Source organism: Medicago truncatula, chromosome 5 (assembly GCF_003473485.1).
Source record: "Medicago truncatula cultivar Jemalong A17 chromosome 5, MtrunA17r5.0-ANR, whole genome shotgun sequence".
Classification (NCBI taxonomy): domain Eukaryota; kingdom Viridiplantae; phylum Streptophyta; class Magnoliopsida; order Fabales; family Fabaceae; genus Medicago; species Medicago truncatula.
The window spans coordinates 41,891,923-41,952,870 of record NC_053046.1 but is presented as its reverse complement, the minus strand read 5'-3'; the positions used below and the strand labels follow the sequence as shown (position 1 = coordinate 41,952,870).

General features: G+C 32.1%; 7 protein-coding genes and 2 long non-coding RNA genes across 12 annotated transcripts in view; 3 read left to right on the top strand and 6 right to left on the bottom strand.

Annotated features, from left to right (window-relative positions):
• The first annotated feature begins 2,480 nt into the window (after positions 1-2,480).
• Positions 2,481-3,140, top strand: LOC11428854 (protein STIG1). Its single transcript, XM_003617549.3, has one exon. The coding sequence runs from the start codon at positions 2,576-2,578 to the stop codon at positions 3,068-3,070; it is 495 nt and encodes a 164-aa protein (XP_003617597.1). The 5' UTR covers positions 2,481-2,575; the 3' UTR covers positions 3,071-3,140.
• Positions 3,141-3,328: 188 nt separating this feature from the next.
• On the bottom strand, positions 3,329-8,520 carry LOC25494956 (uncharacterized). Of its 3 annotated transcripts, none has more exons than XR_003012233.2 (3): positions 8,181-8,520; positions 5,093-5,255; positions 3,329-3,631 (listed from the first exon to the last, which is right to left on the bottom strand). It is a non-coding gene; the product is annotated as an uncharacterized lncRNA (long non-coding RNA). The 3 variants fall into 3 exon arrangements; XR_005646161.1 differs by lacking the exon at positions 8,181-8,520 and adding an exon at positions 6,139-6,168; XR_005646160.1 differs by lacking the exon at positions 8,181-8,520 and adding an exon at positions 5,761-5,888.
• A 5,893-nt stretch (positions 8,521-14,413) lies between these two features.
• LOC11435461 (protein STIG1) lies at positions 14,414-15,267 on the top strand. The gene has a single exon (XM_003617547.3). The coding sequence runs from the start codon at positions 14,578-14,580 to the stop codon at positions 15,070-15,072; it is 495 nt and encodes a 164-aa protein (XP_003617595.1). The 5' UTR covers positions 14,414-14,577; the 3' UTR covers positions 15,073-15,267.
• Positions 15,268-16,662: 1,395 nt separating this feature from the next.
• On the bottom strand, positions 16,663-18,142 carry LOC120580467 (uncharacterized). 2 transcript variants are annotated; one of them, XR_005646158.1, is made up of 3 exons: positions 18,092-18,142; positions 17,752-17,889; positions 16,663-17,267 (listed from the first exon to the last, which is right to left on the bottom strand). It is a non-coding gene; the product is annotated as an uncharacterized lncRNA (long non-coding RNA). The 2 variants fall into 2 exon arrangements; XR_005646159.1 differs by having other exon boundaries at positions 17,768-17,889.
• Positions 18,143-19,984: 1,842 nt separating this feature from the next.
• On the bottom strand, positions 19,985-21,065 carry LOC112421847 (uncharacterized). The gene is made up of 2 exons (XM_024783831.2): positions 20,697-21,065; positions 19,985-20,305 (listed from the first exon to the last, which is right to left on the bottom strand). Exons 1-2 carry the CDS (start codon positions 20,977-20,979, stop codon positions 20,142-20,144), a joined length of 447 nt encoding a protein of 148 aa, XP_024639599.1. The 5' UTR covers positions 20,980-21,065; the 3' UTR covers positions 19,985-20,141.
• Positions 21,066-21,697: 632 nt separating this feature from the next.
• Positions 21,698-23,683, bottom strand: LOC112421846 (serine/threonine-protein phosphatase 7 long form homolog). The gene has a single exon (XM_024783830.2). It carries the CDS (start codon positions 23,552-23,554, stop codon positions 21,938-21,940), a length of 1,617 nt encoding a protein of 538 aa, XP_024639598.2. The 5' UTR covers positions 23,555-23,683; the 3' UTR covers positions 21,698-21,937.
• A 3,131-nt stretch (positions 23,684-26,814) lies between these two features.
• LOC11442277 (dihydrolipoyllysine-residue succinyltransferase component of 2-oxoglutarate dehydrogenase complex 1, mitochondrial) lies at positions 26,815-33,997 on the bottom strand. The gene is made up of 15 exons (XM_003617544.4): positions 33,840-33,997; positions 33,620-33,691; positions 33,428-33,481; positions 31,376-31,433; positions 31,245-31,272; positions 30,717-30,778; positions 30,079-30,153; positions 29,921-29,976; positions 29,758-29,802; positions 29,385-29,642; positions 29,203-29,297; positions 28,437-28,527; positions 28,236-28,346; positions 27,679-27,873; positions 26,815-27,300 (listed from the first exon to the last, which is right to left on the bottom strand). The coding sequence occupies exons 2-15, from the start codon at positions 33,665-33,667 to the stop codon at positions 27,109-27,111; spliced, it is 1,368 nt and encodes a 455-aa protein (XP_003617592.1). The 5' UTR covers positions 33,668-33,691; positions 33,840-33,997; the 3' UTR covers positions 26,815-27,108.
• A 25,267-nt stretch (positions 33,998-59,264) lies between these two features.
• Positions 59,265-60,123, top strand: LOC11428853 (uncharacterized). The gene is made up of 2 exons (XM_003617540.3): positions 59,265-59,655; positions 59,832-60,123. The coding sequence occupies exons 1-2, from the start codon at positions 59,417-59,419 to the stop codon at positions 59,950-59,952; spliced, it is 360 nt and encodes a 119-aa protein (XP_003617588.1). The 5' UTR covers positions 59,265-59,416; the 3' UTR covers positions 59,953-60,123.
• Positions 60,124-60,281: 158 nt separating this feature from the next.
• LOC11429987 (rab3 GTPase-activating protein catalytic subunit) overlaps positions 60,282-60,948 on the bottom strand; it is a 7,911-nt gene continuing 7,244 nt past the window's right edge. The window contains exon 14 of the mRNA XM_003617539.4: positions 60,282-60,864. Coding sequence (XP_003617587.2) covers positions 60,544-60,864 — 321 coding nt within the window. The 3' untranslated portion in view covers positions 60,282-60,543. The remainder of the gene's footprint in view (positions 60,865-60,948) is intronic.

Here is a 60,948-nt window from a genome sequence, read left to right as displayed (position 1 = left end):
TTTTGTGTGCTTTATGTTCTAACACATTATGCATGACAAGTCACGTTTTAAGCAAAAGATTTCTTTTGAAGTCCTTTTTTCTCCTAATCTTTATTTAACTTCTATCTCAATTTAAATTGTTTTTCCTTTGATAAGTAGATTATTTTTTAAGATATAGTCGTGTATGAGTGTTCAGCTTAACATTGGCTTATATGAGCAAACAACCATTTTTTTATAAACAAAACAAAATCACATATCCCTCGAGGTTTCTAATGTATATTTTTTTTTTCATCTTTTCATCAGACAATGCAATTTTTATGTGACATGAGAGAATCTTTTCCCAAATTACGCTTGTATTTTATCATATTTTAAGGATTCATCATCAATTTAATTAAAAAAATACACGATCCACCTAGTTTCTTTGTTTGTGCATGTTCAAAGTTTTAACACATTACACGTGATAAATCACATTTTACGCAAAAGCAAAAATTTCTTGTTGTGCTTGCAATTTTTCTTTCATTGTGTTATTATTTTAGGTTGTTATAAAATTGGTTCTTGAATAAATTAACCGTGCAAAATTAATCTTGCTAAAAATAATTTAAATCTAAAATGATTTATATTTAGATGTATTCATATAAAGCTAAAAGCCTGAAGTTCATATTAACTTGACATAGAATTTTCTAAGGTGGTTGCCATCTTTTCAAAAGACAAGGCAATTTTCAGGTGGAAAGAGAAAGTCATTTCTTAAATTACGTTAGTACTTTACCTTCTTTTAAGGATTCATATTTACCATTAAAATAATTGAACTAAAAAAAAACTCACCATAAAATATTCCACCTAGTGTTAAAAGTATTTTCAAGGCACATTTTCTGCAAAAGTAATAATTTCAATCATTTTTTCTCCTAATTTTTATATAGCAGAACAATTTTATTAAATTTTTTGTTTAAAAATATAAAATAAAGAATGATCATTCAACTTAACGTGGATATAACCAATAACTATCGTAAATTTTATAATACCAGATATAGCTATGCAAAATGTTGTGAATTCCGGACTTAAATCTCACACCAATATAAACTATGATCTGTGGAGCAAGTATCAATGACAACCAATAATCAAATGTAAACCATAAGCAATAACAACAATATAGACCTAATCTATAAACCAAGTGCATAGCAAAACCATAATTTAACCATTACGCATGACAAGTCACGTTTTAAGCAAAAGATTTCTTTTGAAGTCCTTTTTTCTCCTAATCTTTATTTAACTTCTTTCTCAATTTGAATTGTTTTTCCTTTGATAAGTAGATTATTTTTTAAGATATAGTCGTGTATGAGTGTTAAGCTTAATATTGGCTTATATGAGCAAACAACCATTTTTTCATAAGCAAAACAAAATCATATATGCCTCGAGGTTTCTAATGTATTTTTTTCATCTTTTCATCAGACAATGCAATTCTCATGTGACATGAGAGAATCTTTTCCCAAATTACGCTTGTATTTTATCATATTTTAAGGATTCATCATCAATTTAACTTTTTCATCTTTTCATGAGACAATGCAATTTTCATGTGACATGAGAGAATCTTTTCCCAAATTACGCTTGTATTTTATCATATTTTAAGGATTCATCATCAATTTAACTAAAAAAATACACCACTAAGTGATCCACCTAGTTTCTTTGTTTGTGCATGATCAAAGTTTTAACACATTACACGTGATAAATCACATTTTACGCAAAAGCAAAAATTTCTTGTTGTGACTCAAATTTTCTTTCATTGTGTTATTATTTTAGGTTGTGATAAAATTGGTTCTTGAATAAATTAACAGTGCAAAATAAATCTGGCTAAAAATAATTTAAATCGAAAGCGATTTATATTTAGATGTATTCATGTAAAGCTAAAAGCCTCGAATTTATATTACTTTGACATAGAATTTTCTAAGGTGGTTACCTTGTTTTTAAAAGACAATGCAATTTTCATGTGGAAGGAGAATATCATTTCTCAAATTACGTTAGTACTTTACCTTTTTTTAAGTATATTCAAGGCACATTTTCCACCTAGTGTTAAAAGTATTTTCAAGGAGAAAATCATATTCACCTTTAAAATAATTGAACCAAAAAAATTCACCATTAAATATTCCACCCAGTGTTAAAAGTATTTTCAAGGCACATTTTCTGCAAAAGTTATAATTCCAATCACGTTTTCTCCTAATTTCTATATAGTTGGACAATTTCTTTTAAATTGTTTGTTCGAAAATATAAAATAAAGAATGATCATTCAACTTAACGTGGATATATATGAACCAATAACTATGTTCCGTAAACAAATTGAAATCTCAAAGGTTCAAAATAACTTGAATTAGAATTTATAAAATCAATTTCGAATCTTTCAAAAGTGGAATCAGACATGTATAAGAGTTAAAGCAAACAAAAATTAAGGTTGTCATCTCTTACATGTAAGAAAAACATGTTCTTCAAGCTTGTTACAAAAGCTATGATATTCATTTCACTTTTGTTCTTATATATACAGGTTTCCTAATCATAGCCTTCTCACCACAAAAATAAAAAAAACATAGCATTCTTGAAACTTTTCATAATGAGAACTCTAGCAAAACAGTTAGTGTCAATTGTGTTACTTCTTGTTCTTTTAATTGAAATAGAGGGAGATCTGATTTCAACAATTCCGAAAGACAACGCGAACAAAAATTTCACCAACACCAGTGTTGAAGTTGAGGCGGCTAGTGAGGATCAAGAATCACCTAACTGTGCTACACAACCATCGATATGTGACACAGAAGAACCTCCTCCAAGACGTGTATGTTGTAGAAACCGGTGTGTTGATGTTTCTTTTGATGCAGACAATTGTGGGGTGTGTGGAATTGCTTGCCCAAGGTTTGGTAGTTGGCATTGTTGTTGGGGTGTGTGTGTAAACATAAACTTTAACCCTTTTAACTGTGGTGCTTGTGGAAGGCCATGTCGTCTTGCAACTCCATGCATTTGGGGTAGGTGTCTTTTTACAACACCAGAACCGCCAGCACTTCTCTCCGCAGGGTCTCCTGAGGAGAACTCACCAAAGATCCCTAATCATTAGTATGATCAATATCCTAAACACCCTCACCCAATATTGCGAGTGGGCTTATTTATTATTTTATATCATAAGATTATTATTAATTGTTGTTATGTACTTATGAATGATGTTGTATTCTATGTTGCATTAAAGAAATGAATGATTTCTATGTTATAATTAAAAGAAGCATGTTTATGTCAATATTATATTAAGTTTATATGTGACAAATAACAACAAATATAACTATGGTTTTGTTTTTAATCTTAAATTATTATAAACACCAATAATTAATGTTGTTAGATCTTGTTTTGCGGAAAGCTTAAAAGCATGAACAAGATTAAGGAAAATTTCTGTTATATTAATGTTTTGGTCCCTATACATTTATGTTGAAACATCAACCTACAAGACTAAATAACAAGACTCAATACTCAATATTTATGCACATATTCCTTTTCTAAGAATTTTATTTTTCTTCTCTAGTTCCACATCCCATCTTCATGCCAATTCTCTTCCACTTTTGTGCATCTAAAGAAGTAGTGCCACTCATTCTTGATTTCTTGTCCCCATATAACACTTGTAAACCATCTAAAAAAAATCATCAGAAATTTGATGAATAACGTTGATTTGATTCATAATGAGTGGAAGATGGAAAATTAACCCAAGAAATCAATTTGATATCATCAATAGAGGAGATGTGTAGTTCCACATCCCATTTTTATATTGTAACCATATATGGTCATAAATATATAAAGACTCGTCTCCTTTTCTACAATCTTTGAAGTCCTTCTTAAATTTTAATTTTAATTTCTGTTGTCAAGTATATCTAATTCTCTAAGACAATGGTTCAGTTTCTCTAACAACTCAACATTAGCATATTTCTTCCATCTTCCTAGCACAACATTGTTTATTTTGAGCTATTCCAACCATGAATATTTTTTAGCCTTAAAACTCTAATCTTGGTTGCTGAATTGAATATACAAACTATATCATGATGGGGAATGGTTTGGTTGATCATCTATGGCCTTTAAGAATTTATATTGTGGAAAATTGTGAATCCAAATAACTAAAAGATCACATGGTTCTCTACATTTATCTCTCTTATTGAAACATATAAATCTTGAGGATGACTAGTATTGTATGGATGGCTAATCCTCACATTTATGAAATTTCATGAATAATTGATCACATGAGAATCTATATGCTCTTTCCACATTGACGTTAACCCATTGCTACAACAAATTATATTGACAAAAAAAAATGAGAATGAAATCCCATTCTAGAGAACCAATGTTTCACACAAACCTTCTTCTGGCGATCAACTCTTAATTATGGACCCAATCTCGCTTGCCACCATGTAAATATGTTTTAAATTTTATGTATATATGTTTTATTCCCTCAAAAAAAATGTAAATATGTTTTATGGAAGAAAAAAACCCAAATATGTATTCCAATAGAAAAATTAGCAATTATTCAAAATCATGAACCTTTTATATAAATTTTCTCCGTAAATATTTGTGAACTTGCAATAATTCAAAATATACGTCATTTTTTTATTACCAAGATCATTATAATAATTTTTCAATTAAATAAACAATTATTTTTCTAAAATAATGCACATATAATATGAGATTATCAATTCTTTTTTACGAGATTATCAATTCTCGATAAATATAATGCAAATTACTCTCCTTTCAAAAAATAATAATGCAACATACTTCCAACATTGTGTAATTATCTTGATAATCAAGAGAACTTTCACATTGGCACCTTGCAATACATATAACAATATAAGGTATAATTATCATAAATTGTATTTTATTTCTGGAAAAGAAAGGCAATTCCATCATTTAAAGACTTTACTCAAGCTTTCCATTCCCCTTTTCTTTTGAAGCACATTGCATAAATTGCCTAACTATTCAAAATGACTTTTGAATTTGCATATTTGATAAATAATGATAAATGATATCTAAAAGGGCGTGAGTTTTGTGTAGATATCTAATATGAATGATTAGTATGTACCTAGACGTTTCAAAAAATTTATCTCACCCGGATAATATCAATATAGTTTCATTCAACACTCGTGAGTCCAAGAAGGTTCTCGGTTGAATTACACCAATAATATTAGGATAGTTACATCAAGCCTTCACGTGTCCAAGTATTCTCCCCCATTAGCACGGATCTCATGCTCTTTATCTCATCCTTTTTCCATCTGCAAGCATAAAATAAACCTCAAACTAAACTTTCTTACAACAAATCAATTGCAAAATCTTGAAAAGCATCATAGTGAGATTTTCCTTGTAACAATAAACTAAAGATTTGTTTTGATAAATAAAGAAAAAAATTATAAGCATAAAAAAATAGAAAATATATAGAATGAAAAAAAATAGTTGCAGAAAAGGGAACTACAATCATAATAGATAAATCAACAAAGACAAAAATCATATGTATAAATAAAAAAATAAAAAAAACATTCAAATTTAAGGAAAGGAAAAATTATATACAAAGCAAAGAGTTTTGTCATTAGATGCTTCCATTGAATTTGAATGATGATGATGATGATGATCATAATAATAATAATAATAATAATAATATTAATAATATTAATAATTAATAATCACACTTCAAGATCTACAATCAAAACTCACACAAAAATACACAACAAATCAAAAACAGAAAAATTGTAAAATAATATAGAGTGATCTATTCCAAACAACCTCAATCAATTCTTACTCATCAAACAAATGTTCTCTATTTTTACAAACATAATCATAAACATAATCAACCGAAAGAAGTTCAAAAAACTTCCAATCAAATCTCTCTTCTCGTCAATTACAAAAGGAGAAACTCGATACCTGAAATAAAAATTTACCATTTTTTTTATTTCAAATCATAACTTGAGAAATGAAAGAAATTCAAACAATAAAAAGATACAAATCTCTCTTAAAAATGGTGAACTTTAAAAACAGAAGGTTTAAATAAAAATTGGGGAAAATCAATTTAAAGGAGAAATTGAAGAAGAAAACTCGCCAAGAGTAAAAGAAGAAGATAATGTAACTGCTAAAAACAACTCCGATGCAGTGGAGGAGATTTACCAAGTGGTGGAAGGTGAAGGTGGTTATGTAATAAATAAAATTGATAGTTCTACAAGATGAATGGATGGTTTTTTTTTTATAGAGGATGACGTAAGGATTACAACGATGTTTTTGTTTATGTGCGGGAAGTCCGGGGTTGGCCATAAATGAAGTACAAAGGTAGACATAAGGTGGTTTCGTGTAGGGAGGGATGAGTTCTCTAGTTTTATATTTTAAGAGGAAGATATAATGGCGAGGAAACTTACTTCCGTGAAAGATAATTGTGAGGAAAATTTTGCAATATGAGTTGAGAAATTAATGGAATTATTATCTTAGCTAGATTTTGATTAGATTTTTTTTGTGTTGAAAATAGGACATTGTAGCAACTTGATTTATGTAATGATGCGGGCTAAAAGACCCGACCCAATTATTCACAGTGTCATCCAACATCAAAGTGACCACCTTGTCAGTCCACGTGGTGCTACATAGAGCCCGAGCTCTTGCACCACCTCGTAAGAAATATCCCCTTGTAGAGGTGCACAAGACGTGATAAGGATCTATTACGTCATACTAGAACCACCTCAAATATCACTAGAGCGCATGCGTGTGCTCCACCGCCTTAACAACGTTACCACTTTTTTGGTAGCTACCAAGTTGTTCCTATATACATGAACTTGATTGGTACCCCTCCTATCTCGGGATCTGTTACACTAAGTACATACTCATATATATATATATATATATATATACATGAATTGTTCCTACTTATAGGGGTTTCACTTAACTCCACTTATCTCGGGTTGGTTACTTTGATATCCTCATTAGCCTCATAACAAACCACACCAATGACAAGGAGTGAAGATAGCAATACATAACCAAGGATCAATACTCTTGATAAAACATTATAAATATGGGGGTCTTGCTCCTCATATAAGATCATCTCACTTTTATCAGACACCCCCTTCTTGGAAGGTATACCTCATCTTCTCAGACAATTAGTACACTTTATATGTACTATTATACATAGTTGATATGAGAACTGAGAATTGTCGAGTAAAAATAATTCAAATGATATGTAACAACATGCTTCCTTATCAGTTATATAGCAAGCTCTGTTAGGGTTAGGTTTCCTTTGTTAGTGCTCTTGCTGATGATACTAACGCAAAAACGATTCTAAAAGTCTCTTACAAAGAAAAGATTTTAAATATATTTGATGACAAAGTTCAAGATATGAATCATATATGGTAAGTTCAAGATACGAAGCATAAAATCCACGCCTAGAATATAATATCTAAGCATATATACAAGGCAAATTCTATGGTACACTCAAAAATTTGAGTGTACCGGTACACCAAATCATCAAATTCATATTGAAACGAGTTGTTTTTTCGAAGAAAAAGAATTGTTTTCTATCAATAACAATTACAATAATTAGATCTTAGTTACCGAAAGTGTCGACGAAAATAAAATTTTATATTTTTTGAATTTTTGTTACATATAACAAAGAATATTTATTATTTTTTATGAGAAAATGTTAAAAATTTAATATGATTCTTATAAACAATGAAATGATGTTTATTCTTATAAAATGATGTCTTATAAAATATAAATATCGATAAATAACTCTTTATTTCATAAAATAATGGTTAAATTGTAAATATTTGAAGCAGGAGTACCGATACACCTCAATTTGTGAGGTGTACCGTAGAAGTTCCCTATATACAATTACTTTGGAATGACTTAAATTTAGTGGTTGAGTGCTATTATATTCCTGAAGAAGTTTCATTTTTCTTGTTTGACGTGTGAGTGGTATATGTCTCCTCTATTTATAGGAGAAAGGTTAAGGAGTTTTCATATATTTGTTATAAAAAAATTTACTTTTTTTTTTTATAAGAATCAGAAAGAAAAAAAAAATTAAAATTGTATCAAATAAGAAGTTGTGTTGAGTAGCTTCTCTTGAAGATTTTTTTTTTATTTTTTATCTATTTCTTTCTTTTTAAAAAGTGATTTTTATAAATGCAAGTATTGAAAGAAAAATAAGGAAATATTTAAGAGTAATTTACCCATAAGAGATGCTTCTAAGAGATGATGTGCCATTAGAACTTCCTCTGTTGGATTAACCATGCCAGCATCCATTGAACGTTTATGGATTTTGAGTATAGTATATATGGTGGAACCAAATACAATAAATACAGTGGTTGCTATAGTTTTTATGATTAATGGACCCCTTCCACGCTTCAAAAGGTCTAACACCTTCACCATTAATTTTCGTATTGGATTTGCAAAAGATAGTATTAGAATTACTGTTAATTCTATTGACAAAAGTGCAAATAAAAGTTGTACCATTTTTGTAGAACTACTTGAATATCGGTTTCTATGGTGAAAATGTAAGAAGTTTGAATCCTCCAAATCAAACTCTTATTTTGTACCTTGTTCTTAGAAGTTGCTTATGGAAAGTGAAAAGGTTTGGTAAAGAATTATGCTATGCTTTCCTTTTTTACAACCAAGGAGGCATAGAATAACTTCAATCAATAGCATCGTTTCAAAAAAAAAAATTTATGATTCAATTCCTACCTTTTATCGAATTACTGTTTTTTAATATATTTTTACTCTAGAATATTTTTAGCACTACTTGGCAGAGGTTTTTTGCAACAAAATGAATTCTGATACAAACTAACCAAACCTAAGTGAGAGGTATAAAGAGAGAACAATTCTTTTATAAAGATTTGTTGGCTTAAATCAGGTAAACACTGGAAATTCAAGATCGAAAGATATGAGGACACTCATTATCTTATTTAGCATTATAATTTGTTAAATTTATTCCACTATGGTTTATATCTCTAGTAGAATATTCACCCAAAAAAATTGTATAGAAGACATGCTGCTATAGTCTATCTATAAATAAGAAGTACTTTCAACGCACATTGTATAGAAAAACTCTAATTTCAATCACTTTTTCTCCTAATATTTTATTTTCTTTTGTCTTTGGTTAACTATTTTTCCTTTAAAAGTTGTTCATATATAAAGATAAATCAAGTTTGATCATTCAACTTAACGTGGGTATAAATGAACCGACAACTATGTTTTATAAACCAAACGAAATGTTAAATGCATTAAGGTTTATAATAATTTTTCAAGATTAAGATTAATTTTTTCAAGAGCTCGTTGATTGGGGTAAATGTGTCCGAGGAATTTATGAGGATGGCTTGTGACTTTTTGAATTGTAGTGAAGGAATGCCTCCGTTTAAGTATTTGGGGTTACCGGTGGGGGCTAACCCGAGGAGTTTGGCAACTTGGGAACCATTGGTGAATCTTTTAAGCGGAAAGTTGAATTCATAGGGCATAAATATATTAGTTTTGGGGGAAGAATAGTACTCCTAAACTCGGTTATAAATTCAATTCCAATCTTTTACTTGTCGTTCTTGAAGATGCCGGTTCAAGTGTGGAAGAAAATTGTTAGAGTTCAAAGGGAATTTCTTTGGGGTGGAGTGAGAGGAGGAAATAAAATTAGTTGGGTAAAGTGGGACTCGGTGTGTCAATCAAAGAGGAATGGAGGTCTTGGGGTTAGGGATGTTAGGGTGGTTAATGTGAGTTTGTTGGCGAAATGGAGATGGAGATTGTTAGATGGAGAAAAGGCGTTGTGGAAAGATGTGTTAGAGGAAAAATATGGTCCATGTGTAGATACGGTGTTGGAGGAAGGTGGAGTGGTGTGGCCTAGATTCTCATCCTTATGGTGGAAGGATTTAGTTAAGTTGGATGATTTTGGTGAGCAAAATTGGTTCAATTCGGAGATTGTTAAAAAGTGGGGAATGGGATTAATACTAGTTTTGGAATGATAAGTGGAGGGGGGATAGATATCTCCGCCTTCTATATCCTCGACTTTTTTCAATTTCAAATCAAAGGGAGGCAAAAGTGGGGGAAGTTGGGGTGCTAGTGGAGGAGGGAGTGGATTGGAGGTTCATATGGAGAAGAAATTTGTTTGTAGGGGAAGAGGAATTGTTACTTAGTCTTAAGGAGGATTTGGAGGAGATGAGGTGGTCTCAAGAGATTGATGTGTGGAGATGGAAGTTAGAAGAAAGTGGAGTTTTTTCGGTGAAGTCGGCGTACATGAGGTTGGAGGAATCGGTGTTGAGGGAGGATTTGTGGGATGAAGAGGAAAAGGGAGTTTTTGAAGACATGTGGAAGAGCCCCGCACCATCTAAAGTGGTGGCGTTTGCTTGGAAGGCACTCCGTAACCGGATAGCTACAAAAGATAACCTTGTGTTAAGGAACGTTCTTCCACCGGAGGCTTCCATTTTGTGTGTTTTGTGCAATAGGGATGAGGAATCCTCAAGTCATCTTTTTTTACATTGTGAAGTGGTGAGGTCGGTTTGGTTGAGATTGATGGGGTGGATGAATTGCTCTTTTATAATTCCCCCGAATTTGTTTGTTCATTGGGATTGTTGGTGTGGGGAGGCTAGAAATAAGAAGGTGGTTAACGGATTGAGGATGGTTTGGCATTCCGCGGTTTGGTTGTTGTGGAAAGCAATAAATGATAAATTTTTTAAAAATACTACTTGTGAGATAGATGAAATAGTGGAGGAGATTAAAGTTTTGTCTTGAAAATGGATGTTGAATAGAACCAAAAGCCCGACTTGCTTTTGTTTGTTGAGGTGAGGGGTGGGGGTGTGTATGCCGTGCTGCTGCCCTTTAGTTTCCTTCTGGTGTATCGGTTTCTACTGTGAGCTTCTGTTTTGCCTTCAATGTTGTTTGATTTAAGTATCATTGTTGTATGGATGGGGTAGGTACTTGGTAGTTTATGTTATGCGCTACCTGGGAGTGCTTGCTGGAATTGTTTTTAGGTGTGTTGTATTTCTTGCTTCGGGGATAGATAGTGAGAGACAAGGGTATGCATTTGGTTTCCTTCTCCATTTCTATACTTTGGCCTCATTATCTAGGGTTAGGATCCTCTCCATTTATGTGCTTCTCCATTTCTTTAATTTGGAGAGATAAAAGCACATAAAATCTTGAAAAAAGTAAAATATAATTAATGATGGTGGGACCCACTTAGTGGTAGGACCCACCATATATTTTTTGTGTCTATCTTTCTCCAACTTGCAAAACTTTATTTATTTTGCCAAATAGAGAGGATCTTCACCCCATTATCTAGGTAGGTTTGGTATTTGGGTTGAGAGGTGTTCCGTATATTTGCGGCGCCGGTTGTATTTATTTTTCTTTTTCGAGTTCTTCTCGTCTTGCGTCGATTCGTTGTTAATAATATTTGTCATTTCAAAAATAAATAAAATTAAGGTTTATAATAACTTGATTTTGAATTTTCTTGGGTAGTTTTCATCTTTTCAAAAGATATTACAAACAATTTTAAGTTTTGGCACAACACACTTACTAAATTAAATTTGACACATAAGGAATAATTTCTTGTTTTGACTCCAATTTATCTTTTAGGGTGTTCAAAACTGTATAATTATTTTAAGTTGTCGCAAATTTTGGTTCTTGAATAAATTAACCATATAAAATAAATTTTGGTTAAAAATAATTTAAATGTAAACTGATTTATATTTTGATTTATTCATGCAAAGCAAAAAGCCTCAAGTTCATACTAAAGTTGATATTGAATTTCCTAAGGTACTTTACCATCTAATAAAAGACATTGCATTTATCATGTGAGTTAGTATTCTTTTAACGTTATTCAAGATTAAAAATAATAGTTTATATGAAAATGATTTACAATTGGGTGTATTCATGTCAAGATAAAAGCCTAGAGTTCATATTAACTTGATAGAGAATGATAGAGAATTTCCTAAGGTATAGTTACTCTTTTTTCAAAAGACATAGCAATTTTCATGTGAGTTAGTATTCTTTTAACGTTATTCAAGATTAAAAAAAAAGCACAACACCAATTGTATCACCATATAAAGTACGTCATTTCGCTTCTTTAATTTTAAGATTCTATCTTCTCTTCAATATTAAGATATTAAATAAACTAACATTGCAACATTTAAACTAGCGTTTTGCTTTTGCGTGGTTTATGTTCTAACACATTGCACATGACAAGTCACATTTTAAGCAAAAGATTTCTTTTCAAGTCCTTTTTTCTCCTAATCTTTATTTAACTTCCATCTCAATTTGAATTGTTTTTCCTTTGAAAAGTATATTGTTTTTTAAGATAAAGTCATGTATGAGTATTTTAGCTTAACATTGGCTTAAAAGAGCAAACAATCATTTTTCGTAAACAAAACAAAATCTCATATGCCTCAAGGTTTTTAATAACTTAATTATAATTTTCTTGATAAATCACATTTTACGCAAAAGCAAAATTTTCTTGTTGTGACTACAATTTTTCTTTCATTGTGTTATTATTTTAGGTTGTTATAAAATTGGTTCTTGAATAAATTAACCGTGCAAAATAAATCTGGCTAAAAATAATTTAAATCTAAAATGATTTATATTTAGATGTATCCATGCAAAGCTAAAAGCCTGAAGTTCATATTAACTTGACATAGAATTTTCTAAGGTGGTTGCCATCTTTTCAAAAGACAATGCAATTTTCATGTGAAAAGAGAAAGTCATTTCTTAAATTACGTTAGTACTTTACCTTCTTTTAAGGATTCATATTTACCTTTAAAATAATTGAACTAAAACAAAACTCACTATAAAATATTCCACCTAATGTTAAAAGTATTTTCAAGGCACATTTTCTGCAAAAGTAATAATTTCAATCATTTTTTCTCCTAATTTTTATATAGCAGAACAATTTTATTAAATTTTTCGTTTAAAAATATAAAATAAAGAATGATCATTCAACTTAACGTGGATATAACCAATAACTATCGTAAACAAAATGAAATGTGAAATACTTTAAGGTAACTTGAATTAGAATTTATAATACCAGATATAGCTATGCAAAATGTTGTGAATTCCGGACTTAAATCTCACACCAATACAAACTATGATTTGTGGAGTAAGTATCAATGACAACCAATAACCAAATGTAAACCACAAGCAATAACAACAATATAGACCTAATCTATAAACCAAGTGCATAGCAAAACCACAATTTAACCATTACGCATGACAAGTCACGTTTTAAGCAAAAGATTTCTTTTGAAGTCCTTTTTTCTCCTAATCTTTATTTAACTTCTTTCTCAATTTGAATTGTTTTTCCTTTGATAAGTAGATTATTTTTTAAGATATAGTCGTGTATGAGTGTTCAGCTTAACATTGGCTTATATGAGCAAACAACCATTTTTTCATAAGCAAAACAAAATCACATATGCCTCGAGGTTTCTAATGTATTTTTTTCATCTTTTCATCAGACAATGCAATTTTCATGTGACATGAGAGAATTTTTTCCCAAATTACGCTTGTATTTTATCATATTTTAAGGATTCATCATCAATTTAACTTTTTCATCTTTTCATGAGACAATGCAATTTTCATGTGACATGAGAGAATCTTTTCTCAAATTACGCTTGTATTTTATCATATTTTAAGGATTCATCATCAATTTAACTAAAAAAATACACCAATAAGTGATCCACCTAGTTTCTTTGTTTGTGCATGTTCAAAGTTTTAACACATTACACGTGATAAATCACATTTTACACAAAAGCAAAAATTTCTTGTTGTGACTACAATTTTTCTTTCATTGTGTTATTATTTTAGGTTGTGATAAAATTGGTTCTTGAAAAAATTAACTGTGCAAAATAAATCTGGCTAAAAATAATTTAAATCGAAAGCGATTTATACTTAGATGTATTCATGTAAAGCTAAAAGCCTCGAATTTATATTACTTTGACATAGAATTTTCTAAGGTGGTTACCTTGTTTTCAAAAGACAATGCAATTTTCATGTGGAAGGAGAAAATCATTTCTCAAATTACGTTAATACTTTACCTTTTTTTAAGTATTTTCAAGGCACATTTTCCACCTAGTGTTAAAAGTATTTTCAAGGAGAAAATCATATTCACCTTGAAAATAATTGAACCAAAAAAACTCACCATTAAATATTCCACCCAGTGTTAAAAGTATTTGCAAGGCACATTTTCTGCAAAAGTTATAATTCCAATCACGTTTTCTCCTAATTTCTATATAGCTGGGCAATTTCTTTTAAATTGTTTGTTTGAAAATATAAAATAAAGAATGATTATTCAACTTAACGTGGATATATATGAACCAATAACTATGTTCCGTAAACAAAATGAAATCTCAAAGGTTCAAAATAACTTGAATTAGAATTTATAAAATCAATTTCGAATATTTCAAAAGTGGAATCAAACATGTATAAGAGTTAAAGCAAACAAAAATCAAGGTTGTCATCTCTTATATGTAAGAAAAACATGTTCTTCAAGCTTGTTACAAAAGCTATGATCATTTCACTTTTGTTCTTATATATACAGGTTTCCAAATCATAGTCTTCTCACCACAAAAATAAAAAAGCATAGCATTCTTGAAACTTTTCATAATGAGAACTCTAGCAAAACAGTTAGTGCCAATTGTGTTACTTCTTGTTCTTTTAATTGAAATAGAGGGAGATCTGATTTCAACAATTCCGAAAGACAACGCGAACAAAAATTTCACCAACACCAGTGTTGAAGTTGAGGCGGCTAGTGAGGATCAAGAATCACCTAACTGTGCTACACAACCATCGATATGTGACACAGAAGAACCTCCATCAAGACGTGTATGTTGTAGAAACCGGTGTGTTGATGTTTCTTTTGATGCAGACAATTGTGGGGTGTGTGGAATTGCTTGCCCAAGGTTTGGTAGTTGGCATTGTTGTTGGGGTGTGTGTGTAAACATAAACTTTAACCCTTTTAACTGTGGTGCTTGTGGAAGGCCATGTCGTCTTGCAACTCCATGCATTTGGGGTAGGTGTCTTTTTACAACACCAGAACCGCCAGCACTTCTCTCCGCAGGGTCTCCTGAGGAGAACTCACCAAAGATCCCTAATCATTAGTATGATCAATATCCTAAACACCCTCACCCAATATTGCGAGTGGGCTTATTTATTATTTTATATCATAAGATTATTATTAATTGTTGTTATGTACTTATGAATGATGTTGTATTCTATGTTGCATTAAAGAAATGAATGATTTCTATGTTATAATTAAAAGAAGCATGTTTATGTCAATATTATATTAAGTTTATATGTGACAAATAACAACAAATATAACTATGGTTTTGTTTTTAATCTTAAATTATTATAAACACCAATAATTAATGTTGTTAGATCTTGTTTTGCGGAAAGCTTAAAAGCATGAACAAGATTACGGAAAATTTCTGTTATATTAATGTTTTGGTCCCTGTAAATTTATGTTGAAGCATCAACCTACAAGACTAAATAACAAGACTCAACACTCAATATTTATGCTCATATTCCTTTTCTAAGAATTTTATTTTTCTTCTCTAGTTCCACATCCCATCTTCATGCCAATTCTCTTCCACTTTTGTGCATCTAAAGAAGTAGTGCCACTCATTCTTGATTTTTTGTCCCCATATAACACTTGTAAACCATCTAAAAAAATCATCATAAATTTGATGAAATAACGTTGATTTGATTCATAATGAGTGGAAGATGAAAAATTAACCCAAGAAATCAATTTGATATCATCAATCGAGGAGATGTGTAGTTCCACATCCCATTTTTATATTGTAACCATATATGGCATAAATATATAAAGACTCGTCTCCTTTTCTACAATCTTTGAAGTCCTTCTTAAATTTTAATTTTAATTTCTGTTGTCAAGTATATCTAATTCTCTAAGACAATGGTTCAGTTTCTTTAACAACTCAACATTAGCATATTTCTTCCATCATCCTAGCACAACATTGTTTATTTTGAGCTATTCCAACCATGAATATTTTTTAGCCTTAAAACTCTAATCTTGGTTGTTGAATTGAATATTCAAACTATATCATGATGGGGAATGGTTTGGTTGATCATCTATGACCTTTAAGAATTTATATTGTGAGAAATTGTGAATCCAAATAACTAAAAGATCACATGGTTCTCTACATTTGTCTCTCTTATTGAAACATATAAATCTTGAGGATGACTAGTATTGTATGGATGGCTAATCCTCACATTTATGATATTTCATGAATAATTGATCATATGAGAATCTATATGCTCTTTCCACATTGATGTTAACCCATTGCTACAACGAATTATATTGACAAAAAAAATGAGAATGAAATCCCATTCTAGAGAACCAATGTTTCACACAAACCTTCTTCTGGCGATAAACTCTTAATTATGGACCCAATCTCGCTTGCCACCATGTAAATATGCTTTCAATTTTATGTCAATATGTTTTATTCCCTAAAAAAAATGTAAATATGTTTTATGGAAGAAAAAAACCCAAATATGTATTCCAATAGAAAAATTAGCAATTATTCAAAATCATGAACCTTTTATATAAATTTTCTCCGTAAATATTTGTGAACTTGCAATAATTCAAAATATACGTAATTTTTTTATTACCAAGATCATTATAACAATTTTTCAATTAAATAAACAATTATTTTCCTAAAATAATGCACATATAATATGAGATTATCAATTCTTTTTTACGAGATTATCAATTCTTGATAAATATAATGCAAATTACTTTCCTTTCAAAAAATAATAATGCAACATACTTCCAACATTGTGTAATTATCTTGATAATCAAGAGAACTTTCATATTGGCACCTTGCAATACATATAACAATATAAGGTATAATTATCATAAATTGTATTTTATTTCTGGAAAAGAAAAGCAATTCCATCATTTAAAGACTTTACTCAAGCTTTCCATTCCCCTTTTCTTTTGAAGCACATTGCATAAATTGCCTAACTATTCAAAATGACTTTTGAATTTGCATATTTGATAAATAATGATAAATGATATCTAAAAGGGCGTGAGTTTTGTGTAGATATCTAATATGAATGATTAGTATGTACCAAGACGTTTCAAAAAATTTATCTCACCCGGATAATATTAATATAGTTCCATTCAACACTCGTGAGTCCAAGAAGGTTCTCGGTTGAATTACACCGATAATATTAGGATAGTTACATCAAGCCTTCATGTGTCCAAGTATTCTCCCCCATTAGCACGGATCTCACGCTCTTTTCTTGTCTAACCAATCTCATCCTTTTTCCATCTGCAAGCATAAAATAAACCTCAAACTAAACTTTCTTACTACAAATCAATTGCAAAATCTTGAAAAGCATCATAGTGAGATTTTCCTTGTAACAATAAACTAAAGATTTGTTTTGACAAATAAAGAAAAAAATTATAAGCATAAAAAAATAGAAAATATATAGAATGAAAAAATAGTTGCAGAAAAGGGAACTACAATCATAATAGATAAATCAACAAAGACAAAAATCATATGTATAAATCAAAATAAAAAAACATTCAAATTTAAGGAAAGGAAAAATTATATACAAAGCAAAGAGTTTTGTCATTAGATGCTTCCATTGAATTTGAATGATGATGATGATGATGATAATAATAATATTAATAATATTAATAATTAATAATCATACTTCAAGATCTACAATCAAAACTCTCACAGAAAAATACACAACAAATCAAAAACAGAAAAATTGTAAAATAATATAGAGTGATCTATTCCAAACAACCTCAATCAATTCTTACTCATCAAACAAATGTTCTCTATCTTCACAAACATAATCATAAACATAATCGACCGAAAGAAGTTCAAAAAACTTCCAATCAAATCTCTCTTCTCGTCAATTAAAAAAGGAGAAACTCGATACCTGAAATAAAAATTTACCATTTTTTTATTTCAAATCATAACTTGAGAAATGAAAGAAATTCAAACAATAAAAAGATACAGATCTCTCTTAAAAATGGTGAACTTTAAAAAAAGAAGGTTTAAATAAAAATTGGGGAAAATCAATTTAAAGGAGAAATTGAAGAAGAAAACTCGCCAAGAGTAAAAGAAGAAGATAACGTAACTGCTAAAAACAACTCCGATGCAGTGGAGGAGATTTACCAAGTGGTGGAAGGTGAAGATGGCCGGTTTAGTTTCTCAATTATGGCTTACAATGGCTAGAAATTTGTTGTGAAGGTGGTTATGTAATAAACAAAATTGATAGTTCTACAAGATGAATGGATGGTTTTTTTTATAGAGGATGACGTGAGGATTACAACGATGTTTTTGTTTATGTGCGGGAAGTCCGGGGTTGGCCATAAATGAAGTAAAAAGGTAGACGTAAGGTGGTTTCGTGTAGGGAGGAATGAGTTCTCTAGTTTTATATTTTAAGAGGAAGATATAATGGCGAGGAAGCTTACTTCCGTGAAAGATAATTGTGAGGAAAATTTTGCAATATGAGTTGAGAAATTAATGGAATTATTATCTTAGCCATATTTTGATTAGATTTTTTTGTGTTGAAAATAGGACATTGTAGCAACTTGATTTATGTAATGATGCGGGCTAAAAGACCCGACCCAATTATTCACAGTGTCATCTAACATCAAAGTGACCACCTTATCAGTCCACGTGGTGCTACATAGAGCCCGAGCTCTTGCACCACCTCGTAAGAAATATCCCCTTGTAGAGATGCACAAGACGTGATAAGGATCTATTACGTCATACTAGAACCACCTCAAATATCACTAGAGCGCATGCGTGCTCCACCGCCTTGACAACATTACCACGTTCTTGGTAGCTACCAAGTTGTTCCTATATACATGAACTTGATTGGTACCCCTCCTATCTCGGGATCTGTTACAATAAGTACATACTCATATATATATATATATATATATACACACGAATTGTTCCTATTTATAGGGGTTTCACTTAAACCATCTAGTCAACTCCACTTATATCAGGTTGGTTACTCAAATATCCTCATTAACATGATATAAAACTAGGTGAGGAAAAAAAAGACTCTCGTAATTGAAGTTATTGGGTGTAGTATATTTTTTAGTTATATTTAATTGATTTTAAGATTTTTCTTAACTTATAATTTCATCTTAATTTGTGATCTGAAATGTATAAAAAACGATGAAGCTTCTCTCTAATTTCATCTTAAAGTTTGTGTCCAGTCTTTTAGGTGTTTTATTTGTTGGTTTTTGGATACCGCATATTTACGATACCTTGTATCTTCTTTTTATCCTCTTGTTCACCTTGTGCGAGTGTAGTTAATATACATATCTACACCACCGTGTTAATTGAAATGGTTTCTTTGGTCTTACTATTAGGACCTAATTAAAACTTAAAAGATTAACTTGAAAATTCTATCAAACTAAAAGGAGCAAAAGTGATATTTGAGCTAATTTGTTCCATAGTTTGCCGTGGACATTGATTATACTTGTGATTAACATTATCCGTAATTATTTTTTTTAAAAAAAATAAATTAAATTTTGTAAAATGACCATTATGCACATAAAATTAAGGAAATCATGAGTTTTAATAAGAAAGCTTATAAAATTTTGGTGTAGTTTATATATTGTTAGTATTTTTTTTTCTTTCGAACAAGATATATTGTTAGTATGCGTTAGTAGATGCGACAATATTAATATTTAAAAAAAAAATAAATGAGTTCCATGGTTATCCCTTGTGATGAGCATTATCCGTGATTAATTTTTCAAAAAACAAATAAATTAAAGTTTGTAAAATGACTATTATGAACATAAAATTAAGGAGATCATAAGTTTAAATAAGAAAGATTATGAAATTTTGGTGTATTTCGATTTTTATATATTGTTACTAGATAATATAATTTTTTAAATGATAAACTAAAACATTTTTTTTTTGAAGGAAATAATAAACTAAAACATAAATAAGTACAACTCAAATAATAAAATAATACAAGTAAACGTTTGATAATATGGAAGCAATTGTTTGATATGCAATTCTCGATTTGTGAGTTTCATATATATCGTTCATTAATTATCGTTCATTTTTTAATTGTTAACTAAAAAGTAGCATAAATAATTTAAATGAACTACACATACAGACATGTTTAGGAGAAGTATACACATATATTGTTCATTCCATTTAATTATCTTTTTTCTTCTCAGTTTCCTCTATCTCTCTTCTCTTTGGAGGTTCGTGATTGTGGATTTGTTTCTTTGATTTTTCCACATTCTTCCTCAATGAAGTGATCTCTTTAATATAGTAGTGTTGCCTATCAATCATCAATCCAAAGAATAGCGAGAAACCTGTCCAATATTCCCATATTTTATAGGATATGGAAATTGAAAATCATTATATTCTTCAAATAATACATTAGGAGAAAGGTTAAGGAAATATGTATGAATCATCAAGTCAATTCATTTGATGTCTTAGTTTGAATGAGTGAAATGAATTGTCCAACCATGAATATGTCCTTTTTAGGAGTTTTCATCTATTTGTTATAAATTTTTTATTTTTTTTATAAGAATCTGAAAGAAAAAAAAATTTAAAAATTGTACTATCAAATAAGAAGTTGTTTTGAGTAGCTTCTCTTGAAGATTTTTTTTTTTTTTTTATCTATTTCTTTCTTTTTAAAAAGTGATTTTTATAAATGCAAGTATTGAAAGAAAAATAAGGAAATATTTAAGAGTAATTTACCCATAAGAGATGCTTCTAAGAGATGATGTGCCATTAGAACTTCCTCTGTTGGATTAACCATGCCAGCATCCATTGAACGTTTATGGATTTTGAGTATAGTATATATGGTGGAACCAAATACAATAAATACAGTGGTTGCTATAGTTTTTATGATTAATGGACCCCTTCCACGCTTCAAAAGGTCTAACACCTTCACCATTAATTTTCGTATTGGATTTGCAAAAGATAGTATTAGAATTACTGTTAATTCTATTGACAAAAGTGCAAATAAAAGTTGTAACATTTTTGTAGAACTACTTGAATATTGGTTTCTATGGTGAAAATGTAAGAAGTTTGAATCCTCCAAATCAAACTCTTATTTTGTACCTTGTTCTTAATGGCTGCTTATAGAAAGTTAAATGATTGGGTAAAGAATTATGTTATGCTTTTCTTTCCAACACCCAATGAGGCATAGAATAACTTTAATCAATAGCAACCTTTCCAAAAAAAAAGTGTATGATTCAATTACAAGCTTTTACCGAAATTGATTTTTAACAATCTTTATATGTTTAAAATGAAGATGATTTGTTTTTTAATATATGTACTCTAGAAGCAAGCTGTACATAAAATTGTGTGTAGCATTTTAAGTACAGACAATTATATGTCTAGTAGAATATTCACCTAAAAAAATTGTATAGTAGAGATGTTGCTATATTTTTTTTGTGCGAATCGGATATCGTAATTGCAAAGACAAATCTCTAGAGTCGAGTGGGACATTTATGGGTAGCAAAAGCTCTCCCTCAAGAAAGTTTAACACTACTGTAGGACCTCTAGGGATGAAAATCCCTCGAGCCGAGTAGAACCACTATGGGTGGCAAAAGCTCTCCCTCAAGAAAATTTAAGACTACTACCGCATTCTCGAGTTAGATTCATACCCAAGACCTCTTATTAAAATGAAGACATCTTTTAAAATCTCATTCAAGTGCTCTTGGATAAAGATGCATCTATATAATAAAGGAAAACATATATTTTAGGAAACTAATTTAAAACAGCTAAACTCCTTTGAGCTATCAAAATAGGAGATATTTTTGTGTACATATAAGTCCAATGGGTGGACCAACTTTACGTAAAAATAAAAGTCCTTAAAGAGTAACAATACTAACCCATGTCCCAATCCTTTTCCAATATAATCATGCCTTTAGTTTTTATCTTTTGTCCAAAAAGCACCAAAAGGAAAAGCTACTTCAGGTAATAATCAATATTTATAGCCTTATAGGATAAGAAGAAGTCCCCAAAATGGTGCATGCATAATTTTCAACATCCAAAGGATTGTCACAAGTTCCTACGACATGTTTTTTCCCTTTTCCACTCATGAACAATACTTCAACATGTTCAGCATCATTGTTGAATTCACAATTGAAAGATTGTTCATTCTTCTTCAATCTCTTGGTCTCACTCTCACCCTCTTCAACAGCTAAATCTTCACCTACAAATACAATACTACTATTGCTATCCACTTCCTTATCCTTGCTTTCTTCATTGGTTGATGATTTCCTTTTCAAACTACTTTTAACAGAGTCAATTGATACATGATTTTCTTCTTCTTCACAATATTGCTTTGCAATCATCACTACATCTAACATACAATTTTTATCACTCAACAGAACAGAATCATCCACCTTTGATTTCTTCCACCAATTGTGATATTCCAATGACAAACAAGGTTTGTAGCATCTTGCAGGAACATAAAAGCTAAAATTTCCCTTGTAACTTGGACTCAGAACAGTGAACTCACTAGGAGGAACATCTTGATCCATTCCAAACTGCATTCCTACCCTATATGGCATATACTTCTCAACACAATCCAAACCAACAAGCTCATCAGCACACAAACACACTCCAAAGCACTTCAACTCTTCTGCTAAATCAGAATTTGAACCATCAACATATTGTTCATTTTCTTTGCAATGTGACACAAAGCACCAATTTTTCAAATCAACAACATAAGGACGCCACCGAAAATTCTCTCTTGATTCCAAAACAGACAAAATGAATTCAAAACTAGCATGTTGATGATTAGAGTTTAATTTGTGCCACCTTGCAGCTCTAGGTTCACCCTTCTTTAGTTCATTAGGACAATTAGGTCCAAGAATTGGAAACCTTTCAAATAACCATTGTTGCACAAGTTGAAATAGACCATTAACATTCAAATTCAAATCCTCCACAGATGAAGAAACTAGTTTTTCTTTAAGAAAAGTCAAATTATGATAAATACTAGCAAGAACAGAAGGTGCAAGAGCCATTCTTGTACCTTGAGATAAATGAATAGCAATTGGAAAAACACGCGGGTCGATAACAGAATCAGAAAATGAAGGAAAAACAAACCTTGATAACCATAAACAAAGAAAACCCACATGCTCAATTTCAAAAAGTTTGTCACTTTCTGCTTCTAACCCCTCTTTGAAAAACTTTAACCAAGCATTATGATCTGCCTTTTTGGACTTGTTTTTCGACATACTCCTTCGAATCTCGATCAATTTAGCTTCGATTGAAAGCAAATCAGAAGAAAGCGAAAGTGTTACCGGTTCACCAAGGACTGAAAATCCACCGAGAATCATAACATCTTCAAATGTGATGGTTGCTTCACCCCAAGGAAAAACAAAAGTGTTGGTTTTTGGAGACCAATATTGTACTAAAGCAAGAACCAAAGATGGGTTGCGAGGAAAATTGTATAGAGAAGACAAAAGGGCATCACAGAGACCTGTTTGGTTCCATATGAAACCATGTTTTCCTGTTAATGTTTCAAACCAATCACCCCATTTTGCTTGAGGATTTTTCCAACCTTTGAAGTTAAGTTTCTTAGGATGAAGATGGTTCATTTGAGACACTGTTTCGGAATGATGCAATGTTGGAGTGTTTTTGGAACATGGTTTAAGGAACTTTGCTAGTGTTTTTTGTGTGGAAACTAGTTCATGTGAGTTTGGAGAAACCAATGTTGCAATACGAGAATCGTAAATGCAGAAGTTGTTTGATTCTTTTGTTGACATTTTTTTCTTTTGGATAAACTAAGGAACACAAACGGTCAAGCAAGTACACACAGAACGTGTGTGTTAGGCGGGAGAATGAGGATGATAAGTGTACCAAAGAAGCTTCTTTCAAAGTACGTCACTTTGTATTCCACACACGTGGTACAAAACAGGGTTAATAAGCCCAATTAATATCACTCATCTGGTGCTATTTACAAGAAACAATTGATTTTTTTAATTTATTGAATAACTGTATATATTTTAGACCAAATACATCAATTATTTAATAAATCTAAAAAATCGATTGTTTCTTGTAAATAGGGCCATAGGGGTAGTAATTAATCACAAACACCTCAAAATTACCTTTAACGGTAGTTAACTTAGTTCACACGATAGTTAATTACCGTTCAGTGGGAATGATCTTTGTTGGTAGGTCCCTTCAAATGTTGCAAGTCAATGGCCAACCATGATTCATGCATTGAACGGTTTATAACTCTCGTTTAGTAGTAAACGGTGGTTAACTATCGTTGAAGGTGCCATTAAAAAAAAGAGTTTTTCTATTCACACCCTATATATTTCTGGTTACACCCGGTTTTTTTACAAAGTTTTTGATAATACCAAAATTGTCCTTTAATATAAATTTTCTTAAAATCTTGATTTCATCCATTGTCACTCTAAAATTTCACTCTCTTTCACCCACCAACGATCAAACAATCCTGATGTTCAATTAATCTCTATGGAAGATTAAAGAGTGAATCAAAACATCTTTCATTCATACTCGATTGCATATAAATAAGTGAATTTTTTCTTCTTTTTCAATAACGCTGGTTTCAATTTTCTTCTTCTTGTTCAACTGCACTGTACGACAGTTTCAGGTTTACATTGTTGAGGTTAACTTAAATTCAGTTTAAGTAGGTTCATGTAAACTTAGTTTACATAATCTACTTAAACTAAGTTTAAGTATGTACACTTAAACTCAGTTTACATGACCTACTTAAATTAAGTTTACATGTACATACTTAAATTGAGATTACGTAGAATCATTGAACAATGTTGAACTTTTAGATGTACACTTAAACTCAGTTTACATGATCTACTTAAACCGAGTTTACATGACATACTTAAACTGAGTTTAAGTATGTATACTTAAACTCAGTTTACATGAGCTACTTAAACTAAGTTTACGTGATCTACTTAAACTGAGTTTAAGTATGTACACTTAAACTTAGTTGTTTACATGTACATACTTAAACTGAGATTACGTAGAATCATTGAACAATGTTGAACTTTTAGATGTACACTTAAACTCAGTTTACATGACTTATTTAAACCGAGTTTACATGACCTACTTAAACTGAATTTAAGTATGTATACTTAAACTCAGTTTACATGAGCTACTTAAACTAAGTTTACGTGATCTACTTAAACTAAGTTTAAGTATGTACACTCAAAATTAGTTTACATGACCTACTTAAACTAAGTTTACATGTACATACTTAAACTGAGATTACGTAGAATCATTGAACAATGTTGAACTTTTAAATGTACACTTAAATTCGGTTTACATGACCTACTTAAACTAAGTTTAAGTATGTACACTTAAACTCAGTTTACATGACCTACTGAAACTAAGTTTACATGACCTACTTAAACTGAAGAGGGATTTTAGGGTGTAACCAAGAAAAAAGGAAGAGTCTTTTTGAAAATTAAATTTTATGAAAGGGTAATTTTGTCATTTTAGGGTGCAACCAGGATTAAACAGGGTGTAATTAGAAAAACTCTAAAAAAAATCACCGTTGAGGGTATTTTCGAAAATTCAAGGTTTTTGAGAGCAATTGATAAGGGTCTAAAGAGCAAATTCCTTCAACACAAAAGACTAATAGTATAAGCAACCATTAGATTTCGACAAACAAAAAGCAATTAGATTAAAACATTTCAATCTTAGAACTTGTTTGATAAAAAAAATATTACCTCCGTCTTTAATTATAGGATATTTTTGCTAAAATTACGGGAATTAAAAAAGTAGATATTTGTATTAAAGTTGTTTGTAATCACTATTGTTTTTACAATTTTATCCTTATGAGAGAGAGTTAGTTTATGTTTTCCATATGTTATTTATTGCTCATTGAAGAAAAAGATGTATAATAAATAGAGGTATGTATGTAAAGAAATAATTAATGTAGTTGAAAATAGCAAAGGGGTCTTATAAAAAAGAACAAATTTTTTTTTTAAAAGGATCTTATAATTAGGGACGGAGGTAGTAGTTGATAAGCTAATAGAAAGTAGATGTATTTATAGTGGTTAGTGGATAAGATATTTGACATTGGATAAGCTAGTGGAGTTGAGTGTGTAGTATTTGATTAAACTAATGGTTGCATTAATTAATAAATATGAAATGATATTAAAAGATTTTGTTGATTATTATTTTATTTTTTCAATGAAGAAAATAAGAGTAAAATTAAAAGAAAAACTGACAAGTTATAATTTGTACTAATAGAGCCTTAGTAAAACAGCTTGTCTAAAAACGTGATAAGCCTAGTATAACATAAACTCATTAAAGCAGCTTACCAAATAGAGTCTTACTCTTAATCCCGAATTCTAAAGAGCACTGCAGCAGATCAGCAGCCTCAATAAACTTGATCGTGCTTTTTGTGATTTTACCACTTTGTTGAGAATAAAGTAGCTCTAGTAATTTAGCAACTTTTATGCCTATATCAACAAAATAGTTGTGATTTTACCACTTAGATGGTCGTACATTAGTAGAAACTCATTGAAATATAAAATTACTGCTATATATTTTGTGCATTGAGTACTCTACTAAAATGCACTTGAGCAGTTTACGTTCTCCAAGTCCCAACAAAAAAAAGAGGGCTGGGTTCATACACGTCATAGAATGTCCACAAAATCCCGTCAGTGGAGCTTAATTATCCTTAATAACAGAACTAGAACACCTTGGAAAAGGAGCATGCAGCATAAAACATACCAGCATAAATTTAATTGCAGAAGAGGGTAAGTAGATTGGGTTCTATGCTGTGGTTTCTATCTGACTCAAGGTGTTGTCTAAACATTTTGGGAAATTTTGGTTGTGTGAACAAATATTTTTGTGAAAAAAATACAATGAAATTAAATCCCATTATTACTTCAGGGAGAATCCCATAATATGCATCGTAGTCGTTTCATACAATTTATGAGCCAAAAACTGCGACCCTCTAGTTTGAGAGGGATAGGGGAAAGGGAAGTACAAACATGCTAAGTTTATGTCAAATCACTTGAGATTTGATCCTAAGAGCTTGCTTAATGAATACTGTAAATCACGCCGCAAATTCAAGGGCCAAACAAAAGGGTACCAATTATGATACTTAGAATTCTAAGAGGTTTAATTTACTTCGTTGACTTTCAGATTCACTTTATATGTCGAGCAAAAGCCTGCGAGGGTCCTCCACGGTATCTTTGATACGTCTCAAAAAGAACACTGCCTCTCTTCCATCAATGATTCTATGGTCATATGTTAGAGCAATGTACATCAATGGCCTTGGAACAACATTTCCACCAACAACTGCGGGACGGCTCACAATCGAATGCATACCCAAGATTGCCGACTGCCAAAAACAATAGCTGCATGAGATTCCTTTAAAAAAATTGTGAAGAATTTCTAACAATTGGCATCATTTAAAAAGAAAAGAAAAGCAATGCAATTATCCAAATCTTTACTACTGGCAAGTGAAAGGGCATAATATTTGGATAGGCATTTTTAATTGTATTGATTGTAATGAGAAAACAAAATTCATTTTGACAAGTTACTAGCGGCATGTATCTGGTCACGTGATATCACAAAATGCATGAACCTGATGGTTCGTCCTACTTCTTCATGGGGATCATTTGAAGAGAGCGGCCGGTGATCAAATATTACCATAAACCAAAGAATGTACTATAAAATAAAAACCATAATAAGTGACTTCTTAGCAGAACATGCAAACCTGAGGTGGGTTGATAATAGGGGTACTCAAAAGACTTCCATAAACACCACCATTTGATATTGTAAGAGTGCCTCCAGCCATCTCATCAATTGATAAAGTTCCAGCATTAGCCTTCTTTGCAAAAATATTGATCTGTTTTTCTATATCTGCAAAGTTCATTTTATCCGCATCACGGATAACAGGCACAACAAGTCCCTGGGTAGGCAAGCAAAAAAAGCAAACGTATAATTAATAAGCTCCTTCAATCCAACCATTAAAAAATTTCAAACCAGTCATGACAACATCAGTCGATGTAGGCCAATGACATATGGTTAAGTTTCATAAAAAGTATAATAAACCCAACACCGTGGATTTTTCTACATAGTACGAACATACTCCCTCCGGTCACTATTATAAGCAAAGATTCAGTTTTCAGATTCATTGAAGAGCTGATTTATCTTGTGCACATATAAACCAGATACATCAGTTATTCAATGAAGTTGAAAAGTGGATTTTTGCTTATAATAGTGACAGGAGGGAGTAGTAAATAAGTGAAGGTTGAGGTGACTGATGAAAACCTTCGGAGTTCCAACAGCTATGCTGATATCAATATAATCTCTGTATATAATATCATCCCCATCAATGACCGCATTTACAATCGGTTGATATTGAAGTGCATTGACAGCAGCCTACCAAAGAGATCAAAGTAAGTACATAGAAAAAAGAATACAAAGAGAGAAAGATCATTTAATCTATACGTCCATAATTTGAGAGCATACTTTGATAAACCCAGACATAAGTCCCAATTTGACTCCATGCTTTTCAACGAAAGCATCCTTATAATCAGCACGGAGCTTCATCAAATTAGTCCTATTATAAATTGCAGATCAATCAGGGAGAGAATGGTAATAGTAATTCAATATACAAAGCCAGTATAATAAGTATAGCACCAATAAATGATAATAAACAAATGCAGTCACCCCTTGTCTATCATGTTACTCGACATAACAACTGGGTTTTCACTCTCCCTCACCCCGACAAAAAAACAAAATCAATGGCAAGACCCATGATACTGGTTATGGCATAGATACGTGCAGAGTGTCATAATGTAAAAAAGCAGTTAAAGATTGAGTAGAATAAATCTGAAAAGATAAAGTTTCACCCCAAGTGCATATGTATGCAGATGCCATCCCCACTTTTTCAGAACACAAAAAATAAGGAACATACACCTACTATGACGTGTAGGATTCGGGAGAGCATGCAACAGATTCTGCTGATGTAACATAAATACCAAGAAAATAGACAGATTCCAGACAATAGCAATGCACCATTGGTTTGGCAGGCACACCATATGGGTTAAGAACTGTTAAATTTAGACTACTATGTAGTATGTACCACAAGAAATAAGCCCACAGTTTCCGATATTCTAATTCAAAGTAAACATCACAAACAATGCATGATAGGAAATATGTACACATGAAAATCCCTAAATCTTGAGGCAATATTCAAAGCTTCTGCTACAATTTGACAATCAACGGAACTTACATATCAACTTCATTGAAGGTTGTCAGCATAGCAAATGTGTTTTGGGAATCCTTCAACCGTTGAGCAACCCGTTTCCGAAGCCTTGTCATAGGAACCTTGAAAATGAAGGCAGGCATTAAAATAAAATAAAATAAAAAATAGTGAACATAATTCAGGAAGCCATAATGATCACAATGACTCACTCGTCTTTCTCTTTCCTTAGGAGGAAGCTGTGGCTCAGTTGGAGAGCTTTGTGGAGCAGGTGTTTTAGGCTTCTCTGTTGTAGTTTCAACTTTAGGAGCTTTCTTCTCCTCTGGCTCACTAGCCTTTGGGGTTTGCTTAGGAGCAGGTTTCTGAGGTGAAGTCTCAGATGGTGCAACGTGGGTTGTAGCATCAGCAGACCTTGAAATGATTGCTATTTTGTTACCTGGTGCAACAGTATCCCCTTCATTGGCTAGAAGCTGCACATCATTGAATTTATCACATGAACAAAATTTAATTAAATAAGAGCAATGATTTTAGAATTCATGGGATGGCTTGTGGGAGTAAAAATGTTCTGAACCTATTAAACAGTACCTTCAGAATCACACCTGACTCAGGACTTGGAACATCGATTGTCACCTAATACAGCAGCAAGGAAAACAGTGTTAATGATTATTTGGGAACAAAGCAAACTGGACTCACTCATAACCCTCCAAATCTTTCACAGAAACAATTGCATGTTGTTTAAACATAACACCTTATCTGTTTCAATTTGAGCAATTGGTTCATCAACATTAACCTTGTCACCAGGCCCTGCTCCCATACATTAAAAAAAAATATGACAGTCGGTCACCAATAACCACTAAAAGTAACAAATAACTGTAAACAAAATGTATATAGAGTTGGTTAACATACTCTTCAGAAATTTTGCTAGAGTCCCATCCTCGATGGATTCAGCCAATGGAGGGACAACAACATCAACATTATCTCCTTTATCACAAATAAAAAAGTATATTTAAAAAGATAGGCAATCAAAAGAGTTCCATTGAACAACATAAATTCCAGAAAAAAATTACACTAATCAAATATTAGCAATCACAGGAAAATTTGGTCCTATGCGCAAGACTCTAAACTCTTACTAATAAAATGAAACTGCATTTTAGAAAATTAAAAAAACAACAAAATACACACACAATAGAACATAACTTCACAATAATTCTGAAAATTCATGATCAGACCAATCACCCAACTCCCGAGGATTGTCATTCTTCTATACCACGCTGGATAGAAATACAGTTTCTTTTCAAGCAAACAATACATCCTAAATTCTATTACAATAAATCAGTTATACAGTAGCTAAATTTCAGAAATACACTTGTGCAATACTCTATCATCATAACCATGATATTGTGAAAATATTCCTCTTTCATAAAAGTTAAAATTCTTACAATAACCATAACACGTGAGCAGTTATCTTTCATGAACACAAGATAAGCTTTAACTATATAGGCATCTTAAATGACAGAAAACTGACAATCTCGTTAATATCTCACCATTATCTGAAGAAAATGAACGCTTCCATGTTTGAATGGAAGCCTCTTGATGAAAAATGTCCCTGCATGGCAATAAGGTTATCAGAGCAGTACCACTGACAATAAGAAACAGCAACTACACTTTTGATATATAGTAGTGAAAATTTACGAGTTTGCTCAGTTTTGAGAACAATTCCATTATTTCATTTTCTAACAATTAATTTTATTACCATGTTTTCATTTCCTTCCCGTGCATAGCCCGTTTGGTTAGGAAATGGGAAATATTCACAAATTATTTTATTTTTATTCGAGAAATTTATTTACATATGTTTGTTGTTGAAGATCCAAAGTTCAAACCTGATTTCAACGTTAGAAGGTTATTGGAGTGCTTGATCTTATTTGTCCTGGCTTCTGCCACTTAAATATTACTAGTATAACTAAATATTACTATAACTGACTCGTTTTTCTAGTTATGAGCCAACATGTTTTTATAAATTAAATTTCCTACAGTAATACTTAAAGCCTATGACTAATAAAGGAGCCACTAACCTTATAGGTTTTGAATTAATCCAGCGTCCTGCAAAAGAAAAAGGACTGTTCATGAATTGCAGAATTGCATAATCATTTAACTTGTACCAGCTAACAAATTTTGTTTTTAAAAAAAAAAAGCACAAAAGTACCAGGTGTTATATGACAGAAATTTCGGATATTCCCACATCCTCCTGAGCTTAATGCAACCTCTTAAACAAAATAAAAATAGTTGTAAGAACCCACCAAGAAAATAACTAATAAGTAAATCCTAAACCTGTAAAATATACATAGTACTCTGACAATGAAAATATGAGGACACCCTAGAGGTAAAAAGCCAGAGTTAAAACACATTAACAAGTATGCTAACCATTCCAATATAAGTTTTTTTTTTTTTATAGAAGAGAAGCAAGTGTGTGTACGAGAAAATAACGGTAATAGAACATCCTTCACACTAAACAAAATTATCCCAATAAATGTGTATTGTGTAGTCTGTACTCTAAGCAGTGTCTGGTTAGCAAATGTGGGCAGTTAATAAAAAATGTTTTACCACAATCAATTAGCAAATAGCATGCTTTAATAACTTCAACTAAGTAAAAGGGAAATCCTTGCACTATCATGTTGAAATTGCACAATTACATGCACAAACATCTCACACAAGAGAACCCAAATAATAGCCAAATACCGGAGTGAACCAGTCACAAACATAATAAATTTTCACCAATTTCTTTTCAAACCATAGAAAAATCTAGAATCACAGGTGATGACATTATTTTCAAAGAGTTGAGTTATTTAAACACAAAATTTTAGACACCGTAGATGACAAGGTATAGCTCTATCTCACTTTTTCATCCTATAACACGCTTACACGGATTACTAAAATACAAAGGGTGCCATATTTTTGTCAATCATCTTCATCTGTGTCCATTTAACATCATTATTTTCAAAAGAAGTTATAAAATGAAAATAACTAGATCGACACGGGATGGGATCTTCCATGACTTAAAGTTATGATTCTTTTGTATCAAATACAATCATAAAAGTTTAGCAAAATTAGTAAGTTGCAATTTCACCCAGGATGAACAGTAAACACATACCAAAAATAATACTCACGAAATAATGTGTGTACGTTTGGTAACACGGTGGGTTTGTCAAAATCATGGTAACATTGTTATATCAAACATAAACTGCATCTTAGAAAGGAAAAAATATTATTAAGACTTTAGGGTACAGAGAATAACAGCAATAAGACATCTTCCACACAGAACAAGATTATCCCAAACAATTTGTATTGTGTAGTCTGTACTTTAAGCAGCGTCAGATGAGCAGATGTGGGCAGTTCATATAAAAAGCTTTACATCAATTAGCAAATAGCATGCTTCAATAACTCCAATTAAGTATAAGGGAAATCCTTACACTACCACGTTGAAATTATAAAATTAAAATAACAAGATGAACATAGGACATGAGTCTCCCATGATTTAAAGTTAAGATTCCATTTATATCATATACATGACCAATTTGCATTGACTTATTTAAGTTTATTTACTGGCATCAGAACTTGTGACAATGTTTGGAAGAACTTACTAAAAAAACAGCTTATGACATGTTCCGATGTTTATAAGTTGTTTTTCAGCATATTTTCATAAGCTCTCAAGGATAGCTTATGAAAACATGTAGTAGATTATATCAAACCAATTTAACTTTATTTTATATTGTTACAAAAACAGCTTATTCATAAGTGTTTATATGATAAGCGCTTATACTATAAGCTACACCATAAGTTATTTATCCAAACAGGGTCACAATCATAAAAGTTCGGCAAGATTAGTGAGTGGCAATTTTTTTTTGAACAGGCAAGTGGCAATTTTAAACACACATCTCAAAAATAAAATTCTGGTAATCATCAGAATCCTATAGCAAGCAAGGAACAAGCACTTATGCTATAAGCTGCAAAATAATTTGTTTATCCAAACATGGTCACAAAAATAATGTTTAGCAACATTAGTGAGTTGAAATTTTAAACACACATCCCAAAAATAATATTCCGGTAATCATTTCCGTGTATGTTTGGTATCACATTGAGTTTGTCAGAATCAGTGTCTCATGTCACCGTGATTCACAAAACCCACACTGATTCAAACATACACTAAATCTTAAAGAAGAAAAAAACAACATTAAAACTTTATAGTACAGAAAAATACCTCTTTTTCGAGAACAGAAGAAACTCTAGTTGTGCCGGACCGAATTTTCAGCAACTGAAGTATATAAAACAAAGGTATGAGCTTTCACTTAAATTTTACAACTTAACAGCTTCAAAATCCACAAATCAACAAATAAAAATTAAAAAAGTAGAAATTTCATAGTAAAAAAGAATAGTGAAACAGAATTCTTACCGAAGATGTGCTTCCATAAGCAACCCTTCGTCTAACAACACCAAACATGATTACTTAAGCTCAATTTCAAACCTAATTCAACAAATAATAATTTCATCAACGACATTATAAATCAATAAATCAATCGATTCTGTTACATAACAACATCAATAATAATAACAAAAAAAAAATAACTTTTATAAGATAAGAACAAAAATGGGTGAATGAAAAACAGATTAACCTGAGAGGGAAAGGAAGATCGAGCTGAAGAAGGCAGAGGAAGAGATCGGCGCCGATGAGAGAAGAATAATGTATTGCTTACTTTTCTTCTTTGTGTAATAAGATTGTTTGATGATTAAACTTCCCTTTCTTTTGCGATATTATTGTCTTTGTATATTTCTTTTCTTATTTTCCAAACTCAAATATTGTGTGTTTTATTAGGTTTTAAAATATTATTATTAGATTTTTTTGAGAAAAATATGTGTTATTAGTAGTACCAACTAGAAAATTACAGTCCTCGTGAGCTTAGCTAAGTTGATATGAACAATGCATAATATATATAAAGTGGTAGGTCCAAACCACGGTACACAGAAAAAAACTAAAAAATATTATTATTTAGTATTATAATTGTTATATCTTATATTGAATTCTTTTTATTTTTGAGGGGATTTTATATTGAAATCTTAGTAAGTTGTTTTTGAGGAAATAAATTCTTTGAGGCAATATTGTTTAAATATGCCACCAAACTTTGACATCGCTTAAAAATCAATATTTTTTAGATTATCAACTTTGGTGAAACTATCTGATTTTGATTAGATATTGTGTTCAAAATTGAACCAACCAAATAAAAAAATTGCAAATCGAACTAATTTAGACTAAAAATCGCAATAAATTTTATTTGAGTTTGATACGTTTTGACCAATTTTGCACTCAATCGATGGGTTCGATTTGATTTGATGTTTTTATTTGTCCACCTAAATCAAACTAAACTGAACCACAAACTCACTTAATTAGGGTTATTAAATTAGTAACTTAACTCGATCAAAAAACTTTTCACCACATGTTCATTATGATTCTGATTTTATTCAAATTCAACTATTTGTTTTGTCTAGCTTTTATTAATATATTTGATACACTCTGGTATTGAATCTAATTAGTAGATGTTCTTAGAAATGAAATGGTATGTTGAGTTCTCCATTCATTTTTAAATCTCTTCATTTGTTTTTAAATCAATTCAACTCATAAAGATGTTTATCTTTTCTTGGTAGACAACTTTTCATCAAGCTTTGACTTTTGATGTTGGAGTTGAATCTTTCCGCCAATGTTTGCTTTTAAATGAGACAACTTTGAGATTATGATGTATAGAGTCAACAATACGAGGGTCCTTTCAAGGAGATGATTAAAATGTTGAAGTCAATAAGGAGATCAGCTGTTATGGGGAAAAAACCGAAAATGACCTATTACAGGAGGTAAAGACCTATTAACCCTAAAAAGTAAATGCAGGTAGATTTAGCTCTTTCATGTTTTTAGGGACATTCACCCTCGAGGTTAAGGGCTTCAAATATATATATATATATTGGCAATGCAAACCTATTAGATTATGTTGGCAATGAATGTGCGGTGGTTGAATCATTATGCTTTAAGTTAAAAAAAAACTCTCTTCTTCTTTTTTAAGTACAAGTTAAAAACTCTCTTGTATTGCCTTGTTTTATTTCGTTTGCAATATCATTGATATATTAATAATATTTGGTATGAGTTGAATCACCGAGTAACTGTGATGGACATCTTGATCAACTAAAAAGATTATTAATAGCAATCTTGTATATCATAATGAGTTTTAAAATGGCTAATATATGCTTCTTGTGAAAATTTTCAATAATATTAATTTTATAGTTTATCAATATAAAAAAAAATCACATAGAACAAGGACTAAGGTGCAAAAAGATTTAAAAAGAAAAGAAAAAGGAAAACATAAACAAACATATGAAGATAAATAAGAGATCAAAGGAATAATTGATGTTGATTTTCTAAGTAGTAATTGCAAGAATTAGAGTTTGTCCAAAAAAATAGAACGCTATAACATTTATGTGGATATATATTATTTGATAGAAAATAGATACATAAATGTAATAAATATTATAATTTACAATTATTTTGTATTTATAACTAACATATATACTTTCCCTAAATAAAAACAACTAACATATATATTTTTTGTCAAAAGAAAAAAACTAACATATATACTATTCATTATCAGATAAAATATACAACTCTAATATTCATGTTAAATACATGAAGAATTACGAAGACATAATTTAAAATTCATTCGGTTATTGGTTGGTGGTGTTTTTGGTGATTATAAACTTGTAGTTGATGGTTTAGGTAGTATTTTTGGAGATTGTGATGCATGATTCCAAGAGTCACGTTTAATACATTTTTTTTTTGGGTTAATATGTCTTTACCCCCCTGTAATTTGGGCGAGTTCCGGTTTTCCCCCCTGTAAAAAAAAAAGTTTAGATTCCAACCCTTTAAAATAAGATTCTTTGATTTTAGCCCCTGACCCATGTGACTGTTGTAACACCCCGTTTTCCCAACGTGAAAATTTCATTTATTTAATCAGTGTAATTCACCTAAACGGAATGTCACATTCTTTTCTTAAAATCATAAACTGTATAAATAACTATTTATCCTTTAAAATTCAATAACTAAAAAGTCTTTAATACTTCGCAGCGGAATTTATTCAATAACTAAACAGTCTTTGGCACGATGGCCTCTTCATAGATGTCTCATAAAAATCCAATCTAAACATAGTCATAAATCTTCTTAAAAACAATACGTAAGGAATAGAAAGATAACAACATAGTTCTCATCCCGTTACGTATCAGAGCACCTAAAGACACTTGAGCCACCACTCCTACTAATCATTAATACATGCAAGTTACTCATACGAAAAGCAACATTTTCAAGCAGAAGGGGTGAGATTTCACAAAACAATAATATCAAACATATAATTCAATAATTATATTTAACAACACAAACAACTTCATCTATTAGTAATAATAATTCTTCATGTATAATTCTTAATAGTCCAACCAACTTCTAATTATCATTTATTTCATATTCATCACATTATAACATAATCATATAACACGTATTAACCAAATCATAACAACATAGATCATCACATCATACTCATAGTTCATATTCAACATAACAACATCTTAATCTTAATTCATATACGACATAACAACATCTTAATTCATAATAATAATTATTCATCAAACATCTCTTTATCAATTCATGAATAAAAGATAACTTATCAACTTAACATAACATCATCAAGTACACCAAACAACTTATAGATATCTTCATGTAATCATCATCACTAATAACTTAAACTACACAATATAATCATCACTTAATAGTAATAATAATTATATACATCATAACATAAACATCTTCTTATAATAATATAACAATAATAACATAGTCATCATTTTATAATAATAATACAACAACATAACATAATATTCACTTAATAATAATAATTATTATATATACATCATCTCGTCATAATATAATAATATAACAACAACGTATTCATCTTCATAATATAACAACAACAACATATCCATCATCTTATAAAATATAACAACAACAACATATTCATCATCTTATAAAAATATAATCAACACATACTAACACCAAAATCAATGTAACGCCCTCTTTGAATTATTTGATTTATTTGAATTTATTAAGAAGAGTTTAGAATATATTATATGATTATATGATTTATTAGGTGGTTTATTATATTATTTAATAGAATAAGATTTGAAAATAAAATAAATATTGAGATGTGGGGCTGTTTAGGAATTTAGAAGAGTTTAGTGGACATAGAGGAAATAAGATAAAGTGGATTGAGGAGAGATAAATAGGAGAAACTAGGTTTAGAATTATTTTCACGTACGATCAGTTTTGGAGAAAAAAAGGGAGAAAAAGCCAAGAGAAGGGAGACTCACCGAGAGGGCTGCGATTTCACTTTATAAGGTAAGGGTGGGACTAACATTCAATCTTCTTAAGCCTATGATTCTGAAATTGGATTTAACATGTAGTTTTGGGAATTTGGGAAATTAGGGTTAGAGGTTGTAATTCGTTGATTAGATGTTGGAAACCCGTTGAATTAATGAAGAAATAGTGTTCATACCTTAGATTGTTCATAGTACGATGATTAGAACCAGTTTTGGGTTTGGGTTGATGAAAACTGGAATTTTCGCTTGAAGATTCGGTGTCTAAACGTTTTGCAAATAAGTGATTATGTGAGGTTTTGGAAACCGATTTTTGGGTGGTTTAAACTTGAATTTTTCTATAGATTATGATAGGGCTAAGTGTCAGGAGCGTTTAGGCGAAAACGGCATCGAAAACGGGTTAACGGTTTGGTTTTTATGAGCGAAAACGTGAAGGTTGAAAATCTGAAGTCGTCTGTCGAATCTGGAAAAATCGTGCCACGATGGGAGACCAACGTGCCACGATTTTGTCATCCAAGAAACCCTAAAAATGCAATTTCCTTCACTCCAAATGCTTCCAAACTTCTTCCTAAGTGTAGGGACTTTATCCTAACCATCTAGAGATGTTTTTAGGAAAGAAATAACCTTGTATAAAGGGTCTAATGAGTTGTTGAGAGTTGAACCTTAGGGTAGTTATGAATATTAATGATGATCTGTGAAGCTGATTTATGATGATTTGATGTTGTTTATAATGTGATATAATTGTATATGCATTACTTGAATTATATGTGATTATTTGAGATGTTGTTTACTTACGTGCGATATTATTATATCATGATGCTTTGCATACTGCCTACGTTGCTGATCATTAACTAACTAAGCTGCATGAGTCGGTCCAAGTCGTTGAAGATGTTGATGTTCCAAATTATTGGACTATTATAAGAGGTTGTCGAATTAAGACGTTTAAGAAGTCGAGTCCATGCATTAGCAAATAGCGATTGGGGCTTGATGCTCCGGAAGTATAATAATACTCAAATAGCGATTGGGGCTTGATGCTCCGGAAGTATAATAATACTCAAATAGCGATAGGGGCTTGATGCTCTGGAGTATATTAATACTTAAATAGCGATTGGGGCTTGATGCTCCGTATTGGTACCACATGCATGATTAAGAGGTTGTAGTTGCATTTTTGTCAAGATGGTCTAAGATGAATAAGAGGTCTAAGTTGCATTGTTAAGTTGAAGTTGTGTCGTTGTGATTAAGTTGTTATTTAACCTTGAGTTGTTGATGAAAGATTATTTGATGTTGTGATGATTATGATGTTTTATGATAATTAAGTATGATGTTGTATATGAGGTTGTTATGATGTGTTGTTATATTATTATAAGATGTTAAATACGTGTTGTCATATTATGATGAGATGATGAATTATATGCCTATTAAGATGATGTTACGTTGTTTATGATAATGATTAAGATGATGTTATGATGCTTTATGATAATGATTAAGATGATGTTATGTGGTTATGATATAGTTATATGTAATGTGATATGTTGTTGTTTATGTTATTGAAAAAGGTGAATATGTGTTAAATATGTTACTATAGGATGATGATCAGGTTGTTGCTATATTATTATATATGAAATGTTATGTTGTTAAATATAATTGTTGAATTATATGCTTAATAGTATTGTTTTGTGAAATCTCACCCCTTCTGCTTGGAAATGTTGCTCTTCCTATGAGTAACTTGCAGGTGATCGTTAGTAGGTTGCTGCTATTGCTGTCGTGAGTGACTTATTCCTCACTGAGTCTTAGGATGCTCTGATACGTAACGGGATGGGATCTTTTGTGGCTATTTTCTATTCCTTTACGTATTGCTTACGCTTTAATAAGGCCTGCGTGCCAAGAACTTGTCTATGTTAAAGAATTTAATCCGCTGCAAAGTTTGAATTAATATGTTGATGAATTTTTGGAAAGATAATTAGTTAATTATCTCATTTATTATATTTTAGCAATGTGACATTCCGTTATGTGTTGATTACTCTGATAATATGTTTGAAATTTTTAAGTTGGGAAAACGGGGTGTTACAATCAACATCATAAATCTTCAACATAAACATCTTAAACATAATCATCTTAAACATCATAGCATCTTTGCTAAACAATTACCAAGTAATCACAACATTCGATCATCATCAATAACATAACATAATATTCACTTAATAATAATTAATCATATATAGAACAACATATTCATCACTTAATAGTAACAATTATATACAACATCATAACAACTTAACAATATCATAATCAATATCTTACACAACATAGCAACATAACAATATCATAATCAACATCTTAAACAACATAGCGACATAACAATATCATAATCAATATGTTAAACAACATAGCAACATCTTAGTCAACATCATATAATTCACATCGTATAATCTTCGTAGGTACTTCTTTAACAACACATGGGTAGAACACAACTCGACAACTCATGGATGATAATTCATCGACAACTTAACAACTCATGGATGATAATTCATCAACAACGACTTTGACTTGACAGATGCGACAATGCAACTTAGACACTTATATGCATGTGGTACCAATCGTCATCATAAGTATTAATATACTTTCATCGTGCGGAGGACAAAGCTTCTAAAACGTGCGGAGGACAAAGCTCCTAATAATCGTGGTGAAGACAAAGCTCAATGAATGCTAATGCATGGACTCTATCAACAAGACACCTTAATCAACTTATCACTTATACATCCAATAATTTGGAGTTCATCATCAACTTATTCGTACTAATAATCGTGCGGAGGACAAAGCTCCTAATATAATTCAATAATATTTTGAGTAATGCATTTAATCATTAAATCACATTACAAACAACTTAGCAGTTCATAACAGCAACAGAAACAACACAAGCAATTCACAACATAACAATACTATTATGAAGTATCAACAACTTAAACATCATACATCTTCCACATAAGGCATATAAATATTTCACATAACCAACAACAACAACATAGGCGACACGTAAACATCTCAAGATATATCAATATTAAATGATAATCAACAACAACTCATGCAACTTAGTTTAATAACAATAGCAGCATAATCGGATCATATCAACAACTTAATATCAATCCAACAGGTTTTTATCATCTACTCAACAATTTACAACTTCTAACTCTAATTCCCAAATTCTCAAAAACTATAACCAACAACATGTTAAATTTAATTATCAAAATCATAGGCTTAAGAAGATTGAATGTTAGTCCCACCCTTACCTTAATCCACAAAATCGCAGCCCTCCTCTTGGTGTTTCCTCTCCTCTTGACTTTTTCTCCATTTTCTCCAAAAACTGATCGTACGTACTGTTTTTCTAAAACTAGGTCTTCTCCTATTTATATAAATCCTCAACTTTCTTATTTTATCTTATTCCACTTATACCACTAAACTCTCTAAACTCACAAAACAGCCCCCATCTCAATATTTATTCTATTTTAAAATCTTATTTTATTAAACAATAAAATAAATCACTACACCTCATAAAAAAATGGTCACATCACACAAATCATTTAAATCATTATAAATCACACATATATATTTCTATAATATAATAACATATATTTCTACAACAATGCATGTACATTCCTTTAACAAACCATATTTATTTCTACAACAAATCATGTGTATTTCTATAACAGATCATATATATTTCTATAACAAATAATATACATTTATTTCTAAACCAAATAGCATTTATATTTCTAAATCAAATAACATATATATTTCTAAATCAAATAGCATATATATTATACTAATAAATACCAACATATATCATAACAAAATATCTCTCATCAAAATAAATCATATAAATCACACAAATCATATAAGTATATTTTAAACTCATTAAAAATAATCAAATAATTAGAGAGGGCGTTACAACTGTGCATAATTGCTGACGTGGCGGGCTGAGTGGCATGCTGACTGTGCATATCTGATTATGTGGCGTGCTGACTGTATGATTATTATATTTTTTTATTTATTTAAAAAAATATATAAAAATTAAAAAAAATCAGGATTTTTTTATTACGAAAAATATTTTCTGAAATATTAATTTTTCGAAAATTCCAAAATTTATAATTTACGAAAAATATATATTTCAAAATTTTTTAAAATTATTTTCGAAAATGTTGAAATATATATTTCAAAAAAAAATTCAAAATTATTTTCGAAAATTTGGAATATATATTTTTTGAAGTTTAAAACAGATTTTTTTTCGAAAAATAAGTTTTTAAAATTTTCTCAACAAAAAAAAATCTGGAAACAAATTTATTTAAAAATTTAGGAAAATTTAGATTTTTATTACAATGTGTTACAGATTTGAGAATATTTTTTAATATTTAAAAATCGAGGATAAAAAAAATCTGGAAATTTTTTTAATATTTAAATTTATTCTTATCTATTTGTTACATGTGTTATTTGTATTGAAAATTGTGGGCATTTTTGAAAAGAAACAGCCAACCCAAAAGTTGAAAGGGGTTGTTTTCTTTATATATATTTTCAAAAATATTATATATAAAAAATTCATACACTTACTATATTTTGAAACTTTCGAAAAATTAAAAAAAAATCCAAATTAAATTAAAATTTTAAAAATATTCGAGAAAAATAATATAAGCTAATTTTTGAATGTTTTGGTAAAAAAATTAATATTTTTATTTTTTGAAAAAAGATCCAATTTTTTTTTTCGTTTTTTAAAAAAATTGTTTTTTCTTTCTTGATTTTAAATTTTTGAAAATGAATTTTCAGTTTTTTTTTTTATCTTTTTAAAAATAATTTATTAAACCATTACACACATGTAAAATTTAAAAAAAAATAAAATTAAAATAATTACACAGTGGCGTGCCACATCAGCGTCTGAATGGGGTCAGGGGTATTTGTGGAGAATCTTCATATTACAGGGGTGTTTTGTGAAGAATCTTTATATTATAGGGTTGGAATCTAAACTTTTTTTTTTACAGGGGGAAAACCGGAACTCGCCCAAATTACAGGGGTAAAGACATATTATTTTTTTTTTTACAAATGGAGTCATGAATAATACATGACTATGAAGATAAACTAATTCTATATGATTTTTCAAATATTCAATTTTTTTTTAATTCAAGTTAAATGATATATTACGTGTGTTTTCATTTGTTCTTTTAGTAAAATTTGTCACACCTGAATTTCTACATCAAAAGTAAAATTCTAAATTTGATGGATAAAATTAAACCTTAATTATTTTATCCGAACTTTCAAAATACATTCACCATCATATGCACAGGAAAAAATATTATACTTTTTCTTTCGCTTAAAAAACTGTAATAATGACTTCTTTTTTTTTTTTTGACAAGACTGTAATAATGACTTAAAGTTATGCTTTAAATATTTTAAAATTCATCTAACATATGATAGTATTTTTTGGAAAAAATCTAAAACATGATAGTTTTGATGATCTTGATGGTCTATCCTCTCTGGCACACCTTATACTGGGGGATAGCTTGTTGGTGTTTATATATTCCATTTTGATTTTTTTTTTTTAAAAAAATCGTTATTAAGAATATGTCTAACGATAGTGATGAGAAATCATAAAACATCTATTTTATTAAGAATCGTTATTAAGAATTTTGATGGTCTATCCTTTCTTTTATTTGATGAGAAATCATAAAACATATCTTTTGAATTGTGATAGTGTTATGTACTATAGATCAATCCTATCCTATTAATTAATATTTAAATAAACTCTCATGGTTTATACTTTATCCCACCGAAGAAAATACTGCTTTGGAGTGTAGTGGTATTGATGATCATAATGACCATAGCAACAAAGAATATTGATGCTTATTTTTTGTTTCGGTATTTACTTTATTGTTTTACTATTAATATAGATAAATTAGCATCAATATTCAGGAGTATTCATTGAGCAAATTGTGTGTAGCAGCGTGTCGTGCAAATTCGTCGGAAAGGGAGTCGTACCATATAGCACAGCTCTATTTGATATTCAGTTTAGGCAATTTAAACCTTACATAGATGCATAAAGATGTAAACACATAAGTTGCAAAGGCTTTCAACCGGTATTCAAAGAAGTTGGGAATACTAAACTTGAAGATCTAAGCCAATATCAATGATTGACAATGAGAACAACTTAGATTAGACCTATAAGCTCTTGCTGTGGCAGAGTTCAGGAAATATTTGAACCCATTGAGTCAAATTGTCGGTAGTTTACCCTACGATTACATATGCAAGAGGCTGATTCTACAAGCCAATTCAAACTTGTGAATTATAATGTAGACTCCGGGTTCATCTTTGCTCCATTTACCTTTCCTCAATTTTTCCTATTTTAAGTTATAGATGTGTGACACGTGGAAAAAATACAACCAAAGGCTAGGCTTAGTGTTCTAAAAGCTACAATAACATCATATCATCCTAGAATCCATTATTTTACTGTAAAATCTCGCCGAAAAATTGAGAAGTAATCGAACCGAAGATGAATGAATCGGAGAAAAACAGAATCCGGAGAAGAGGAGAAGAGTTAGGGTTTGATTCAGATCTGAGAGGATTGGACTGGAAGACGGTTACAGTTGTAGTTTGTTTGCTTGCTGCAGAACAGTGACAAAACTCTCTCACTGATAATTCCATTGATTCTGTGTAATTATTTTAGAAGAGGGAAGAACGCCGCCGCTTGGACGGCCGAGGAAGGGCTGCGGTGGTAAAGGAGGCGAGAGGGAAGAGGGAGAGGAGTGGAGGAGATGGGGAGAGAAGATGGACAGTCATATATCAAAGAAGGCTTATTTTAGTCCTTTTAATTACAACCATTGGATTTATTTTGTCCACATGTCTGTCATCTATGTATTGAACAGGTGTAAATGGAGCCAAGTTAAATGGAGGTAAGTTGGACTCACCCATGATAATTTCAAGGTCACACAACCAAAATTCAAACTATTACACCAAGTAACCCTTTTCAAATTAGTAATTATAAGTTCAACATTAAAAAATATTCAAATTCTTTTGTAAGACATTTCTACTGTCAATCATTCCTACCATATATAGTGTAGACTCGATGATACCTTCGTCACAACTGACCAAACTACGACCTCTTTGGTGATCAAATGTAAAATTCTCACAACTTGTGACAAGATACGGTGAATAAGCTATATTTGCTTCAAGTAGAACAAAATAAAAAAATGTGTTAGAAGCTGATGATCCATTAACATATAGAAAAAACAGGAAATTGGTAGCAGCAGATTGTAAGCATTAATATAGGATGAAAAAGACTAATAGAAGACCCTCCTTTTGCATACGCCGGCTTAGCTGGCCTCTGGTTAACTATGACCCGCCATTGTCCTCAGTCAGGAGGCGATGAGTGCCATCTTACAAAATCCTCCAAAATACATCCAGGATTCACATCCTACAATATGATGAAAATTAGAAATAACTCAAGACGTTCGCATTCATACTGGCAAAAAAAGTTTACTTCAAGGAAGAATCTGACTTCGAAAGCCTGCATATCTGAGAGCAGTTGCGAGCAGCGGGCACCAACACTGACCACAAAAGGTAAGTCAATAGTGAAGAAATGCTTAGTTGATGCTAAAATTAAGGTATTACATAATGGATGCACATCTGCAGTTAAATGAACCCAGCATTTGCAATACTAGCCAGAAGTCACATGAGAAACATACACATGATAATCAATGAATTACAAAATAACATTATCCAAATATTGTGTTGACCAACTAGTTCATCAATTCAATTTCTATATATTATTTAAAAATAGAAGATGAGGTTAATTCAAAACACATATTTATTCAAAGACATATTTAGTCAAAAGATATAAAACAGTGAATTGCGAAAACATAAAATGGATTTAGAATGTAATGTAACAAACTAGGTCAAAGATGAATCTCAGTTGGTGTAAAGACTTCACGCGCACACACTCCTCTTTTTGTCTGATTAAATCTTCGGTAATCAAAGGTCCTTCCTACATGAAATGATCACAAATACGTCAAGTATAATAACAAATTGAAATAGCAATTACAGAGAACAGTAAGTGTATATATCAAACCTGGGTGACAGAAGAGTACACAGGCTTGCCAGTTTCCAACAATGTCAAATTACCAGACGAGCGATCAGCACCAAGTCGGAGAACATGCTTCCCGGTATTTAATCAAGCATATAAAACAGGGCTTGCATCATCATAAAGATGAGAGATTCAGTCGCAATGATACTGAGCCTCTTCTGAGAAATAAATCAATTAATTACTTGAAATTGTTGATACAGAAGACATGTTTTCAAATCTGGAATATCATTATGCAGGAATCCAGGTAAATATTATTCTTCAGACCAAAATTTTCTCAACTGCATCAGCAAATAAAAGAAAAATTCTCCAGCCAGTACGAAAGAAGGAAAATTAAGGAGTAGAGCATTACTGGTCAAAGTAAGGTTCACATGATCAAGACTCATATGAGTTTAGAAGAGCATTTCAAAGTTCTCATATCATTTTCCTCTGGGTTGGAATTGATCTTCCTTCTAAGGAGATCTCCCTAAGCATAAAAAGTTTGTCTGGCTTAAATACTTCATCACCAAGCCTCCTAAAAGGCACATACCTGAAACAAAAAGCGAATTTGTCAAATGCACAACTTTCTCATCGCAGATAACCTCCGATCCAAGGTAAGTTTATCCTGGCAGGTGAAGACCTTCCTGATGAAGCTACAAAATCTTTCATTGTCTCTATCTTACTTCCAGCCCAAGTCAAAAGGTCCAAATATTTTAAAGAGGATAAGATAATTGTATCATTAAGCTGAAAATCTTTCTGTATGACAGGAAAAAAAAATTCTAATGGTGTTTGACTATATCGACCTGCACGTAGAAATGGTGATTGGAAGGGAAAAGGAGCAAGTAATGGCAAAATAATTGCAAATTACATTACAACAACTTGCTCCACATCTACGGCCAACTGTTTCAGCACACTGCTTCTGAAGCCTAAATCAAAATTTTGACACACGAATCATTAAAGCAGTCCATTTGTATAATTAAATCTGCCAATCAAAGAGTAAATCTCAACTTATCCTGAAGTTAATCAAGTTAGTAGAAAGATGAAATTAACAAGCAAACTTTACAACCATTTGTGTGATAACTTTTGTGAAATTAATTTGTTAATTTGTTTCATTGCGGTCCACCCTAGCCGTCTAATTGTGTTGAGTTTGAAGGGGTGAATCTAATTGTGTTATGTTTATAAAGCTTGGATAGTCCTCACCTTACAAGCCGGTTTTGTTAGATGAGTTAGTCCAATATAAAATCCAAGACATTCCATGCATTCCTATCTTACATATTAATTTACTATTCGAAAAGTTGATGACATAACACGGTCGACGTAGGCTATTTTGAAAATAAAAAATGTTCACAACACAAATTATTAAACTTCACTTACATCACATAATGGTAGCCTTTGTTTTAGAGACTTCGATTATCTTCACATAATCAAACACTAAATTCATGAGTTAAAATGTATCATATTTTCTTCACGTTCAAGATATACAAAGTTTCATCGTAAAATACGATATAAATTTTCCTTCCTTTATAAAACTCTGTAGAAACTTTGCACCCTTTATGTTGGTGTGTTCTCTTTTTTTGGTTCTGTTTCAGGATTAGTGCTTATTGTTTAGAACATTTGCTTGCTAGCTTAGTTGTTTGTGTTGGAGTTTTATCATTTCGATTGTTAGCCTGCCTTGTGTTTTATTTCTTTTCCTTGCATATATTTTCTAGTATTTAGACATTTTTATGCTTCATTCCTTTTTGTTGGTTTAGTCCCTTTTAGTGTTCACTGCAGAGAAATGTTTTGTTTTCCAATGGAACAAAATGATTTGGGACACATCTTTGCAAATGATCAAAATGCATGATTTAGTTTCTATCTAATGCTTGTTTGAACATGTCAAGATCTATGTTGGGTAGGGAGGAAGATTAAGAAGCCTTATACATATAGCTATCTTTTTTAACTCATGCATGCAAATGTCATATTATACATTGGAGTTTGTTTTATACATAGCTTCCCCGATTTTACTAATTAATTAAGATGCACACAAGTTTAACTTTAGGAGTTTATTTATCTATCCGATGATTCCTTTAACCATCATTTATATGCACAAAGAACACATCCCCTTAGGCCTCCTTTAGATTCAGTTTCCTGTTATATATTATTATTATTATTAGCGAAAGACGGGCATTAAGTGTCCGTCTTTCTACTTTTTTTATTGCGTTAACATTTAAAAATTATGGATGGTTTTTTTTTTTTTCTATAAAATTTTGATTTTGATTAAAACTAAAAATATAAAGGTTTGTTTCTTTCAAGTTATAACAAATCAAACTAATCATGATTATCTATTTCAATGACACCAACAATATAACAAAAAAAATATAATCTATTTTTTTAATGAAACCAACAACAATCTTTATTATTGAAAAAATTGTTTAAGGGTATAATTGGGATAATGAAAAATTAAATTTTTGATCTTTATAAATATAACGAATTTTGATTTTAATCCTTATAAAAAGAAGTGACATGTATTGGTCCCTATAATATGTTCTTCTCATTGCGATAAAGCGTATTAAGAAATTATGAGCTTTATTAAAATTATAGGTATAGATAATAGATATTTTATGCTTTCATATTTTAACAAATTATTTTATAAAGTCCTCGTGAGCTTAGCTCAATTGATATGGACAATGCATAATATATGCAAGGTCCGGGGTTCAAACCCCGGCCACCACAAAAAAAAACATATTTTGTAAAAAAAAAAATATAACAAATTATACTTATCTTTTTCAATACCAACAATATAACAAATATAATATCCTTAAAAAAATATAACAAATATGATATAAATTCTTATCTTTTTGAAATGACACCAACAAAATAGTATTTCAATTATCAAATTTGCTTAAGGGTATATTTGGAATGAAAAAAAAACCTAAAACAATCTACTTTCTTAATATATAGTATAACTTTTTTTCTTTGTCAAGAATATATAGTATAACTTATTATTATTATTATTATTAAACTTACTTTCTTAAACTACTTTTATATTTCTATTTTCTTTGGATATATATTTCTACAACTTCAATCACATACTTTGGCATGAATTTTTGTTTGAAAAAAAAAATAAAAAAATTCTCATGTTCGTATCAATTGTTTCTATGATTTCTAACCCCCGGTGGTAACAAAAATATAGAAATCATAGATAGAACACTGATATGAATATTTGACATGAGTTATATGATTTCTTTGTTAAAAAAATGAATCTTAACCGCGGTGAAGAAAAAAAAAAGGTCTCATGTTTTTTTTTTTGTTTTTTGAGCAAAAGGTCTCATGTTAGTATCAACTGATTTATACTTATGATTTCTTTGTTCCGACTGAAAAAAACCAATGTTCATATCAATGTTTTTTTATTTCTATTTTTCTTCCACCAATTTTTTTAATTTTTTTTCTATTCCCCGAAACATTTTATACTCAAGAATAAAATGAATAAATTTGTAACAAATATAGAAATACATATTTTTATTATTTTATTATTTTAAAATGAATAGACAAGAGAGATAGGAATTAGGTTAATAACCTATTTTATCTTTACCCTCTATATGAGGACATATTGTAACGCCCACTTTCGTTTAATCGTTTATTTAATCGAGTTTAGGCAATTATATTATAATTATATAGTATATGCATGATTTTGGTATGTTTTGATGAATTTTGATGATTTGATTGATGACGTGTTAAGTTATGAGTATTGAAGGATTTGATTATGATATGGGAATTATTTTATTGTTAAATAAAATAAAGATTTGAAAATAATATAAAATATTTAGTTGAGGGCTGTTTTGATATTTTAGATAGTTTTGGGGGAGAAAGTGAGATAAGATAAGTTATTAGAAAGAGGTATAAATAGGAGAAGACCTAATATTTTAGAAACTCATTGTACGTGAAAACTTTTGGAAAAGGGAGAAAAAGTCAAGTCTAGAGGAACCAAGGTAGAGTGCTGCGATTTTCTTCATAACCAGGTAAGGGTGAGACTAGTAATTCAATAGCATTGATTGTTGTAATTCTGATGATTAATTGACAAAGTTAGGATTGATTTAGAAAAGTTTTGGAATTAGGTTAAAACCCTAAAAATTGATGATCAAACGGTAAAACTTGTTTAGATTGATGTAGAAACCGTCCTTTAACCTTAGAATATGTTTAGGATGAATTCTGGAATCAAAATTAGGCTTTGAACCATGTTGTGTGATGGATTTTTGAGAAAAACCCTAGTCTGCCCGTGCTTCTGTTCATCGCTCGCCACGGCGAGTGATGATCCTCGCCTCGCGAGTGATGAACTTCATCGCTCGCCACGCGAGCCCCTTTCCTTCGCCTCGCGAGTTGTTTGGTTCAACTCGCCATGGCGAGCAACCTTCCTCGCCTCGCGAGCTTAGGCAGAGTGCATGTCATGTTTCGTGTTTCGACCTTTTTAGTTGAACCTTGTATACCCTTGAGTACCTGAACATACCTAGTATTGATTAGGAATGAATGTAGGATCAGAGGGAACCCAGAACAAGCTTAGTTTGGGAGTTGAGTGGTGCTCGCCATGGCGAGTAAGAACTCTCGCCTCGCGAGTACAACCAGATTGTAGTTCCTGAGTGTCTGTGCGATCTGTGTCGCACTTGTTGATCAAGAGTGAACCCCTAACTGGTAATGAGACCTAGTGATGACGTTTAATGCAGCCTGTAGAGTTGTTTAGGTTATATTGATATTAATTGAATATGAATTAATGTATTGTATATTCATGCAAGATATGAAGGTTTGATAATAATGCAATTTATGTGCTATTGATATAATAATATCATCTTGATATGTGACTTGTTTATGCTGCTTCCGTTGTTTAACTAAGTGCATAAGTATATGATAAAGTTTAGCTCCAAATTATTGGATGCATGTTGATTACGTTGATTACGTGTTTTGTTGTTAAGAGTCCATGCATAGCATATCATTGAGCTTAGTCCTCACCACGAAAATTAGGAGCTTTGTCCTCCGCACGATTTATAGGAGCTTTGTCCTCCGCACGATTAAAGTATATTAATACTTATGATGACGATTGGTACCACATGCATATAAGGAGTCTAGGAGCATTGTCACATTGTCATGATTAAGATGCCTTGTTGATAATGAATGAATATGTGATTATGTGATAAGTGTTATTTGATTATGTTTCGTTGTTCATAATGAATTGGATATATGATTACGTGATAACTGTTTAGCATTTATGCAAAGTTAATAATGGAATGTTTATGATGTTAATTATGATTCGCAATTACATTGATTAATGTTATTTTATTATGAAATCTCACCCCTTCTGCTTGAAAATGTTGCCCTTCGTATGGGTAACTTGCAGGTGATCGTGCTTAGTGTGCAGTTGCCGTCGTGAGTGGCCTTGCCTTCACTGTGTCGTCTAGGTCGCTCTGATACGTAACGGGATGGGGTTTAATGCTATAACATGCTTCATTCTTTTACGTGAACTGCTTATGTTTTGATAAACTCTTTTGAGATACTTGTTGGGCCTGCGTGCCAAAATCGTTTTACGAATTATGTTTATGATTTTCCGCTGCTATGTTAAAGATAATTTGTGAAGGTTAAATCATTATTTAACTGTTTTGGATTACGTTTCTATGTGATATCCCGTTTATGGTTTTTACTCTGATAATTGTTTAAGAAATTTGTATATTGGGAAAACGGGGTGTTACAATTGGTATCAGAGCAGGTCGATCCGTCCGGTCAATTAGAGAGTCGTGTCGAGTCTTAGTAATATTTATATTACTATCTTATGTTGTTGTTGCTACTTTTGTAGAATATCAGAAATGGCTGGAAGGAATGATGCTGCGTTAGCTGCTGCTCTTCAAGCTGTTGCCCAAGCTGTGGGACAACAATCTAACGTGAATGCTGGTGCAAATGCTGAAGCTAGGATGTTGGAGACGTTCATGAAGAAGAACCCTCCGATTTTCAAAGGACGTTATGACCCTGATGGAGCCCAGACGTGGCTTAAGGAGATTGAGAGGATTTTCCGAGTTATGCAGTGCACTGAAGATCAGAAGGTGCGGTTTGGTACTCATCAGCTGGCCGAGGAAGCTGATGACTGGTGGGTTGCTATTCTGCCTACCCTCGAGCAGGAAGAAGCTGTGGTGACTTGGGCTGTTTTCAGGAGAGAGTTCCTGAGAAGATACTTTCCGGAAGATGTTCGCGGGAAGAAAGAGATCGAATTCCTTGAGCTGAAGCAAGGAAATATGTCCGTGACAGAGTATGCTGCCAAGTTCGTGGAGCTGTCTAAGTTCTATCCGCACTATACTGCAGAGAATGCTGAGTTCTCGAGATGCATCAAGTTCGAGAACGGTTTGAGGCCCGACATTAAGAGGGCGATTGGATACCAACAGCTGAGAGTTTTTCAGGATTTGGTTAACAGCTGCAGGATCTATGAGGAGGATACCAAGGCTCACTACAAGGTAGTGAATGAAAGGAAGGGCAAGGGACAGCAGAGTCGTCCTAAGCCGTACAGTGCCCCCGCTGACAAAGGTAAACAGAAGATGGTCGATGTTAGGCGGCCTAAGAAGAAGGATGCTGCAGAGATTGTGTGCTTCAATTGTGGTGAGAAAGGCCACAAGAGCAACGCCTGTCCTGAGGAAATCAAGAAGTGCGTCCGGTGTGGTAAGAAGGGTCGTGTGGTGGCTGATTGCAATCGTACAGACATTGTGTGCTTTAATTGCAATGGAGAGGGTCACATTAGTTCACAGTGTACTCAGCCTAAGAGGGCGCCGACTACTGGTAGGGTCTTTGCTTTGACTGGGACTCAGACAGAGAATGAGGATCGTTTGATCAGAGGTACTTGCTATCTTAATAATACTCCTTTAGTTGCTATTATTGATACTGGTGCTACGCATTGTTTTATTGCTTTCGATTGTGTTTCTGCTTTGGGTCTTGTTTTGTCTGATATGAATGGAGAGATGGTTGTCGAAACTCCAGCTAAGGGTTCGGTGACTACTTCTCTCGTATGTTTGAAATGTCCTTTGTCTATGTTTGGTCGTGATTTTGAAATGGATTTAGTTTGTCTACCTTTGAGTGGTATGGATGTGATTTTGGGTATGAACTGGTTAGAGTACAACCACGTTCTTATTAATTGTTTTAGCAAGTCAGTACATTTCTCTTCCGTCGAAGAGGAAAGTGGTGCAGAGTTTTTATCTACTAAGCAGCTGAAGCAACTGGAACGCGACGGTATCTTGATGTTTTCGTTGATGGCTACTTTATCTATTGAGAATCAAGCAGTGATTGACAGGTTCCCGGTGGTGTGTGAATTTCCTGAAGTTTTTCCAGATGAGATTCCTGATGTGCCTCCAGAGAGAGAAGTTGAGTTTTCTATTGATCTTGTTCCTGGAACGAAGCCGGTCTCGATGGCACCTTATCGTATGTCTGCTTCCGAGTTATCTGAGTTGAAGAAACAGTTGGAAGACTTGCTTGAGAAGAAGTTTGTTAGACCAAGTGTTTCACCTTGGGGAGCGCCGGTTTTGCTAGTAAAGAAGAAAGATGGTAGTATGCGGTTGTGTATTGATTATCGGCAGTTGAACAAGGTAACTATCAAGAATAGGTATCCACTTCCGAGAATTGATGATTTGATGGATCAGCTAGTGGGTGCACGAGTTTTCAGCAAGATTGATTTGAGATCAGGCTATCACCAGATTAAAGTAAAAGACGAAGATATGCAGAAGACGGCTTTCAGAACGCGTTATGGTCACTATGAATATAAAGTTATGCCTTTCGGTGTGACCAATGCACCTGGAGTGTTTATGGAGTATATGAATCGCATCTTCCATGCATTTTTGGATCGGTTTGTGGTTGTGTTTATCGACGATATTTTGATCTACTCCAAGACTGAAGAAGAACATGCTGAGCATCTGAAGATTGTCTTACAAGTGTTGAAAGAGAAGAAGCTTTATGCTAAATTGTCTAAGTGTGAATTCTGGTTGAAAGAGGTGAGTTTCCTTGGCCATGTTATTTCCGGAGATGGTATTGCAGTGGATCCGTCTAAAGTTGAAGCGGTATCACAGTGGGAGACTCCAAAGTCCGTTACTGAGATTAGAAGTTTCTTGGGTTTAGCTGGTTACTATAGAAGGTTTATTGAAGGGTTTTCTAAGTTAGCTCTTCCGCTTACACAGTTGACTTGTAAAGGTAAAACTTTTGTGTGGGACGTCCATTGTGAGAAAAGTTTCGGTGAATTGAAGAAGCGTTTGACAACTGCTCCAGTGTTAATTTTGCCGAAGTCAGATGAACCTTTTGTGGTTTATTGTGATGCGTCCAAGTTGGGTTTAGGAGGTGTACTTATGCAAGAAGGTAAAGTGGTAGCTTATGCTTCAAGACAGTTGAGAGTTCATGAGAAGAATTATCCTACGCATGATCTCGAGTTGGCGGCTGTAGTCTTTGTATTGAAGATCTGGAGACATTATTTGTATGGTTCGAGGTTTGAGGTGTTTAGTGATCACAAGAGTTTGAAGTATTTGTTCGATCAGAAGGAATTGAATATGAGACAGCGAAGATGGCTCGAATTGTTGAAGGATTATGACTTTGGTTTGAATTATCATCCAGGTAAAGCTAATGTTGTTGCAGATGCCTTGAGTAGGAAGACATTGCATATGTCCGCCATGATGGTCAGAGAGTTCGAATTGCTTGAACAGTTCCGAGATATGAGTTTGGTTTGTGAATGGTCACCTCAGAGCGTGAAACTGGGTATGTTGAAGATTGATAGTGAATTTCTGAAAAGTATCAAGGAAGCACAGAAAGTTGATGTAAAGTTTGTGGACTTGTTGGTTGCTAGAGATCAGACGGAAGACAGTGATTTTAAAATCGATGATCAAGGTGTGTTGAGATTCCGAGGAAGAATTTGTATCCCAGACAATGAAGAGATTAAGAAGATGATTCTTGAAGAGAGTCATAGAAGTAGCTTGAGTATTCACCCGGGAGCTACGAAGATGTATCACGATTTAAAGAAGATTTTCTGGTGGTCTGGTTTGAAACGAGATGTGGCACAGTTTGTGTATTCCTGTTTAGTTTGTCAGAAGTCGAAAGTCGAGCATCAGAAACCCGCTGGGATGATGGTACCTTTAGACGTGCCAGAATGGAAATGGGATAGTATATCCATGGATTTTGTGACGAGTTTGCCTAATACTCCTAGAGGGAACGACGCAATTTGGGTTATTGTTGATCGGTTGACGAAGTCAGCTCATTTTCTACCGATTAATATTAGCTTCCCTGTTGCCCAGTTGGCAGAGATTTATATCAAGGAGATTGTTAAGTTGCATGGTGTTCCTTCGAGCATTGTGTCAGATAGAGATCCAAGATTTACTTCTAGATTTTGGAAAAGTTTGCAAGAGGCCTTGGGTTCGAAGTTGAGATTGAGTTCGGCGTATCATCCACAGACAGATGGTCAGTCGGAGAGAACAATTCAGTCGCTAGAGGATTTGTTGAGAATTTGTGTTCTTGAGCAAGGAGGAACTTGGGATAGTCATCTTCCGTTGATCGAGTTCACTTATAATAATAGTTATCATTCTAGTATTGGAATGGCACCGTTCGAGGCTTTGTATGGTCGGAGATGCAGAACTCCGTTGTGTTGGTTTGAATCAGGAGAAAGAGTGGTCTTAGGACCAGAGATTGTTCAGCAAACTACTGAGAAAGTTCAGATGATCCAAGAGAAAATGAAGGCGTCGCAGAGTCGACAAAAGAGTTATCATGATAAGCGTAGAAAAGATCTTGAGTTCCAAGAAGGAGACCGCGTGTTTTTGAGAGTCACTCCTATGACTGGTGTAGGACGTGCTTTGAAGTCAAAGAAGTTGACCCCGAAGTTCATTGGTCCGTATCAGATATTGGAAAGAGTTGGAACGGTGGCTTACCGAGTGGGTTTACCGCCGCATCTTTCGAATTTGCACAACGTTTTCCATGTGTCGCAACTTCGAAAGTATGTTCCGGATCCATCTCATGTAATCCAAAGCGACGATGTACAAATTAGAGACAACCTTACGGTAGAGACTTTGCCGTTGAGGATTGATGATCGTAAAGTGAAGACGTTGAGAGGCAAGGAGATACCTCTCGTGAGAGTCGTTTGGTCGGGAGCGACTGGTGAAAGCTTGACGTGGGAGCTTGAGAGTAAGATGCTGGAGTCTTATCCAGAGTTGTTTGCTTGAGGTAAATTTTCGAGGACGAAAATCCTTTAAGTGGGGGAGAGTTGTAACGCCCACTTTCGTTTAATCGTTTATTTAATCGAGTTTAGGCAATTATATTATAATTATATAGTATATGCATGATTTTGGTATGTTTTGATGAATTTTGATGATTTGATTGATGACGTGTTAAGTTATGAGTATTGAAGGATTTGATTATGATATGGGAATTATTTTATTGTTAAATAAAATAAAGATTTGAAAATAATATAAAATATTTAGTTGAGGGCTGTTTTGATATTTTAGATAGTTTTGGGGGAGAAAGTGAGATAAGATAAGTTATTAGAAAGAGGTATAAATAGGAGAAGACCTAATATTTTAGAAACTCATTGTACGTGAAAACTTTTGGAAAAGGGAGAAAAAGCCAAGTCTAGAGGAACCAAGGTAGAGTGCTGCGATTTTCTTCATAACCAGGTAAGGGTGAGACTAGTAATTCAATAGCATTGATTGTTGTAATTCTGATGATTAATTGACAAAGTTAGGATTGATTTAGAAAAGTTTTGGAATTAGGTTAAAACCCTAAAAATTGATGATCAAACGGTAAAACTTGTTTAGATTGATGTAGAAACCGTCCTTTAACCTTAGAATATGTTTAGGATGAATTCTGGAATCAAAATTAGGCTTTGAACCATGTTGTGTGATGGATTTTTGAGAAAAACCCTAGTCTGCCCGTGCTTCTGTTCATCGCTCGCCACGGCGAGTGATGATCCTCGCCTCGCGAGTGATGAACTTCATCGCTCGCCACGCGAGCCCCTTTCCTTCGCCTCGCGAGTTGTTTGGTTCAACTCGCCATGGCGAGCAACCTTCCTCGCCTCGCGAGCTTAGGCAGAGTGCATGTCATGTTTCGTGTTTCGACCTTTTTAGTTGAACCTTGTATACCCTTGAGTACCTGAACATACCTAGTATTGATTAGGAATGAATGTAGGATCAGAGGGAACCCAGAACAAGCTTAGTTTGGGAGTTGAGTGGTGCTCGCCATGGCGAGTAAGAACTCTCGCCTCGCGAGTACAACCAGATTGTAGTTCCTGAGTGTCTGTGCGATCTGTGTCGCACTTGTTGATCAAGAGTGAACCCCTAACTGGTAATGAGACCTAGTGATGACGTTTAATGCAGCCTGTAGAGTTGTTTAGGTTATATTGATATTAATTGAATATGAATTAATGTATTGTATATTCATGCAAGATATGAAGGTTTGATAATAATGCAATTTATGTGCTATTGATATAATAATATCATCTTGATATGTGACTTGTTTATGCTGCTTCCGTTGTTTAACTAAGTGCATAAGTATATGATAAAGTTTAGCTCCAAATTATTGGATGCATGTTGATTACGTTGATTACGTGTTTTGTTGTTAAGAGTCCATGCATAGCATATCATTGAGCTTAGTCCTCACCACGAAAATTAGGAGCTTTGTCCTCCGCACGATTTATAGGAGCTTTGTCCTCCGCACGATTAAAGTATATTAATACTTATGATGACGATTGGTACCACATGCATATAAGGAGTCTAGGAGCATTGTCACATTGTCATGATTAAGATGCCTTGTTGATAATGAATGAATATGTGATTATGTGATAAGTGTTATTTGATTATGTTTCGTTGTTCATAATGAATTGGATATATGATTACGTGATAACTGTTTAGCATTTATGCAAAGTTAATAATGGAATGTTTATGATGTTAATTATGATTCGCAATTACATTGATTAATGTTATTTTATTATGAAATCTCACCCCTTCTGCTTGAAAATGTTGCCCTTCGTATGGGTAACTTGCAGGTGATCGTGCTTAGTGTGCAGTTGCCGTCGTGAGTGGCCTTGCCTTCACTGTGTCGTCTAGGTCGCTCTGATACGTAACGGGATGGGGTTTAATGCTATAACATGCTTCATTCTTTTACGTGAACTGCTTATGTTTTGATAAACTCTTTTGAGATACTTGTTGGGCCTGCGTGCCAAAATCGTTTTACGAATTATGTTTATGATTTTCCGCTGCTATGTTAAAGATAATTTGTGAAGGTTAAATCATTATTTAACTGTTTTGGATTACGTTTCTATGTGATATCCCGTTTATGGTTTTTACTCTGATAATTGTTTAAGAAATTTGTATATTGGGAAAACGGGGTGTTACACATATCATATGAGAATGCATTATTTATATGAGAACGGTGAGAATAGTTATTAACCCTTAGATTAATTTTAGATGGCTGTGATTAAAAAATAATATATAGGCATCCCCTTATTCTATTATTTTTCTCTAACCCATCTTTCGAACTTCCCTCTTCGTAGCTGTCATCTGCCATCTTCATCTAGCTTTACTGGTTGTATTGTTTTCATCTACCTCTCCCAATTTCTATAACCCATTTATTTTCATCTGCCAATTGGAAAGATCATCACTCTCTGGTTGTTTTGTTATTATATTTTAAGGCAATTTTATTCTGAAAAAACAGAAATATAATAAAACTAAACTAAAACAATTGAAAAACAACAAAGCGATGGAAGAACATGAACATGATCTGATGTCGCCGCCATGCCGCTGCTCTCTTATGTTGGCCACCGCACCTTCAAACAAATAAAACGAGGTCGGAGATCTGGTTTCATTGCACCTTGTTGCTCCTTCAACATCGTTGTTGTTGTTGCGGTCACCAAATCTCGGGTGTTAGAGAGATGCGAGAGTGAGAGAGACGTGGGTGAGTCGACGAGGTACAAGCTTGGGAGAGATGACAACATGGCTGAGTTAAACGACAACGATGGTGAGGCTGCTGAGACATGAGGCAGAGAGAGAAGACAACAAATAATAGGATAAGGGGATGCCCATGTATTGTTTTTTAATCACAGCCATCTAAAATTAATCTAAGGGTTAATAACTATTCTCACCATTCTCATATAAATAATGCATTCTCATATGATATGTCCTCCCCTCTATATCTATATTCTTGTGAAAAATTAACTCCCATGGTGCTCAAATATTATTCCTATCCAACAAATTCTATAAACTTCCATTTTACATAGAGAAAATTCTAACATCTCCACTCTCAATGTGTTCCAACAAACTCAAAAGTTGACATTTTTTTTTTCAGTTTTCTGACACTCATTCGACAAAACTCGAAACTTTTGAATTTACCGGAACAATATAAAAATGGAAATTAATGTTTTTTATTAGGATGAAGGGAAATTTAAATACTTCGAATAATTTGTAGGGTAGAGGTATAACTTTAAAATATAAGGTAAATTATTATATTCTTCACGGCTTTTGGATATATGGCCCCAATAATAATAGCATAAACTTGCCTATAAAAAGCATACAAAAATAGAATAGGACCTTATGTGTAGTTGTAAATTGTTGTAATGTAAGGATAACATCATCTTTACTAAAATATCCTCCTCCCAAACATTATCCCAAGTGAACCAAAACTATATCTTGTTGAAGAGAAGCTTTCCACACTGAACTAGTTTAACTAAGCTTCACCATGACTTGTCTCCACCTCCACTCTTCATTGTTTCTCATGCATACAAAACTCAAACCACAGCAGCAACATCGTCTAAGGATGGAGCACAACACAAAACTACTTTGGGGAGAACCAAGCAAAACCATGCCACATAGTAAGCACTTTTCTTCAGTAAGGACCCAGGCAATTCCAGATTTCATTGTTGTTGCTGCTACTTCCCTGCCAAAACCCGCTGATCCATCTACTTTTCTCCCAGTAAGGTTCGGTTTTTTCTTTCAATTGTTCATTATGTCATAGTTCATGGTAATATATAGTTTTTTTTTTTTTTTTTTTTTTTTTTTTTTTTTTTTTTTACACTAGGAGATATAACAAGCTGTAAACTTAAAGGTTTTTTTTTTTTTTTTTTTTCTGCTCATAATTTGTTTATACATTGCAGTGCCCTGCTTATATCAGTATACTTCATAGGAAATTTCATCGTGCCAGATCTTATAAGCAAGTATTTTGGATTTGATAAACTAGAGGGAGACCAGAAGGTTGATGATGCAGAAGATAAATAGACAAGCACCCCTGATGTGAAGAAAAAAAGTATTATTAAAATTTGAGAATTCTGCTAACGATGATTGTTTAAGTGTATGAATTCGTTTTGGTATCTTTAGTTTGCATTAAGATTTACATAAGTCATTTGTATTGTTTTAAACATGGCAGCGATTTCAATCTCCTGAAACCAATTTGTTCTTGCACCATTGCTTCGGAAAGGTGGTCCTTAATGGACAGAGATTTGGAAGGAGAACTTCATAATCAGTAAGCAACAACTTTAAGGGGGAGGTTACGAGTGGGACACACGTTTATAAACAAAAAAGGGAAAGAAAAAAAAATAAAATTTCACTTCAAAAAGATAAATATTCAATTCCTTAAGATAAATATTCAAGGTGTTCCACATGTAAACAATTTTTCTTTGCGAGGGTTGGTGGTTCTTACACTTCCCTCTCCTAATAAAATTTGCTGATTGAAAAAAAAAAAAAACAGAGCATTTAATAAAATTTGCTGCAGAATTCACCAACCAAGTATTGGGAAAAAGAATAAAGAAACTTTACAGTTATATGCTTAGAGGAGGAGGGCGGGTATATACAGGGAGAAGGTGAAATTTGTTAAACAACTGCCCAATCGGTTTCAATTGAAGGTTTCTCCGAAGGAGACGGGCTTCCAGACCTAGGAGGCTTCTTTGAAAATAAAGATGACTTGTTTTCAAAGAAACTTGAGAAAGATTGTCGTGATGACTTTTCTTCATCATTTATTTGATCTTTTGACACGGGCTTTTTCAATACTTTATCTTTGCCGCTGAAGATAAGGCTCAGCCTCTTAAACCGGCTCTTTGGTTCATCAGTAACGGTAATTGATTCTTCTGACTGTTTAATCATCTTCAATGCTTCTTCAGGATTCATTAACATTGTCTCTACTGTTTCATATACCTGGGCAGGATTGGAAGTTGTGACCATTAAAATCTCAACGAAATGATATTACTATCAAATTGTTGTATATGAAAATAAAAAACA

Excerpts from the sequence above, each read along its gene's own strand:
- LOC11428854 (XM_003617549.3), top strand. The coding sequence starts at position 2,576 with ATGAGAACTCTAGCAAAACAGTTAGTGTCAATTGTGTTACTTCTTGTT.
- LOC11435461 (XM_003617547.3), top strand. The coding sequence starts at position 14,578 with ATGAGAACTCTAGCAAAACAGTTAGTGCCAATTGTGTTACTTCTTGTT.
- LOC112421847 (XM_024783831.2), bottom strand. The coding sequence starts at position 20,979 with ATGTTACAACTTTTATTTGCACTTTTGTCAATAGAATTAACAGTAATT. Across the intron at positions 20,306-20,696 it reads CTTAGAAGCATCTCTTATGG|GTTTCTCGCTATTCTTTGGA; the intron begins GTAAATTACTCT and ends AATATTGGACAG.
- LOC112421846 (XM_024783830.2), bottom strand. The coding sequence starts at position 23,554 with ATGAACCATCTTCATCCTAAGAAACTTAACTTCAAAGGTTGGAAAAAT.
- LOC11442277 (XM_003617544.4), bottom strand. The coding sequence starts at position 33,667 with ATGTTTGGTGTTGTTAGACGAAGGGTTGCTTATGGAAGCACATCTTCG. Across the intron at positions 29,977-30,078 it reads TCTAGCAAAATTTCTGAAGA|GGCCTGGTGACAAGGTTAAT; the intron begins GTATGTTAACCA and ends GTATGGGAGCAG. Across the intron at positions 29,643-29,757 it reads AGTCAGGTGTGATTCTGAAG|CTTCTAGCCAATGAAGGGGA; the intron begins GTACTGTTTAAT and ends AATGATGTGCAG.
- LOC11428853 (XM_003617540.3), top strand. The coding sequence starts at position 59,417 with ATGACTTGTCTCCACCTCCACTCTTCATTGTTTCTCATGCATACAAAA. Across the intron at positions 59,656-59,831 it reads TCTACTTTTCTCCCAGTAAG|TGCCCTGCTTATATCAGTAT; the intron begins GTTCGGTTTTTT and ends TATACATTGCAG.